This window comes from Patagioenas fasciata, chromosome 1 (genome assembly GCF_037038585.1).
Source record: "Patagioenas fasciata isolate bPatFas1 chromosome 1, bPatFas1.hap1, whole genome shotgun sequence".
NCBI lineage: Eukaryota > Metazoa > Chordata > Aves > Columbiformes > Columbidae > Patagioenas > Patagioenas fasciata.
Genome location: NC_092520.1, coordinates 51,555,348 through 51,627,436, shown reverse-complemented (window position 1 = coordinate 51,627,436; position 72,089 = coordinate 51,555,348). Strand labels below are relative to the sequence as shown.

The following is a 72,089-nucleotide window of genomic DNA, read 5'->3' as shown; positions in this document are numbered from 1 at the left end:
CATCAATAGTAGTGCAAAGAGTATAACAAGTTACATAGGGGAACATGTTTAATGCCAATGTTCTGCAATTCGATATAACAATCTATGATAAAGTAGTCATGCCATAATGAAGTTAAAATGTTACACAGTGTTCCCTTATTGCCCACAGAAGTGTCTCAAGCAAGACCGTAAATATTTTAGATCATTTTGAACGAAGAAGCTTAAATGTTTGTCAGGTGATGGCAGTGTGGCAACAGTACCTAGAAATATTGGCATAGAGAACATCAACAGAATTATAAAAAGAAAAATCAGAAGTTCATTTAGAGGTTTTCTGATCATTATGCACATTTTAAAATAGTTACCTATATTTGAGACAGCCATACATATGCCAACATTCATGAAAGATATATTTCCAATACAGTTAAAAATATTCAAATTTTTTTTTTTCTTCTAACAATTTTGGAGGTTTAGCAATCTTTCCACATGACAGTGTCAAGAGTTGCAGAAATAATAATAATTTAAAAAAACGTTTTGCATTTCCTGTTTTTTTTTTTTGTTGTTTGTTTGCTTGTTTTAATAAGAATTGTTTAATAAGGATTCACCCACCACTTTCTCTTCAGACCAGTGTGATTTCTACCCATGTATTCCCTACAGTACCAGTACTGACAACGGTCTGAGAAAGCTTAGCCCAGCACAGGTCTGATAATTTTAATAGGATCAGATTTTCTTTTCATTTTGCAATGATTGACTTGTAAAGGGACTGTAAACATGTATTAGAAGAGCTTGGAAAAAAGCGAACTGCTATATACATCTAAGAAAGTGTATCTTTGATGATACACTTCTAGAACCACTGTTTAAAATGACATTCACACTTCCATGCAATGCAGCAGGCCTGACTGTCATAGAAAAACAAAGTTCAACAAGTACATAGGATATTATGTCAATTAACTGTAAAGTACAGAGTTGAGGAGAAAATTACTTTCTTCATTAGAACTAATTAGTAGTAAAGTCTATAAATATTAGTAGTTTCATAAAAGAAATTAAATGATAACTGAAAAATTAAATATTTCCAATTTAGTGATAATTAAAAGTTTGGAAGGGCAATACAATTATAATTAATTTGTAATGTATCTACAATTCTTATTCCAGATGGAAAGCTTTATAATTATCAAAAGTGTCACAGCAAGATGTAATATGTAGTGAAGATTTGATGTTCCATCAATGTCAGAAAATATGTGGAGAATTATTTTTCAGCATACTGTTAATACTTTCTAATAATGATCATGATTTGAATATCAGATGCCCTAAACTTTTCCCGTTAGTTGGGTCAACTTTCCTACATAACCTGCCGTATGTGTAATATTAAAAGGTACAAAAATCTGGATGTCATTTTGCATGTACAACTTTAGTTTGCTGATGTAAACTTTGACATCTGCATTTATGCACAATGGATATATGCAAAATTTGCAATATAGGTTGTGCAACCAAAAATATGAGCATTATATTTTCAACATTTATTTTCCTCCAAATTATCATTCATATAGCTAATATAATTTCCTTCTATCTTCCCCCAGGCTTCAGGCTAAATTTGCTTCTGCTTGGCAAATACAAACAATGTGTGAAAGCAATAGAAGCACTGTGTAATAATGCCAAGAGAATAAAGCTACTGAAACAGATATCTAGAGCATTCTTCTAGAGAATAAAAGATCCTTAATTAGTAATCATCATGATATTGCTTTGCCAGAAATCATATATTATGTCTTTAAGTACAGGTAATCACAGAATTATTTTGACATTCAGTATTCCCATAACTCAAATTATGAAAAAAAAAAAAAGTGCTGTTCATATAAGACAGCATGGACCCTAGTATAATGAAAAACTGATTTTTATTATCATATATAGCTCTGCATCATTGAATTTGGGAAAAAACATTTGAAAAATTTGAATACAACTAGGAATACTTGTAGTCCCTCTACATGATGTCTAGATTAATGCAGATATTGCTTTCTAAAAGAATTTGCAGAAATGAAAACATTACGATGAAGAAGCATCTCTGGTGTTTAAATATTAACAACTGCTTCAACAAAGTAAATCCATGAGAAAATATTAGTCCTGATCACGGCATTATTATATGGCTGTCAGTTTGTGGTTTTTTGGGTTTTGTCATTCTCAATTATGCGTAGCTGCACTGAAAACGAGCCCATCAGAATCTGAAACCCATTGTGCTATTAATTTTTATGTGTGCTATACATTACTTCTGTGTCAGTTGCTTTTGAACCATGTTGTATGCTAAACAAGTGATCATAATCCAAATTAGATTTCCCAGATGTAGAATATCAATCTAATTTAAAGGTATTCTTCATTATTCTGAAGTGTTTCCCTCAAGAAGCAGACTAATGCAGCCTGGACACATCCTTTGCACATCCTTTCACTTAGTCTGATCTAAATCAGGAGTTACTGCCGGACCGAAATGTTAACAGAGTTCATCATTATAAGACATGGAAAAATCAAGGCAAAAAATTGTATACTAATCTTCATAGGAAATTGTTATACAAATCATTTGCAGATAATACAGCTTGGACCTTACAGATATCATTTTTTTTAGCAACAATATTTTAGGCCACTGTTTTTTTACAAACCTGTAAAAAACAGTGTGGAAATCTATACATGTATTTTTTTTATATGGACATATCTATTTAGAAATTTAAGCATATTCCCAGCAAGTCCCACATATAGTTTGATTTAAGCAAAACAAACCTACTGAAGTTAAAGAAGTTATGTGTATATAACTAAGGACTAAAATGTAGTCTAATAAGAACAGTTGATGCTACCTCAGTTTTCTTCTTTTTCATCCTCATTCCCTACTCCATCCTTGAAAATCAGAGGCCACTGTATCTAAACTTGATAATCATACAATTTACAATTGTGCCAAGTTACAAATATCACTAGTGGCACTTCTATAGACATACAATCATAAATGCATCTCCCTCCAAACAATATCCATTTTCAGCCATTTCAGTAGGTTTTCAGCTTGTTTGCTAGCTATTTCTGTTTAGTCCTGCCTACAGTGTTTTTTTTGACCAGAAGAGTTGTTCTTTGGCACTCTGAGGTCCAGTTCCAGATAATCTTTAACTGAAGGGCAAAAGAGAGGGCAGCAACAGGCAGAACCCTAATGATTCAGTCCATGCCACAATGAAAGGTATCTGACAGATCAGACATCCTTTGAGAGGGAAGAGGACAGACAGCAGAGGAAAGAAGATAGAAGGAAATGCCATCTCAGGCTTCTGAAACCTTGAAAGAAAAGAAAACCCTGCTGCTGGCTTTAATAGTTCATAACAACAGCTGTCTTCCCCTTGTGAATGTTGCCTATGAAGTAGCATTCCCTCATATGACATTTTTCAGTTCCGTCTACCTCTTGTATTGCTTCATGCCTCACTGCACCGCAGGAGGTATCGTATTGCAAAAAACTCTCCTCTTGTGAAGTGCCTGAGCACCACAAGGATAGTACTTCTTTGTCAGAAAGAAAAATCTTAATTACATATCCCAGCTTTTCCCCCTCCACTCCCCCAGAAATTTACCAATAACAATGAAACTTATCTGACACCATTTAATAAACTAACATAACAGAATTCAGTGAAACTGTCAGATAGATTATGGTGGCACTTTGCTGAGTAATTCAAGTCTAATGTGCTTTGAAATACATGAGGTTTTTATATACATATATAAGCATACACAGATATCATGTACACTTATGATGCTGTATAAAAGAAAATGAAAAGTATGCATAGTAAATGTGTCCATAGTTATGAAGTTATGTATATAATATATGATGTTTTCCAATGTTTCTAACACTTAATACTGCAAGTATAAATATTATCAATCTAAAGACAGTCTTTGGATTAGTAAGTATCTCACTGTATTTCTGAGGTATTAATATGATTTGATATTTGCGCTCTTTTCTGCTCATTGAAGGATGAAGTAGAAAGTGAAGAGGTTTTTAATTGTTATAGGAAACTGTCAGACAAAAATACATGAACCAATTTTATGAGGTCAAGAGCTCCCGTGAATACTCAGTAGACTTTTTCCAATTGATCAAACAATCAAAAATTGAAGGCTCAGTCCTGCAAATATTTAGATATATGAACAATTTTACTCCCATAGTGGCTCTTGGTTATACTATTAAATTTCTGAAAGTAAAATTACTCATATTGTGCAGAGCATGCAAGTCTAAATATCAGCAATATATTAACCATTAAAACTTATTTTTACTGTAAAACTGCACTTAAAATGCACATTATATTTGACAATAATACATTCAAAACCATTCTGTGAAACAATGTTGCTTGAATTCATGAGGTTTTTGAGTATGGCTTTTTAAAGATCTATTAAAACAAAACTTAAAGAATTATTAAATTATTAATTAAAGTATTTTGAAACTTAACAATGCATTGGTAAAATTTGTTATACTTTGTGATTATGAGATGACTGTGTAAGAAAATAAGTATTTTATACTCTTAATACTATAGTACATTAATTAAACGTAAAAGTACAAAGCAATACATTCTGTAAGATAGTTAAATGCAACAGTTTCTAGCAGTTTAGATCAACCATATTTTTACTGATAGGCTTTGTTATTTTGAGGGGCAATATTGGTGATACACATTCAAATACTGAGCAATTTTCACTTCTGAGAAAGGTTATGTAAGTTGAATGTTTGGATTTGTTTTTATTTTAGGCAAAGTCATGTTTTGTTCATCAGGAAGATTTTTATTTAACAAATTTGAAAATACATTTGAAAAAAGTACTTTCTCAGGAAAAAAGTATAGGGTTTCTTATACTGAGCATGTCCAAAAAAAAAAAAAAAAGTGTTATTTTCACCTCACTTTCTAATACAAAGTTTATGTTTCCTACAATGGTTAGGATGGATAGATATGTCAATGAAAATATGTTTAAGGGAAATTAATGAAAAGAAAAAACGTATTATAGTACCCAGTAAAGTCTTACAAAATATTTATTAGTGAAGAAATACAATACAAAGTATTTTAAAGGTTGTATCCTACAATGCTTTGCTAAACAAGATGGAAATTAGCAAAGAATGTAAAATTTGACAATCACTAATTTATTTCTACTACAAGATAGATATATGATCTTAATAATGCATTAGTTATTTAGGCCCAGATCCTCAAAGGCATAGGACTTCATTTTAAATTTTCTTGAGTAACTGTAATTTAGCCCTTTATTATATAATTTTGTATGAATTAAATAATTTGAAGTCTAAAGAAGAGACTGAAAACTTCTGTGCTAAGCAAAAGTGCACTGATTTCTTTGGGTGTTTTGCCTGTTTAAGGACTGCAAAAACAGGCTTCAGGGAAAATCTAATAGGAAACATATTAAGTGACCATGACATCACACACTAATCCTATCCTAAGGATAAAATCTAATCCTATTTTTTACTAAAGTGCTAAATTCCTCCTGTCCTGTCATCAGCACATACATAGTTACTTCTTCCTTACTTTTTTTTTGTCTGTGTAAAAGAGTTCAATATCAACATTAATGTCTTTCTGTGAAATATAATCTAGAAAATGTTTATGGCATAATAATGACTTAGTTAAAAGTATTAATAATATAATACTTTTATTGAAAACACATATGAAAGAAAATGAAAATAATTGGCTGTTTAATGGCTGTTTTCTATATCTGTCTGTAGCTTTCTGGAACAATAATTTCAAATTATTTTTACTTATGTCAAATTCCCTTTGGATAAGATGTGAGTCTTCTAGCCAGAAACGTAGGTAAGAAAACTTGGCATCTGTTCATCCTGCATAGACTTTGTATATTTCCAGGTTCTTATTGTTATAAAAGGTTGTAAAATATTGTGTTTCTAGTAGACAGAGAAATGTAAGTTCTAACTAAATTAAGCTCTAACTTAATGAATCAATTCTGAATTAAGTTCTAACAGAGTGCCATCCTCTAACACATTCAAAAACACTTGAAAGCCATGTCCATATAACAGATGCATACAATGTGCTGTGATTTCTCTGGAACACCCTTTTATGAAGTACCTTTTTAATCTTCTGTTCTGGGATAGCCAAGGGAATCCAGTTACACTGCAAATATTTTATGCAGGTACAGCATGAAAAAGAGAACAGTCTTTCAAATTGAGATTACATCCGGTTTTTGTTTGTTTGTTTGTTTTTAATAAGGTAAATATAGTATTTTAATGAACTGTACAGAGTATTCTCACCTTGGATGTGTCAAAAATGCAAAGCTGCATCTTCTGTGATTTTGCCAGATTATTTAATAAATATTTATTCAAAAAGACTAGACGGATTCGGTAAGACTAATGTTGAATTTATCTAGCCCTGTAACCTCGAACTTCTCTTGGAATATGCAGCACGTACATATTAGATAAGTTGTTCTGATGCTTAGTTACTCTTGGACCAGCTTATTTTTTAGTCACATCTTAAAGCATCTAACTAGAGTCAAACAAAACAGTCCCACAGATAAGGAACTTTTTATTGTGTCTTGAAAATTTTCCTCTTTCATTTGTTAAATTTTAATATTTTCAAAATTGTTAAATAATTTAATTATTTCATGTTTCACCAGTGTGAATGGCTGAATGAAAAAAAAAAAAAAAAATCAGGTCTTTTCATAGTATTATGAATATCTGCATCAGTTCATTAGTTCCTACTTTTTTCTTTTTTCAATACAGCATGCCACTGTTTTCATAGCTGACAAGTTTTATATGAGAGACCCTGTATTAAAAATAGACAAAAAAAGATCAGAATACATGGCGTAAGGCTTGCTTCCAACTGGCATCTCAGGTATATGAACATCAAAGCCTTTCTTTGACATACCTCAGCAATCAGCTTAGTATGTAATATGAAAGAGTGTGGAAGTATATGCCAAATACTGATAGTAATACCAAGATTTCCTCAGGTAGCAATTAAAAAATAATCAGCAAAAAGGTACAATAAATATATAACAGATTTCTTATATTTCCATGTTACATTTTTCTGAAATTATTTTATACTATTGCACATAAAATGCAAATCTGAGCTCCAAAATATGTATATGCAATATATGAACAATGAAAGTGATATTAGCCATTAGAACTACTGGAACTAATGTTCAAATCTTCAGAAAAAAATACAACAATTTTGGATGAAGTCTCAAACAGAACTCTTAACCAAAAGCTAGGATATTAACATTAATATTAGGGCCAGGTATCCCTTTAAAATTATATTTTATTTTTAAAAATTGCAATATGCATATGATAATATTCACTTCCTGTCTTAAAACACTGGGGAGTATTGCTGTGTAAGTTGAACAGTTACACATTTCAGTGGTAGAAGTGATGTCTGAATGCAGCTTTTATTAGCTTCTTAAGTGCCCAGTGCTGTTCCCATTGGCAGTGCTCCCATTGACTTCAATCAGGGCAGGAACAAGCCCTAATTTTGTAAGGCACTTTAGGATCCTTTGGGAAGAAAGGTGTTTGCTGTAGCAATTTTAATATTGCTGCTGAATGATTATTTGTCCAGAGACTGAGACATTTTGTGACACCATAATTTCCAACTTGATATGAAGAATTTTGATTCCTGTGTAATGGGAAAAAAAAAAAAAAAAAAAGAAAAAAAGTCTAAGCCAACCAGAAGGATTTTTGTAAGGCTATATAAATGAGATACATCAAACTACCTGCCTTCTCTTTGGACTGATGATGCCCTAACTATGGCTAAAATCTCCTTTATACATAAGACTCTCATATCAAGGGTTAAAAGATTTTGTATATTCGAAAAGGATGCTTACATGTTTAAGATTTTGTAATGTTCTAAGTAATCAATGCTCTATGTTCTGTACATTATTACTTTTGTATCTCTACATTTGGACGATTAAAGCAAAATCACTATTTTCACTTCTGGTAACAACAATGCTTTCAGGTTCTCTGCCCTGCAAATAACTGTTTTTTTCTCAATATTAAGAAATAGTTTTGACAACATTTGTCTTTTATATATTTAAAATGCAGAGATGAATATAAATTGACTATATTCCCAAAACATACTTTCACTAAAAAGGGCTTCTATTTCATCACTGTGGCAATTCAAGTCATTGTAATACAGAGAGGTGCAAGGCCTCTTAGCCATTGTTCACTCACCCAGTGAGTCCCAAAAATAAACATGATCTGACTTTTCAGAGTTCAATGACAACAACAAAACCAGTAATAACAGCAGTTCTTATTGAAGCCTTTGGATGGCAGCTATTTAACATCTTTATATTTAATTCAAATTCTGTACTTCCTGTTTGAATAAAAAAATAATAACTTTAGAAGACAAGACAAAATGAAGACATTCAGAACCTATAACTATTTATCTTCCATATATGTCATTACAATTAAAATCTCTGAATAAATGAAAATATTCATTAACCCTCCCAGTACCCTTCTGCCATTAGGCTTCAACATGATTTTAAGTAACTTTTTCAAACCAGTAACATTCAGTTAAAACCAAAATACAGGGAAACAAAAAGCCAGCATTGCAGAAATTAAACCAGCATTAGATTTCAAGGTCCTCAGGCCTTTGTGATGATATCAAAATGCTCTCTGATACACACACCTAATTGCACATTGTCTACATAAGTGAAAACAGAAAATTCCTTTTTTAAAGCAAGAAATTACTTTGGTAACAGTAATCAACATCCTAATATGTTCAGAAACACTCCATCAAGCAAAAGTGTTCAGAAACACTCCATCAAGCAAACCAGAACTCAAACTGAGGACTGACTTAAGCCTGTATGTGTCAGACATATATTTGTATTCCTTTTCTCCAAACATGGAAGTGTGTTATATAAGAATTCTGACTGAACTTGATTTGACTGCTCACATCAGTCAACTTATTCACATGTGGAAGTAGTCAGAGAATAAAAGTCTACCTTTGAACTTTTGTCTTCATTGCTTTGTTAATACCTTTATGTTAGGATTGTGAAGTAATATCGAGCTTCAATGATTAAATGATCATTTGTGAGGCTTTACATCAACACAGAGAGCAGGAAGTAAGGGTAACTAAGTATAGGATAAACATAAAACAGTTTTACTATGTAACTGTAAATGGAAATTACATAGTATCGATCAGGACAAAATTAGGAAATTTGATATTTCACCATAGATAATTACATCAAGCAGTAAATAATTCTCAAACATTCAAATAGCAAATGAGGTAAAATTAATACATAATTTTAACATTTTTAAGAGTTGGTCCAATTCATTTGGATAATTGATCCTAAGATAAATGCTATGAAGACAAAATTATGAGAGGATTATTTTTTCTCCATATACCTTTGATCCTAACCAAATCAAACAAAAACTTCTTAGTAATCTGAGAATTCTTAAGAAATATGTAAATACCGATAACATTCAGTATATAACATATACTGAAAATTATAGAACATATTCATTGTATAAAATTATGTATGGATAATAAATTATTAACCATTATAAATACATTCAATGATGTTTCTAAAAATTGGTGAATTTAGAATAATTATGTAAATACTTTTTATATTTATAGAAATAACTTTTCTCAAAAGAGTACCAATTTCTTGGTTTTTAGGGAAAAAAAAATGTTAGAGTTGATGTACAAGTTAGTACAATATGCATTAGTAAACTCCTACCATTTAAAACTTTTAAAGTGATATGTTGCACAATGAACCTAATAGTTTATACTGTTCAACATGATATTATGGTACTTTGCTACTTGTCGGTAGCTATTGCCTGCTGTGCTAAAATGGTTAAAAGAAACGTTTCAGACTAGATCAGAAATTGTTGATTTCATTTTACCACATAAAATATTATGCTGAAAAGCTTCATTATATAAGCATTGCTTAGTTATAAGACAGTTCCTCTTCTTGAGATGAGGTGCATTAAAAAAATCAACTACAACAAAAAAAAAGCTTCCTTCTGCACACTGGTGCCCCTGACATACATATAAATACATGTTTATGAATGTATGTATTTATGTTACAGATTTACACTAATGATACTATAGATAGATTTAAAAAAAAAAAAAAAAAAACAACCCTACCTAAACAATAATTTCTTTTGATATTGAGGATTTTACTCAAGTTCTTGTTCCACGTATCAGATATACAAAAGCACACACTTATGCTTCTTTACTGCCTCACAGTGTAAGAATGGAGAGAAAAGGAGGGAAAAAATGAGGAACATGTGATTCTTCATAGAAAACCAACAGCTATCTTAAAGAGTACAATATTTTTCTTTAACAGAAAATATACACGCCTAAGAACAATAGCTTAGGTCCCTCTGCAGACAACTGTGCTCCATACTGAAAATAAAAAAGCAAACTTCAAAACAAAGGCTAAGAGTTTGACTCAGTAATGTGTAGCAAAAAAAAAAAAAAAAAAAAAAAAAAAAGACAAGGAAACAGAACATTAAAATAGAAAATGTATAACTGTTAACTCAGTTTTAAAGAAATAGATTTTTTTTTAACATTAGTGATATAACTTAATGAACCCATCAATATACAGTATTTTTAAATCATTTCCACAACCAGTATTAATGACACTGCATGCTTTCTTCAGATGGAAATAAATTAAAAATATCCACCCTTAGAAGACCAAGCATCATTTAATCACTGAGGAGAGACAGCAACCTTTGAAATGCTCGAAGTTATAAACATAACGATATTATAACTGATTGAGATTTTTAACAATTTTGCAGCAGGTATTTTGCCTATGCAAGGTAGCTAGTGAACAGTCTCTAACAGGAAGATACAAAACCAAGACAAACTGTAAAGGCATTCCATATTTTCAAAACATGAAATCAATGGGAGAATTTTCATTCACTTTAAAAACATCAAATATGCAATATGCAGATTAGCCATTTTTCCTTTGATGTACTTTTCATCATCACTAAAGGAAGATATTTATACTTGGGAAGAAATGATTCAGCAGAATATTCTTTCTTTGACTGTATATGGTTCAATTTCTTTGATCTTAATGTAGACATCTGAAAAAATCTGAAAACAGAAAAATGTAGATATTCTTGATTTTTGACCTTCATGTGAAACACACTGTAAATTATACATTTGGGTGTGCTATAAAGTATCAGATAGAATCTAACTGAAGTACTGTATGTAACTATACATAAACTCATGTAACCATGTTATTATATCCCTTACAAATAGTTCTATGAATGACCTAAAAATTGTGAAAACTGCTTAAAATTGCATAACTAATAAATTTTAGATAAATGTAATGACATATTTGACTAAACTTAATAAAATGCCAACATGAAAATGCATCTTAAATGTTTAATATATAAATTTTAAAATAGAATTTATAATGATAAAACTATCATAGCTGAAGAGTATCAATACTGTGAACAATCCTGCTTCAATTTTAGCAGAAAGCAACTGCCATTGAGACTACCAGCTTTATTATAGTTGTGACTAATTAATTGTTCTCCTAAGTTCAGTATTTAGAAAGAGAACACATCTTTGTCATGCAATTTTTACTACATAATTAAATACAGTTATGAAATTATTATTTTAAAACTAAATTCAGATATCTAATCATGAGAAATTTTTAAGAATTGTTTCAATTCTCATAGATACATTTAGTAGGTGAAGCACGTAAGTATGTGTTTATTTATCCATTTGACTCAACAAACTAGTTGCTATTGTAATGAAGTTATAGCAAAGTTAAAGTCAGGTCACTCCTGTTGTATGATACTATTCCAAAATAAAAAGGTACGGTTTTAAGACGTAAGAATATGAATGCCCCTCGATCTCTGTTCAGCCAGTTGCAAACTGGATTTGGGCCTGAACTTTTGTTCCTAGCAATCACGAAACAACATTTATAGCACTATATTGGACAAGTTGAAGTCTTGTAGTACTGGAGTGACTTTTTGGTGACTCTGTGGATTTAGCATTTATGTGCTTCATATGCTATCGGAAGCACTTTTGCTTCATTCCAGGCCTAAAAGATTCCAAAACACACATGGAAATATTCTTATATGACAGTAGAGACAATGCTAATTTAAGAAATATAGATGAATATAAGTGTATGTATACATACAGATAGATGCATACTTGCATATGTATACATGCACTTCCATATACACACATATATATTTTTTTTTTAAATACAGATGGTAAAAAAAATACAGATGGTCAAAATAATAATCTACTTAGTAATTAAACTCTGCTTTCAGAAATTAGAAAACTGTACTAGATTGTCACCTTTCAAGTTTTATTTTGTCTCCATTCCCAAACAGGAATATAAACTTTTTGTCACAGTATCGGTACAAAATTACCAGAAGGTGTTGATAATCACAAAATCAGATATATTGTTGAAATCATGAGAAGAAAATGTTTCATTACATGAAATATTTCAGATTTTTATCTCCCCCTTTTCTACAACTATTTTTGAAAGGTCACTCACAACCATGTCATGATATACAATAGTAATTGTGTCCAAACAGAGAAAAAAAAAAATTAATTGACGTTCAACTATCTATGTTTTATAGATTCCTTTAAAATTTAAAAATACTGTAAATATTAGGCTGTAAAATTGCAGTGAAAGTGGTTGCACCTTCCATGACAAAACCACCACAAATGGAACAACTTTTATCAAGTTTTTCAATTTAACACACAAATTCAGGACCAAGCTCACAGAATTAAATAAAGATACGTTGCCAGTTCATAGGGTCCATCGTTTTCAAGCACCACATTTGTACATGTGGATGTAAACTTAACTTCCCATATAATCAGGACAACATTGTTCCAAGATAAATTTTACGGTGCTATACCACATTAACATTCAGTTAATTTGTCAGTAGATTGGATACAGATGTAATTAATTTTGGAAGTATGCAACAGAATTACAGATGTTTATCATTCCTGTATTCAGATTTTTCCCTTTACTAACCAAAAATGCCAAGACAACTGGCTTATTTCAATGACAATAAGCCAAACTCATAAGATCAAAGTAAATGTTTTGTAATTTCCTGAAGTCACTGGAATCCAGTTTTGTACTTGCAAAACTAGAAGCAAAATGTGGCCCATTAGCTGTAAGTTAAATAGTTAATTTGATAACCATTTAATTACAAACTTCATTACACTTTATTTCTTTGTATATTCAATTAAATAAATACCTCTGCTTCCTAGGACTGAAATGTGCCTCTTTTTTGTTTTGTAACTCTGTTCTGTTCAGTGTTTTAAGAACAAACAATTATTCTAAAGCATAACTGTGCTTACTTAGTATCTCTGGAGTATTATCATACAGCTAGGTACTCTGAAATGTAGCTGAACAATGAAGAGAAAAAAAGCAATATAAATTGTGAAGACTTGTCATATTTATATTAGGATAGTATTAATACATAGATAAACAAAAATGTGTAAGACAGTATTGCTGGACTGCAGGGAGATCTATGTGCTCTCATTTCATCGGAGAACATTGCAAAGCTTCTTAGAAGGGTTGAGAAATGGTGTAAATAAACCATTAGTACAGCCGCCCCTTTCAGAGTGCTGCTGTCCTGCCTACTCTTCCCACAGAAAGGCCTCACTCATCTACTCCTTCACGCACTTGTCACTCCTTAGCTTGAGGTTCTACATTTTCCAGAGTAAATGGATGCTGCAGAAGGGAGGTACAATTCTCTACAATCAAATAATCAATACAGATGTGAAGACCATTTGAAGGCTGACAGCTATGGAATTGTCTGCCATTCACTCTCTCTTCTCTCCCCATTTTTCTTGTTTAATCCCTGTAGTGCCAATAGCGTTCTCATTTCTGCATAAGACAAACAAAGATTTTGGCCTCCTTCTCTAGAGGCTGGTTTGGAGACACGGCATTTCGGTATGTCAGTCTTTAAACAAGCGAAAGGCTATTCAGGCTCCCTGGAGACACAGAGCAATATAAAGAACCTGCCCTCTAAAAATGAAGGAGCTCTTGTTTACGCTGTCCTTCAGGATGTATTGTCTTAATGGATTCGCCCCCTGAGAGGGAGCCATATGCATTAAGCAGACTCTTAAGTTTCTGTAAGAAACACACAACTCACAGGCCAGACATATTAGCTCCAGATAAATAAAAGTCTGAACAAACTATAGAACCAGGATGTCACCTTCAGATTTCACCAACAACCACAATTAGCTATTCCCACCTTTTCAGATGTATTTTCTAAATTTTTTCCATAGGTGAGAGAGTCTTATAAGATTTTACCATTGATTTTGCTATATTACTTTAAGAATTAAGTTATTATGTGATATGAGAAAAGGTACCACCACATTTAATGTTTTCGTAAGATGAATAACCCAAAGAATTTGCTATATGCTTTGTAAAAAATGAAAACATAAGAAAACATTCAGAAATTAAACACTGCAATATACATAATCAACTGAACATGTTTTTACAACCTTAAGCGACCATTAAAATAATGAGTGGTAAATCTTAAAAATAAAATAAAATGTGAGAATGTGGGCCATAGAAGCATAAAAGTGGAAGCTGCGTGTATGTCAGACTTCTAATTGATAATGAGATTGACATAACATCTGGTGTTTCAAATAGTGTGAAAGAATGTCTAGAAATTACAGGGTATATCTTCTGGGACTGATCATTTGAAATTCAGGTTGTTTTAGCAAAGACAGGAGTAAAATATGTAATATAGGATAGATGAGGAGAGGAGGAAAGAGAAAGAAGGAAGGAAAATATATTAAAAAAAACATTAAAATAAACATGAAAATGAAAAAAGGAAAAGGGAAAAGGGAATGGAAAAGGAAAAGGGAAGGAAAGGAAAGGAAAGGGAAGGAAAGGGAAGGAAAGGGAAGGAAAGGAAAGGAAAGGAAAGGAAAGGAAAGGAAAGGAAAGGAAAGGAAAGGAAAGGAAAGGAAAGGAAAGGAAAGGAAAGGAAAGGAAAGGAAAGGAAAGGAAAGGAAAGGAAAGGAAAGGAAAGGAAAGGAAAGGAAAGGAAAGGAAAGGAAAGGAAAGGAAAGGAAAGGAAAGGAAAGGGGAGAGAAAAAGGGGAGAGAAAAAGGAGAGAGAAAAAGGAGAGAGAAAAAGGTATCTCAGCCCTAAATGCATCATTAGTATTTGTGGTACATATGAAAAAAAAAATACAAATAATACTTTTTTACTTCATAAGAATAAATGTTCTATATTATCACAAGCAATGGTTTGATTCTAGTAGTTACACTGAGAAGTTAGGATTCCTCTTCCACCTTTTCTCCTGTTTTATTACAGAATTTCTTACACTTTCAAAAAAAAAAAAAAAGTGAAGCCATATGAGTGATTGAGTAAGCTCAATATCCCTTGTCAAAAGACTAAAAGAAAAAAGAGGGGGGAATCACTTTAATACCCAATCTAAACCAGTTTGATAACCAACCTAAACCAAGCTAAAATAATATTCAGAATTCTTAAAAGAGGTTTTTTCTGTTTCTTCTTCTTAACACTTTTAACCCTTGGTCAGCACTAACTCAGCAGATCATCATGCAGAGGATTTCACTGATCTTGCTGACAGAACAAAACTCATGTAAAGAAAAAAAACATTTGTATAATGATATAAGTTATCTTGTGTTTTCAAATCAGAAGCACATCATCCTTTTCAGGTCACATTCCCATCTACATGTTCTCACTATAAATTTCCACAGATAATATATCATTGTAGCCAGGGAGTGGGAAATCCTGCTTCCATTAAAGTCCTTATTTACAAACAGCCCTTTCTGGTGTGTTTCAGGATAATTATGAACTAAAGAATACTAATTTTTTTAAGGATTTATCTTCAACAACACACTTTCTGAAGGTAATTGATGCCATTTCTTTTTTTTTTTTTTTTTCCTCCAGTAATGGAATTGATAATATATTTTTTTCTAGTGAAGATGAGAAATTGAAGAGATTTAAATTAATTGTTCCAATTTTAGTATAGACAGGTAGAAAAATTCTTCATTACCAGCTACTGTGTGCAGAAAACATGGAAGCAGCACTACTACATGCTTCAGAAATGGTAGCATCAGAATGCAAGCATAAACACACTGCCGAGGCATTTCTATCAGCTATTTCTTACAAATCCAAGCAATTCCTGCTCATTTACTCATTTGTGGATGCTGCCTCTTTGTGGCAGAATGCCATGTAAAATGTACCTTTCACATGAAGGGCCTAAACCTACATTTGTATTGACACCTATTCAAACTGCTGTTTATGAGTTTAGAATCACAGAGAAAAAGAAATAAATGTACACATGAACAGACACGTACTGTTTGTAGGACCTTCTCATTCAATCTTTACTGAGTCACACTTTCGCTTAGTGAATGAGGAAGCCAGTGAGGCTGAAAATTTTCTTACTTATGCCTGTTTAACAAGTGGGCCTCTGCTGAGTTTAAATGGAAGGAGAACCAGGCCACTGGTTTCAGCAATAGTTATAAAGGAGGTAATTCAAAATTAGGGCTCCAGAACTGCACCTCAGGCAGCAATACCCACATGTCTCACTAGTGTCAGCAGGAGGTCTACAGGAGATCGAGAGCAGTGCACAGAACGGTCATGTGTTGTGTCTCTATGGACAAAAGAATACTCCTCATATCTGCATTTCAAACTGAAATAACACTCCACTGACTAAACTGTCCGAGCTAAATACAGTCACACTTTCTTTTTTTTTTTTTTTCTCAGTGTGGGTGGCATAGAGGGAAGAACACATGCCAAGAAAAAACATTTATCTTGAATTCCAAAGGACCAGTTATATAGCTTTGTCTTTGTAGAAAGTGACGGTTTGTACATGGAGAGAAAAAGCAGAAGAGAACAGAGCCCTTTAGCAATAAAAAATGTACTAGTGAGCAATTCTGCAAACAATACCAAACATGATAACCTAATGAAAAAAGACAAAACCGCATGTGAAATAACATTCCATTCCATATATTAAAGAACGCTTCAGCAAGAAAACAAAACATAAATATAAAACTATCCTATCCAGTATGCTGGTGAAACACATACCCATGTGTCACTCTCTGATCCATGTTATATATGCTGGTAATTATCATACGTTGTGTTTTGAAAATAGACAACACATTATATTTTGCCTAAAAATGTTAGATCTTTCTGATGAGCCATAATTGCTAGCAAAGAGAATCCAACACACAAACAGACAATTTTGGCAAGAAATTTTAAACTTCAGGTACTCATTACTTCATGTTCTGACATTTGAAATATTTATCAAGTGTTTATTCAGAAACTATTAAAAAATCACATGTGCTGGGATACATATGAGACATCAGTTGTCCCATTTACAGTGATGTTGTGTATATGAGTATCTTTGCCATTGCCTGTTGCCCAAAGGGGTAAAGACATTATATATAGATGTGTACAGTCCATAATTTGGTCTTTCGGGATACCAGTAAACACGTGGATCTGTACAAGTGCAATCTTACTTGACTAAACAATCAGAAAATGGCTACAACGACTGTAAAACCATTATAATTTGGTTAAATAATGAAAAAAAAAAAAAAAAGAACACTGACAAATCAAAAAAGAAATACACTTTTTTCCTGGTAAAATGAATGTCTTCTACATGTCCCTCACTAGTTTGCCCAACCAGACGCCTGAACAAGAGGTTACTAAAAGGTAATTTTAAAATAGAGGAACATTATTTTTTTCTCTTGTGGTCAAATTAGATGTCTTAGATTGTCTGTTACAATTTGGTCATAATTGGCATTATCTGTAGTGATTTAAAAGCTCCCCCTGATACTACATCAGCTTTGGAAAAAAAGCTCTCGGTGTAGTGCAACAATTTAAAGCAATTGGCAGACTTTGGACCCCATCCTGAAAAAATAAAAAACACTTAAAACATCCCAGTAGTTTTACTTGTAAGAATAGTTCTTCATCCTTTATTGTAATCTTTTGGATATTTGACTAACTTTGCTCAATGTGTGAGTCTACAAACTATGGACATTGGTAAAGTTGTTCATGTGCCTGCAGGATGAAGGCCTAATCTGGGGCTTCTTTGACAAGTAAAGACACTCAAGCAAGTAAGAATTTGCAGGATTAGGCCCTAAAATAGTGAAGGAAAGAGCAATGCTAATGTGCATATAAAAATAGGTGCTACAATAAAATATTTTTTTATATTTCATCAATAAGTTATTTTCACTAACCAGTTATGGATCATATATCTTTGCACTCTTTAATGATTTTTCCACATCTACAGTGATCCTTTTAAATATCATAATATATTTTTTAATTCAAAAGTCCAGAAAGCATACAAACACATCCTTAAAAAAAGGAAACCTTGTATTAAAGTCGGGGTGTGCTAATTTCTCCATAAAAGCCATTTAGACTCACTCATGGCTAAAAGGGGAAAATGTGCGCTGTACTCTTCAACCAGAAGGAAAACAAAATTTAAAAAGTCTGTAAAAAAAAAAAAAAAAAAAAGTGACCATTACTCTTGTATTTGTAACCTGACTATGACCTGACAAGACCACCCTTCCCCAAGCATATATGGACATATGCACAATACCAGTGTTGTGCTCAATTTACACAATAGATGGTTTCCTATTTCCAAACACAATAAAACAAAAATAAAAAATAAAATAAAATAAACAGCACACCCTTTCAAAATAATTCACCGAAGCTGAAAAATCCTGTGCCAAGGCACTTCACCCTACAATAAAATGAATTAAAAGGGGAAAAAAAGTGGGAGGGGGGGCAAGGAGGAGGTCAGCATTTACGTTTCTTTGTTTTGCGTGTGGTTGTTAAATACAAATACTCTAGAGGAGGAGCTGCTGTGGTTGGGGGAGAGGGAAACTGTTTCTCAGAACTGGCTGAATGTGGTCTGTTTTTCCAGCACTTCGAGGTAGTCCGGCTCTGCGTTTAGTTTTGCTTTTAGCTCCAGGTACTCGTTCCTGTTGGGCTCTACAAAGACAGTACCCGGGGGGCTATAGAGCACCGTCTCCCGGAGCCTGCCGTCCCCCGGCCCCGGGTGCAAGTACTGATGGGCACGCCTAAGGTCATAGTTTGGGGAGTAGGTGTAGGCGGCGGGGAGCTTGGGGTAGTCGGGGAGGGTGGAGCCGGGTGTGCCCAGCGTGGAGGAGGAGGAGTGTTTGTCGGGCTCCAAAATGCCCCTGTAAAAGCGATCGGCGTCTTGCACTGGGGAGATCAGCTCCTCCCGCGGCTCGATGGTGCTCACGCTGTACGCGGGGCTGCGCACGGGTGCATCCTCCCCGCCGGGCGGTGGGGGCGGCGGGGGCGGCGGTGCACCCCCTCCGGGTTGCAGGGGTTGGCTGCTGTAGGTGACCTTGAGCTCGTGGAGGTCTTTGTAATCCTCTCCCGCGTTGCCCTCCCGGGAGCGGTAGATGGGGTTTTTGCACATGTGGCCCAGAGGGTGCGGGATGTACTCGTAGACGTGGCCGGCGGGGGTCTTCACTTTGGGCAGCGCCGCGCTTCCCCCGCCACCTCCCCCACCGCCGCTGCCGCGGTGTGGCGGGTGCTGCTGGAGGTGGGGGTGGTGGTGCTGGTGGCCGCCGCTGTAGACGCTGTACTGCATGTTGAAGGAGCTCACGTCGGAGTTGTTGGCGCTGGCGTGGTCACCCTGACCCTTTTTGCGCCGCTTCATGACCAGGACGAAGAGCCCCGCTGCCACGAAGACCGACATGATGAAGACCAGCAGCAGGCTGAGGATCAGCACCGACAGCGGCACCGAGGAGCTGCCGCCGCCGACACCGCCCGCGGGCGCAGAGCCGCCCGCCGCCGCCGTGCCGTTGAGCCGCACGGTGGAGGAGGAAGGGGTGGTCCTGGCCGGCAGCTGGCCCGGGGACGGCGTGGGCGTGGAGACGACGATGTCCGAGTAGTCGGGGCAGAGCAGCTCCACCCGGACGGCACGCATGTCGTTCTGGGAAAACTTCTTAGGGGACTCGCAGATAACCTGGTCCACCAGGACACCGGTGTTGAGCTGCTCCAACCACAGCTTCATGCCCACCACGTCGCAGGTGCAGTCCCAGGGGTTCTCATGCAAGTCGATCTGCAGCAGGGATTTCAGTTGGTCCAGCACCCCGCTCACTGGCAGATAGGAGAAGTGGTTGCTCCGCAGGCTCAGCCTGTAGAGAGACAAACCAGAAAAAATGTTCCCTGGCAAAGATCTCAGAAGATTGTTGTTTAAAAATAAGAGCTGAAGGTTGGGGACAGGTTCAAAGGTGCCTGCCTCTATCTCCCGGATAACGTTGTACTGCAGGAAGAGGTACTGCAGGCTTTGCAGCCCATAGAACAGCTCCGAGCTCAGCCGCTCAATCCGGTTCCCATTCAGGTACAGCCTTCGCAAATTAGTTAAATCCCCAAAAGCCCGGTCCTGAATGACCGAGATCCGATTATTGCCCAGGTGCAGCAAATCCAGCCCAGTAGCATCCACAAAATCTGCCCTGCGTACCAGAGCAATGTAGTTTTCCGTAAGATACATCTTTTTAGGATTATAGGGTTTGGGCTGCAGTTCAGAAATACTCTCAATCTTCCTTTCCTGACAATTGACATTGAGGCCCAGATCAGAAATCTGCAAGTTGCAAGTGCAGGCAGTGGGGCACTCCAAAGGCACCGGGGATTTGGTCTGATAGGCAATGCTGGGGCCGTAGTTGCTGTATCCCAGATCTTTTGAGGGCAGGCGGGAGGTAGGGCGCACTCTCGTCTTGTTGGGTTGGCGGGTCCCTTTGGGGGGCTTCAAGGGGGATTTGTAAACAGCTGAAGAAGAAGTGGCCACTGAGTTGACTGAAGCTGGCGTAGTGTGAAAATACCCTGTGGTGCTTAATGGTGTCTGTGGTCTCATTTCATAATCCGAGATGAGCCTCCTGGGGCAAAGCTCCTGCTTGGAGACTTCATCCAAGTCTCGACCATGTAAGCGGAAAGGGGTCTCACAAACCACATCTCCCACCAGAGCAGAGTATGAGATACTGTCCAGCCAATCCTTTAGAGCAATCAACTCACAGGAACAATTCCAGGGGTTCTCCTCCAGCTGCAGCTCCACCACTTTATCCATGTGCTGCAAAAGGCCCACATAGGGCAACAGCTTTAGCCGGTTACCCCTCAGGTCCAGGTGAGTTAAGGGCACAAAACGGAAAAGGTTGTTGGGCAAACTGGAAAGGAGGTTATCATTGAGAATCAGCACCTGCAGCAAATGCAGTTTGCTGAAGGCATTGGGTTCAATTACGCTAATATAATTATAATCGACCTGTAGGTATTCCAAACTCTCTAGCCCAAGGAAAGTGTCATCTCGTAAAAGTTCCAGCTTGTTATTGTTCAGGTGCAGCCTCCTTAAACCTTTCAGACCATGAAAGGCCCCTGTTTCGATGTCTTGTATGTCGTTGCTACCCAGATGCAAAATCGAAGCTCCCGTGTAATTAACAAACTGGTTTGGGTAGAGCCTGTTCAAAAGGTTCCCAGACAACAAGAGGTGGTAGACAGGGAACCTTGGTGGACTGATCTCAAAAAGGCTGATGATTCCTCTGTTTTCACAGCTCACTGTTAAGATGCCATCCTTCTCCTCACAAGGACATGCATTATCACAGATTTCCCCATAATACTCGATGCTTTCTGCCCATGAAAGGACTAGAGATGTTAAAGCAAATACAATTGTCTGCAGCATCCAGATATGCATTTTTTTGTTGAGATCCTGTTCCAAAGTTACTGTAGAGCAGCAAGCGTACATTTTATTTCCTGTAAGGGTAAGGAAAAAAAAAAAAAAAAAGAAAGCAACATAATAGCATAGCCCTATAAAATTTAAAGTGGACATAAAGTTTATATATATCTTCAGTGGGGGAGAGAATGGATTGTTTATGAAACAAACAAACAAACAAAAAAACCCTCCTGTCACTTCTAATTCCCACACTTTTGAAAACTGGATGACATGCATTGATTAAAAGGTTGATAGGCAACTCCTAGAGAGTCAAATGCCTGCGGTGTTTAAAAAGGTGAGGTCACAGTAGGAATTGTTCTGGTTCTGTTCCTGTGGGGTGCATTTCAATGCTTCCTTGGATTTCTTTTTCATGACCAGCCCCATAAATATACATAAAATGGCTGTCAGTTCAGTTTCACAGTTCTAATTTAAGAGAAAAGAAGCACCATTTTACGAGGTTTCCCACCTTCCCTATTACTCAGCTCCCCCCTTCCCTTCAGAACCTCCCCAGTGAACAGTGCACCAAGGTTTTCCCCTCTTTCTACCTTGATTTTTAACCAGTGGTGGAAATGCCCTGGTAGGAATCCAAAGAAAAATGCTCAGTGCTGAAAACGGCAGCTTAATTCAACAGAGAGAATACCAACACATTCTCCACTTCAACCATTTCTTAAAACTCTATTTTTTTTTCTATCTATACATTTACAAAGCACACACCCACCCACACAGACATACACACACACACATGCACCCCCTAGATGACTTTTGTGGCAGAATTCTTCAGTAATGAAACAAGTTAATGTCCTACTTCAATGCACTTAGCAGCTCTCTTCAGTGAGAGAAATTTTGTATCTTTACACAAGTAAATCATTTTAATTGATTTCCTGATCCCCCTCCTCCTCCATGAGTTATGTACAATGTAACAGAGCTGACGATCAAGCAGATGTCTAAGTTCTCACACACACACACACACTTAAATGAAATGTTTTAACCACTCACCCAAAAATTGTGAAAAATGTAAAACATGTGGGTCATCTTCGGAGTCTCAGCCATATCTGACATAACGTTTATTCCCAACATTCTCCAAAACTAGCCTCATAGAAGTGGAGAGATTTAAATAGGTCTCATGAAAATATCTCATCGCCAACCCTCCAAGCATCAGAGTTACTGATTATAAGCAGCGATGGCTGTCAGCACTCTTCATCCTTTAGGGAAGAAGACACCCAGGCTGATTAAAAGCCAAGGGGGGTGGAAGGGAAACCCTATCATTGACCTACGTCAGTAATATAATACCCGAATTTCACCTAGCTGGGAACAGATCCCAAATCCACTCATTCTTGAAGTCTTTTTGACTCCTTATGGCTTTCTTCTACTAGTCTAAAAACAATATGAATAGGGAAAATAAATGGATTGTGTGTGTCGGTAGGGGAAGACTAATAAATCATCCAGGCGTAAACGCTGGGATCTCAGAGCAGGCTTGCATTTTCTATCGTCCACCTCAGAGCACCAATCCTCTTGCCACAACTCTGGTTTGGAGGAACGCATCCTGAAAAACGGCAAGTCTCAGTACTGCAAGACATCTCCTGTAGCATCAGATTCAAGGCTGCAAATCTCGCACTTGCAGCAAAGGCAGTCATGCAGCAAGAAATTGGAAGTCTCGGCGAATCTCTTTAATTCTGACCAGATGTCAACTGGATCGGAATTACTCAAAGCAAAAGGCTTCACTGCATAAAGGCAGCAGAAATCTTACTCAAAGGCATGTATCTCACATATTCTTTCCTAGCTTGATCAGATCCATTCATCTATTAACTGACAGTTCTTCTTTGGAGAAAAAAAAAAGAAAAAAGCTATCGAAAACCTACCCGGTCAGTGTTAAACTCCCAGGCATTTTACAACTTTAATTCAATTATGGTTAGTAAAGGAGGCAAATACAATATTCCTTCCCTCCTCCTTTCTCCCTTTCCATGAAAAAAAAAGGGGGGGTGGGGATGGGAGGTAAAGAAAATAAAGTTGTAGCTGGCTGTATGTAAGGTTGCAATCCCGCCTTGGAAACCCCTCTCTGATGACTGCGTGCTGCTGTTCGCCAGCTCCCTACAGAGGTTCATATGGGGGGGTGAGGGGGGGAGAGAGAGAAAGGGGGAGGGGAGAAGAGGAAAGGGGTTGCATCGGGATTTTTCTTGTGTATGTGGCTTTTTCCCCGAAGAGTTCAGCCCTTAGATTACCGCACTGCATATCCGGCTCGAAGCGGCTTTCAGTACCGCCGACAGCAGCAGCAAGCAAGCAGCCCCAGACGGACACTGCCACCCAACTGAGCAGCACCCAGAGTTGGGAGAAATGGCTTTCCGGGAGAGAGGACGGGGACGGGGGAGGGGTTGGGGGTGGAAAGCAACAGCAAGAAAAGACCCGGCGGTGAAGGGGCGGGTGGCGGGGGGGGGGCAGGAAGGGAGGAAGAAGAGAGAGAGAAAGGGAGCGCGAGAAAAGTCAATCGTGGTACTTACTTCGCCCGAAATCTCCGGGGCCTAAGCATGGTGGCAACCCATGAAGATGCCGACCGCTGCGCGGGCGCTTCGCGGAGCAGCCGGGGCGGCGGCGGCGGCGGCGGAGGCGAGTATCGCGGCAGCCGGGGAGGCTCGGTGCGGATCGCACACAAACACCCCCCGCACGCAGGCGGCGCCGAGACACCCGCGCTCGCACAGGGGCGCACACACACACGCACACACACACACACACACACACACACACACACTCACATGCGCGCGGGCGCGTGCCCGAGCAGCCGCGGGGGCGCGCTCCTGCACAGCGAGGGCGGGGGGCGGCCGGCGGAGGGGCGCGCTTTCGCCGCCGCCGCTGAGCGCAGCGGGAGGGGGAGCGGTGGGAGGGGAAGGCGGGGCGGTGGCGGGGAGGGGGGGCTGAGAGGGGCGGGGGGTGTCGAGGGTAGGAGAGAGGCGGAAGGGGTGACGAGGGAGGCGGGAGGGAGGGTCCGCGGGGGAGGGCCGCGGTCCAGGGCGGCGGGGCGGGTGTCCCCGGCTGACGGCGCGGCGGGCAGTCGGCCTCGCTCGGCACTAGTCATCCCGCACGCACGGTCACACACCGCACACGCGCAGGCACACACATGCCGATACGAACGCCGCGCCCCCGCCACACCCCCACCCCCACGCACCCCGGGGCTGTACTCACACTTTCCCCAGCACTGACCAACTTTCGCCGCGCTCCGCTGGCGCCCTGGACGCCGACCCCGCTCTTCCCCAAACCCTCGGGCCGTAGTCCCGGGGCCCGGCCGTCCGCGGTAGGCAGCGGAGAGGCAGCGCAGCCGCCCCCGTCCTCTCCCTGCGGCGGTCCTTGGCCATGGCTGGGCGGAGCAGCGCGGAGTGGGTGGCAGGAGCCAGTGGCCCGGCAGCCGCCGCTGCTACTTCTGACTGTGCCGGAGCCTCCGCTGCATACGCGGAGACCGTAGGGAATTGGGTGGTCGCGGTGAAAAGGAAACGGCGGGTTTTGCTACGCGCATCCTCCGAAACCGGAGACGCGGGGTGTGTGTCTGGGGCGCTGAATTTATCTTTACCCCTCTGCCCACTCCAGCCACGGAACGCGGAGGGGGTCGGAGTGGGGATGCAGCAGCAACAACTAAACCACTCTTCGGGCGCCCCCCACACCCAGGCGGTCCCCTCGGCCGCGGGGCGGTGTGATGCCTTCCACCGCCGCCAGGTGGCAGCGCAGGGCGGCGGATGGGCCGCGCCGGTTCGCACGGGGGCCGCCCCGCGGGCGCGCTGCCTCCGGCCCCGGGCAGCCCCGCAGGGCGAGCGGGCGCTGCGCAGGGGCATCCCGGGGGGCGTTGGGCTGCTGGGCGGTGTTGGTGGTTGCGACGGGGAGAAACGAAGTAGGCGACGCTGCGCCGACTGCATTGTCTTTGTTGCCGGTTCGAAGAATTGCCGTTATTTCATTTGCATACAGAACATGGAGGGATGTTTGTGTGTGCAAAGCTGGCAGTGGCAGTGGTGATGGTTTTCACTCTTAGCTTTAGGTTTTTATTTTCTACGAAATTACGTATTTGGCTGAACTTCAAAGAAAAAAAGGTAATTTAATTGCATACATGCAAAGATGTGCACATGTTCACATTTGTGTATTCTTTACTGTGATGTGCTGTATACATTTTAGTATGTAAATCAAATAGGTGTTGTGCATAAAAGAACGCATAAAGTACATCCCATGTGCACAGCAAAGAGTTTGGCATCCCTCTTTAAATCAAAAGGTAATACTAGACGTGGTTGTGTTTCACAGGTTTTCTTGTGCCAATCTAAACACTAAAGAGGGAAGAATACATATGATATGTGAATTCATCACATCTATTATATCTTCAGCAGACCTCTGTCAACTCATATCTTAAGATCCCAACATGCTAAACCCAAGGATGATTGTAGAGAAACACTTTTTTTTTTTTTTTTTTTTAATGCTGAACCTTCCCTAAAAGGTGTATTCTTCTCTTTGCAAATGTAGAAGGAGTGTGACTCAAATCCTTTTTTCCTAGGCCTGAAATAAGTAAGATCTGGTGTTCGGATGGAAGACAACTTTCTTATATAAATCAATTAATATTCTTGACCTTGTGGAAGCTTTTGGGAAGCTGCTTAATGGGACAAAGTACTTCTGTTATTAAAGAATCTCAGACATTCATGTTTTGATGCAAAACAATTTGTTTCAGTGGAAGGTTTTGTATGGCTTCAGACTGATTTTTGGGATACTACTTTCAGTCAGGAAAAGAATACCAAATTACTCAGGGCACTTCCCCCACCGCTTCCATTCTTACTGCTTTTCTAGTATTCCACATTAAATATATGATGATAGTGGAATAAAAAGAATTTACAGATTGTAATTAGGGATGTTTTAGAGGAGTTTCTTATGAGCTCACTATTTTTGAAAATAATTTTTGTTTTGAATTAATAATTCTGGTTTTGAATATATGGGATTTTATGCATCTATGCTTTCATTTTTAATGCTTATCATATTTATAGTATCTGTCTGTGTTTCTATGCTATTTTTCTCTCTGTCACACAAAATTAGACACACATAAATACTTTTTTATTCATAGGAGAGATATTTTAAGAAACCTTGGCAGCTAGGCTGAGCTTAACTCTTTCAATGAAACAATTTTGGAAAAGTTGACATTTTATAAACCTGAAATGATGTTCAAAAAAAGAATTTTGTAAAAGTCAGTAAGGTACATATGTTTCAGTTTAATTATTCTGCTCCTGTGCTAATGAGATATTGAATAATATACTGAATAGAAAATCCGATTTAATAAAATTTTACTTGCAAGTTGTTAGACTCCTAGATTATTTTGGTAGTACACACAAGGTTCATATAGTTATTGGTGTAGAACTATTATGCTGCTGTTCCATTCATTCTTATTCTGGCTGACATTATATTTTTGGTAAAACACCTAAAAGTTCTGTATAGTTTTGCAGAATATTAATTTCAAATGCATGACTAGCATGAGGGCACAGCTCTGTTTCCTTGCTGAAACCAGTAAGGAATTAGACTCCATTTGAATGGAGTCTACATAATCCGAAAGTATTCCTTACAGTGGAAAGTTGTATTTGAGTATTTGAACTAGGACTGTAATTATAAACCTGAGCACACAGACATCAAACAGTGCCGATAAATTTACGATAAATAAATATTTATTTATTACTATAGTGTGTTGCCTTTTGCTAATTTATCTTTCATCTCCTTTTCATTAAACCGGGAGATTCTAAAAACCTTTAAATGGAAAAACTCATGAGGAAAGTTGGAAGTAACTCATATAGTCATCATATGGAATACAAATACAGGAACATGAATGAGGATGGTACAACAGAAAAGACAGATAAGCAAAAGGATGTTATGAATATATGGATTATAACTGCAACAACTTGTAACTGCGCAGATCTAGACTCTTTCTATAGTACTTCAGTCGAAAAGAGTAGCAGGAACAGTTGATACAGCGTGTGGAACCAGACATTAGGGGAAAACTGGAAGGTACCAAATTTGTAAGTGAAATATGTTGGAACTGAAGGATAGATACTGTTTAGGAAAGACAAAAAAAGTGGTGAAATAATTTCATGTTAATGCATTTAAAACTGTTAAGGAGTAAAGACTGTTAAGACTGCAATAAAATTAAATTTGAGAGTGAAGATGAGAGTGTGTGTGAATGAAAACTGTTGAGTAAAAGGTAGGAAAAAAATTTCATCGGATGCAATCTATTATGAACTACTTGTACAGACTTGATTTTGACAATACCTGAAAATACAAGAAAAAAGGAACAAATCATATTGTGTGATTATGCAATTTGTGTGTTTTCTCACAGGCAAATATCAGAAAAAAACATTAAGCAATGATGCTGAGGATAACATGAATTTGAACAGAATAGAGGATAGCTTGTTCTGAGCAAGCAAGAGGAAAGGATAACTTAGACTTAATTTTAATGAATTATAGGATCTGCAGGAAAACCTCGTGGTAGATCATTATCTTAACTGGTGATTTTGAGCTTTTCCACTTCGTGTGAACTTGCAAGACAGAAAAATGTGGAAGATCTGTAACTGTAGTCCAGTGTTACAGAAAGGCAAACTGAGAAACAAAAAGTTTAGTGAGATAGTCTTGAGGACCACCAGAATTAATGTTCAGATAAGGCATGATATTACCTTGTGTTAAAAAAATGCAAGCGCTATTGAATGTTTACATTCGGGAGAGGACAAACAAAAGACCCCCCAAACAACTGGGATGAGAAAGAATTCCCAGAAGGTAGAAAGCTTAAGCAAGTTATTAAGGGTAATCACAAAACCTATAAAGAATGAAAAAGAGATATTGATCAGCAGGGAGAAATCTGTATCAAAAGTCAGAAGGTATAAAGCCGAACTGAGAATGGTCAGAAACCTCGTTAAACCAAAGCTTGCACAGAAAACTGGAACATAGTAGAAACTTCTTAAGCCATGTAAGTAAAATTAGAACTAAAGAAGTACTCTGGATGTTTAAAGATGGGGTGGACATTAAGAATAAAATAGGTCTGGACTAAATAGTTACTGGAAACATTGCCTCTTTTTCTGGTGAGAATGTATGTATAAATTTTTATATATAATGGAAGTAGGAATAGGGTGAGATAAATCACGTCATCATTGTATCAGGTACTGTGTGGCATAAGAAGTGTATGGTCCTGTATAGTGCAGAAAATTTCTATCCTAGAGTGCTGAAAAGATTAACACATAAAATACAATTCCAGAAGAAAGCAAGCCCAGAACTTCCAAGAAGCTGAGGCAGCACATAATGTTGAGAGGGGAGTTACTTAAATGGATGGAAGCCATTAGTAGAGTTTCTTGGTGATCAGCTTTGAGCCCAATGCTTTGTGATATAGTTGGTACTGATTTCAAGATATAAGGTAAGCAGGTCTGGGCAGGATTTGTAGACCATACAAAACTAAAGGTCTCTCTGAGAACCAGATAATGAGACAAGAAAACTTCTATATACATGCTATATGTAATTATACATGTATATATATATATATATACACAAATACATACATATGTATATCTCTGTGTGCCTATATTTCTGTCAAGATGCATATATATGCAAAGATATATACACTATATACATATTTACAGATTTGATGTTACTATCAATATTTTAAGATGTCAATATTTATGAATTTCATTCATGTGTATCTGTGTATTATTTTATTTTGGCCTGGGCTTATAGGAATGGTGTGAAATTGGATACTGCAATCTACAAAGTTATGAATGAAAACTTTTGCTATAAACTTGGAAGATCAAATTTTATCCAAAATTATAAAAATATTAAGGTAGTGGTCAATCAGAAAGTGACTATATTTTGCCATTATAAAAGAAGTACTGGTTTAAAGGGAAAAGAGAAATATGATTCTATGATATATTAGACAGGATTGTTCTAATAGGTGGGCAGGTGTTAATAATATTGTAACGGATGTGCTTTTTCATTAGTTCCTTTTGTATTATGCATGGTTCTAGTTATACATTCAGAGAAGATCTTAAAATGAAATTCAAAGATCAGAAATAAACTAGGGTCATTAGGACATGGAAAATGTGTCTACAGAAGAAAATTTTTTTTTTTTTTTAAAGGCATACATAGCCAAATAGTAATTGAGAGGGCATGTGATTCCTTACAAGTGCTTTTTTAGTTAAATACTAAGAGGACAGAAGTAATTTGAACTAAAGAGTGAACTTGGCATGTCATCAAACATTTATATTCACTGACTATCTGAGAAGTGAGATACTAGAAATGTCTTCCAAATAGGTAATCAGGCCAATAAACCAACATTGTTTTAAGAAAGAACTTGAAAAGCTTACAGAAAAAATTATGTCATTGAATGGGACAGTTCATGATAGGAAAGTGGTATTTGTGCCGAGTTAGGAAGGAAAGGTCTTTTTGAAAAAGATGGAATATGGTTGTTCTACATTTATGCTGTATCTGTTCTCTGCCTCAGGGGTTACTGCAGGCTCTCAAGTCAGAAAGGGTTTTTTCTCCCCTTATCGTGTAATTTAGATCCTGAGTTCTGTTCATGTCTGTCTTTCTTTTGTTCTCCTTTCTAAAGTGAGACGTATTTTAATTCTTGCAACATTCTGCAAACAATTTCCAACATATTTTCTCCTATTGCAAAGGCCTCAGTTGACCATTGGTGGTGCCCTTGTTCCCCTTCTCACCCCTTTTTTTCTTTTTTTCCCCAAGGAATATTAAAGGTCTGGCTTTTGTTCTTTACTGAGAATTAAAGGTTTTGAGTCAGTATGGGAAAGTTGGTAATACTATCTAGAGTAAAAGTTCTGTATTTTTTAAAAAAATTATTTTTTTACTACATACTTAGTATATGGTAACCCACAACTCTGAAGATGCAGATATTTAGATGATCCCTTCAAGCTCTATGTTCTTATGCTTCCTGTTACTAGTTCTTATGAAAATAATGTTCATCTCTGTTCCATTCTTCCGAAAATACTGTCTAAGCTTTCAGCATTTTCAATAGGACATGGTATGGATGAAGCGGCATAGGAAAAATCTCTCTAAAATTTCCTCAACTCTTCTGTCATTATACATCAGATCTGATGTTTCATCTCTCTTATCTCCTTGCTATTTTTAGGATTATCAAATAATTAAAATTATATTACGTGAAATACATCTAATATTAGATATCTAAATCTATCCATAATAACTAAAATAAAAGAGTCCTGGTTTCATGTGGGTCTGAACATGTCTTCTGGGGTAGCTTCTTACGTTTTCTAGTAGAAATTGTAGGATAGGGATTACACAGAGGTTTATTCATATTCTCAAACACAAGGATAATCTTAAGTTACAAATATTTTAAGTTCTTCTTATTTTCTTTTCTTTCTGCTTTAATTTTTATGCAGTAAGTAAAACAGATTTAACAGGAAAAACTCAGAGAATTATCAAGTGTTTTCTGTCTTAATGGTTAAAATGTTTAATAGAAGGACCTAGGTTAAAATTTTTACTCCAGATTAGTTACTAGAAATTTGAATATGGTCAGTATACTCTCCTTCAAACATATAGACTGTCCTAGCTTGTTCCTGTTCACTTTGGGGAAGTTAAGGATCCCATAAGAATTTCTGTTGAACTGTTCCTCACAAGCAAAAAATTGGGGAAATCAGAAATTGAAAATCAGTGATTATGTGTAATTTAGGCTTCCAAGTGACGTAGTAGTAACAGCACTAATCTGATTCCTAATATCTATGAAAAAAATGCTGTCTGGTTAAATGATATTGTCAATAAAATATACAGTAAGCAATACAGAATCTTGAGGCACATGAAGGTACCCCACAAGAACTTTGGCAGTCTCAGTGGCTTCTGAATACCGGATCTAGACACTGTAAATAATAGGTAGGAGAATATATATTATTTTTCAAACTTAGCCCTTTGTGACTGCAAGCGGATACTGATGTTTAGCTTTATGTTTTATCATTTGTATAGTTTTGTGTGAGAATCATCAATTGGTTTACTTTTCTGTTTTGAAGTGTTAGCTGAGACAACCTATCTGCACACACAGTAGTTTATATATATAAAAAAATATTCATTTTGATTTCTAAAAAACGAATCCAGTCTTATGGATTTCTGTATTGTATGTATAAACATATATTTACAAAATACAGACATGATATGTGTTAGTTTCACATATTTATATACATGCATTCACTTAATAACATAGAGTATGCCGTTTCTTAATGAGACAGTTTGGTCTTTAAGATAATATGAAGTCTTATTTACACAGTGATAATTTAAAAATCGATCTATTATTTAACCATTCTGCCTAATAGGTAGTATAACTATGTTATATTGCATGAAAAGGAATGGTTTGAGTTTTTTTGAGTGCATGGACTCACTGCAGTAAACGCACAGAAGCCTTGCAGTGAGCTGAAGTAGTATGTTTGGGGTATTATGCGTGATCTGGATTTCATACTACAGGTGACTTCTCCAGGTCTTCTGACTGGGGAGCTTTCACGGGTTGCTGCCACTAGGTGTCCCTATATGCACCTGTGTGCAGGAAAACGCTTGATGAAAACATCAGCTGAGGGAGAGGAAGAAGTGAAAATGAGCAGGAGTAGTAGAAAACTGGATAGGAAACTTCCTTTGTGATTTTTAGAATTCTGTTTGACAACAATCTTGCACATTACTGAAGAGGACATTAATAGATTCATGGTTGTGCGGTTAGATTTCAAAACAAACTTTTAAAAACATGGATATTAATGTCATCTTAGACTGGTCTTTGTGATATTATATATGTATAAATTGTGAAAAATCTTCTAAAAACATGTCAGTTGAAATTTTCTATTTCATAAATTTATTATAATTTTTAAACTATTAATACAAGTTGATATAAAAAACATTTCAGGAGTAAACTCTTTTAATTAATTATGTCTAAGAGCGATGAAGGAACATGTGTATTGTGATTAGCTTCTCTACCATCCTGATAAATGGGAAGCTTCAAGAATTAAAGGCCTTTGATGGATTGTACAGCCATCTAACCCTTACAATTGAATTTTAAATAGATTACTCATAACAGAAAATAATTTTGTTTATGCCACAATTCTTTTCATAATCAAACTTTTATTAAATGTTATGCAAGCATTCTTCTAGTAGGCTAGTTGTTTAATCAAACTCAGCAGCCATTATGACAGGAGAGCTTTAAAATTATTATTATTATTGTTGTTGTCGTTGTTAAAAGGAAAACTGCAAAGAGGTGTGAAGATATATTCTCTATAATAAACTAGATACTTCAACAGACACATCAGAGGATTAAATTGTTATTCTGTAACATCAAAAGGTAGCATGTATAACACCGAGAGCTGGATTATACTGTTATTGTCTAGAAACTGGGAGTACTTGAGCAGTGCCTTTTTCAAAATACAGACCTTTACTTAAGAAACAAACAAACAAGCAAACAAGTTTCATCCTTCTCATTACTATTCAAAACATGACTACAGAAAAGCTGCTTTTCTGAACCTGCAGTCAATAATGCTGAAACTAATTCTGAGCTTAATTGTTTTGAATTTATAGAGAACAATTATTCTTTTTTGGAGATTTCAACACTGTTTAACATTTTACTGCTGGATATTTGTACCACACATAGTGTAAGAATTTGGGATTAGGGAAAGAGGTTTATTTTAAAGGTATTTACTAACAACATAATTTTATTGGAATGTATCTACCGGTTTTAAGAGAGCTGTGGTCTTTGTTTAATAGTTGAGTCCACAGTCTTTTAACTCAAAGGTGAGAGAGTTACAAGTCCACTGCACTGAAAACTCCTGAATTGATGAATGCCTTCATAAACAGTAGCTTGTTATTATTAGTCAGCCTTGTCTACTCCATGTTACTGATTCTTCTTTGGAAATAAACTGACTGAAAAAGTGAAAACAACTTGTATCAAGACAGATACGATAATCTGGTATTTCGTCTGGGTTTTTACTTATCTATTTTAAATCAAGTTAAATTAAAATGCTACTATAAACCCCACATGGTTAATTTTCTATTTCTGTTTATGACAAAAACTGATTTAGTTTACTTGTGTGTTCCGTATCTATCTTCGTTACAAATTTTTAGCTGGAGAAATCTAGTACTATTGTGTCAAACTTTCTGACCCTTGTAGATATCACAAGTATGTAATCCCTAGTCATTCATCATATGCTGCTGCTTACAACATACTCTTTCAAATAAACAGTGTATTTTTAAATACCATATGTATTATTTATTTAGAGTAAGAAATATTAAATATTTTGGTCTTGTGAAAAAAAGTTGTATCATGGATTCATATGGCATTATCATGTAGTTGTTGAACAGTAAATTAATAATCCCTTATGTTTCTTTAGCATACACTATTATGATGTGCCTCCATCTGTTTTTTGTTTCTTTTTCTAATATCTATTAAACTGCAGTTATGATTTTAAAAATTTTATTAATAATTTCAGATTTTGAGGCATATTTCTGCAATTATTTTTTCTTTTTGTAATCAAATTAACTTTGTGTTTTATTGCAGAGTTTCCTAACTTGTGCAAATCTTTTTTCATTCTGGACCAAACTCTGATGTTATGGGTAGCATTTCACTCCACCGATTCTATTAATTCAGAAAAATGAAAGCCCCAGTAACAAAATCTGTGAGCAGTGAGACTTCACTTTTCTTTTTGGTACTTCTCCATTGAAAGTTCATATTTTTTAATCTTTCAAAGTAGTTGTGATAGGTGACATTCACCCCATTTCCCAAATCCTCTTTATGATAATATGCCCTGCATTTGTTCAGGTTAAGATTTAAACCTAAAGTACCTGTAGGTTCCTCGCTCACAAGTCTGTTCCCCTTTCAGAGTTCTACTTTGCAGAGCATGATGACAGCGGACAGTCAAACCAGTAATACAAAACTTTTAAACTGTTCCAATGTAAGTAAAATATTTTTTTCCAAATTATTCTATAATTACTTATTATATATTTTTTTTTTTCTTTTTTGCAAGTAGGAATAAAATTTGAATGCCTGAAATACAGTCATAAGAAATAGCTCTGGAGATGCCATACAGTTTTACTTCATCATTTGCACACCCGCAGAAGTAATTTATTGGCTTGAATTCTCTTTCACTACGAGCAGAATACTTTCAATAGTTTTCATGAATGAAATTGTCAATTATACTGTCCATTTACAGACTGCCAAAGCTTTAAAGAATGTTTGCTTAGGCATCTAACATGCACGTTAGATAACCTAGCACGTCACAAAATGCATCACGTGGTTTTTATTATTACCGTTGTTGTTTACTTTTTTTTTTTAAACAGAAGTCAGTAAAAGTTTGTTGATAACGACAGATTATGAAGTTAAAACATCAATGAACTAAGAAACACATTAACTTATAACTCGAGTTAAACCTGTGGATAAAATTTCAGGGACTTGCATACTAAAAGGAGGCTGAGATGGACTTCACGTGAGTTGGAATATAGTTCTACTAAGAAGAACTCTTCTGTGACACCCAACCTGAAGAGGTAAGAAATAGCTCCTGTGGGAGACAAGCTGTACTTACTGGAAAAATTTAAGCACAGCAAATTGGTACTGGAGCCTATTTAAATGGAGGCTTATATACTCTAGGCTGTCTCTGTATTTAATGATAAACAGGTGTTAAAAGCCTCCTTAAGAACTGAATCACCCTCTCAAGATAGCTATTTCTTTCAGTTGACTATGTCTCTTCATCCCTCAGGGAAAGTAGGGATCTAAGATAATTTAAAGGCTCATTTAAGTGCTGAGAGCTAGATGGGAGAAAGTCAAGTTCAAGAACCCATTTTTGGCTATGCCAGAACTCACTAAAAATGGCTAAGCATCCATGCTGCTAACCTCGGTTTTGGAAATTAAGAGAAGCAGCTGATATGAAAGATCTACACTATTATGTTATATTCTTTAAAGGTTAGTAATGAGAAATCTGAGTTTGAGGTTGTGTCTATGGGAAGCCTTTAATCATAAAACAGATGAATTAACAAATCTGAGGGACAAAAGATTCTGCGGCAGTCAAAAATTATGTTTGACTGAGTCAGACTGCTAGCAGAAGTTTTATTAACCTGTATCAAAATGTTCCATGATGTGTTATAGTTCAGCACAATCCTGTTCAACAGTTAATTAGCCTTACATTCCATCTTCACATCTCCCAAAAGAAAAACAGTGCACATGGCGAGTTCACAGTTGTTTGCTGAGAAGTTGTAGGTCTTAAAACCAACTCATGACTTCAGATCTTTTCATTGCTCTGCTGAGCTTTTTTTCCAGTGCTGTTTGCTAGATCCTCCACACGCTGACAGCACTGTTTTAAAAAGTTATAGTTTCCTTTGGTGACATTTGCACCAAAGATGTGAAGTGACTCAATAACTGAAGGTCAATGCTTGCAGTTATATTTTCAAGTGTAAAAAAAAATATTTGTAAACAGCTCAGAGTTTACACAGATCTGGAGAGATAACTTTATGATCAAGGGAAAAATCCTCTAAAGTTCCATTAGAATAAAATGTGCAGATATTAATATTTTCTTCCCTTCCACCCCACATGCCTATCTTACCTATTCAGTGGAGACTAAATGATCATAATTACCAGACTCTTGAATATTCTCATGTAAATAGAAACCAATTCCAGAGACTCTAAAGATTAATGTGAGATGAACTTTGAGATCCGGATGAAGTCTAGTGTATGGCATTATATGTTTCCAGCTGATCACTTGTTTTGCAAGATGCTCTCCATTAAAATGTGCCAGGATACATAAATGTGCCAAACTATAATTTCCAGAACTTCTAAGTGAATAAGACTTCAGAATTCAGTTTCACAGCATGGAATTTGCTACTCCTCTGTGAATTAACTTTGTGATGGGAAAATTTATTTATTTTAAATCAGCTAGATGATACATACTGAAAAATTCTGAATACATTCTGGAATACCTACTACATGCTGAAAAATACTGAAAAATAGTATTTTCTTGATGAAATGTACTAAAGCAGGATGATTTCAATTCTTCAATTCTTTTTTTTTTTTCCGGGGTATACCCTCTTGTTCTCTTCCAATATTTTCTATATTGCAGATATGATAAAGTAACAATACAAGAGCAAAGACTTACACTTGCCTATGCTTCACATAGCCTATGGTCACGATATAGTTCAAAGGCAGTATTGAATCTGCTTCTCCCAAAGACTTTCAAACTCAGTCTGACCCCTGAATAAGGTTCTTCTCCACTGAAAACTGTCACAGCAGCATGATAAGGGGGGGTAAAACACTCGCACAATCAGCTCAAGCGAAACATGAAGGAAAGTGGCTCTGCAGATGGCAGGCTGCATATAAAGGTCCTAGAGGTGTAACTCTCTTACATGCATACATGTGTATATATGCGTGTGTATGTCTGCGTGTATGTATATGAGAGCATATAAATATATATCTTCTAAATATAACTCTTCTATTTTATATGTACAGGTATAACTCTGCCTTTTTTGGGGAGTGTGCTTTGCTACCCAGTAGTAATGCGTCATTCCTCGCTCTTTTGCCTTCTTCAAGGTACCACACAAATACACAAGATAAGTGAACAAAAAGTGCCCCAAGACACAGTGACTGCATTTTTCCTTGCCTGCATGCAGGGCGTGTGAATATAGGCATAATTTTTCTACATTTTCCACTACTAATTTGACTCCATAACAGTAAAGCAGGATCTGTCCTTTTAGGTGAGATTTTCACACAGGCACAGGTGTGCATGCTTGGTGAGTTTGGGTACTGTGATGATTCTGTAAGTTGCATATAATAAGGGATTGAATATATCTGTAGCAACTGCAAGTGGAATATCACATGCCATTTTGTGACAATGAATCTAGATAAAGTGGAGGCATTTGAAAAGGAGCTAAGGACCACTGAGGACCACAGTTATGCATCTAACAGCTTTTTGAAAACATGTTTGAAATCAGTGAAAGTTCAGTGTCTAAATACCTTGGAGAATCTGGGTGTGCAGATTGCCTAAATAATGTCTGAGATGGCAGCATCATAGTAATTACTAAGAAGGCTGTGTGTCATTCCCAAGACAGGGAAGAATAAATCAGAGCATATGATCAATAGGCTTTCTAAGCTGAAAGGTTGTGGGGTTAAAAAAGGAAAACTCAGGATAAAGAACAGTGTCTTAAATGCATTCCTAACCAAGAAAACAGTTTAAATCTCACCAGTTTTAATTGAGATTGAATAAATAATGATTTTAAAAGATATTGTTGAAACAAATTCTATTTCAGCTGAGTTGATCATGCTGTTCAAAAAGTAGTTTTTGTTTCTAACATCTTTAAACATTTTGAGGTTATTTGTCTGATAGGGTGCTTGAGTACTTCAAGTGTAAGTTCCTTCTTACATGGTCTCTATAGCACTCTGTTGCAATGTGGTTTTGACCCTGTGTTTTGATGGTACTCCTTTTACCTACTGATGCTCCTCAGTTTCAAGTATACAGGAAGTGCAAAAAAGACAACTCGCAATCCCTATATGGAGAAAGAAAGATCAGCAGATTTTACACACATTTAGATATGCCTACTCTGTCATGCATACATTTAGAGTATTTTGCAGCCACACTAGAGTGGCTGTTTTGGAGCTTTTCCAGAAGCTCAGCTTTGAGTCAAAGAGAGAAGTCTACAATTACAAAGAACCATTCACAGCTGTCAGAAGTTAGCTGTCTGTGGGACTCGAAGTACAGCTGCAGTTTTTCCAGAATACTGACAACTTCTGTGGCAACCAGAGCCTGTTCGCTAGCACTGGTATTTCTCGTGCTTTATCAGAAAAAAAATCTCAGTGCCCTATGCCTGTAATTTCCATTGTCTGATTTTATTGCTCTTTTATTGTTTTGTATTCCAATGACATACTGCAGTTTTCTTCTGAAGTTAGGAAATTATAAGATATCAAGTTTTGAAATAAAATGCTTATTATCTTCAGGGTTTTTTCTTAAGCTTCCTGAATGAACAGAAAGCAGTTAGCTCTGGTTTTTAGTTTCTGTAAGTCATAAAATTGGGTTTGTTGCATTTATTAAGAAAAAACAGAAGTAATATTTAAACTAAATAGGACTGATGGGATTGTATTCTCCCAGTTTGCCACAGTAAGTATAGTCATATTCTTCTTTTCTTTTTACTTCAGTAAGGATGCTGTCTACAGCTCCATTTTTCCTGCAGACACTCAAAATGTTCCTCATTTTTTGCTCATATTGAATATACAGAGAAACAAATATATTGTGATGTAATGAAGTATAAAAGTTTCATTTGTGGAATTCCTCTGGAACTGCATTTCTCAGAAATACAGCAATAACCTAAGCTAAAATGTTGGTGTTATGCCACATTTTCTGAATTATTTTTTTCTGATCTCCTTCTCTCATTGTCTACTTGAAAAGTTTGCATAATTATAGCACAGAGATAAAAAACAACTGGGAATGGAAACCATACTTTCTTATTTCTTCTGGGAAGTGCACGGTACACATTAGAATAGTATAAAACTGTAAACAGTGCCATTTTTTGAACTATACTCCAGAATGTCATCTTAAAGAATATGTCAAAAACAAAAGGAGAGGAGAGGGAAAAAAAAAAAAAACACCTACGATGAAGCCAGAGAGACTCAATTATGGATTTGACACCAGTTAAGAATTACAGTCAGGATAGTTTTTATGACCTATTTTTATGTGTAAAGCAATTTCAAAATTTTATTATAACTAAGTTGGGTTTGTTTGTTTGTTTGTTTGTTTTGTTTTTGTTGTTGTTGTTGTTGTTTTTTCCCTTCCCCTTCCCCCTTATGACTAAATCTGGTAATTTTCAGGCTACCATTTTATGTATGAAAATTTTAAGTGTTAATGCAGTGGGAACTTACAGGCTTAGCCAAGAAACCTTGACCCAAATTTCTTTTATTTGTTTTTCTTCGTGTTACTTGGAAATAGCCAAAAGTGTTTGCCAGTTCATACAAGGAATCACTGTTAAGAAGAAGGAGGGGAGGAAAGAGGGGGATGACATTTTAAGAATCATGACTTCTTTTTGGTTTTTATTCCCGACATTGATCCACCTTACTTGTATGTACCTTACCACTTCTAACTTTATTACCTGCTTGAGGCTGACTATGTAGCATAGAAATGTGAAAGGTTGCTGAGGAATTACAGCAAAAATCCCTCTGCAACCACGTCTGGGTGTATCAGGCTGTCAAGCTGCTCTCCTATGTGTAGCATAGTAACTGACTGCTGCTCAGTGGGAGCCTTTCTAGGTATTCAGTTTCTCTGAGCACACTGATTTTATCTTTAAATTTCTGTACAAATTTCCAGGAAAAAAAAAAAAAAAAAAAAGTAGTGTATTAATGTAAAAGACCTGTAAATGCAAGTTTCTCAAAACTTTTGTTGTTCTTAAAAAAAAGAACTTTTTTTTCCTTTCAAGTTCCTTATTCTTCTGCAGTAATAAGTGGATGCCACAGGCCAGTGATTTTGGATGTATCTGTGATATCAATATCACAGGTACCAAAGTATTTGTACAAATGGCTCTGTGCCTTATCATGTACCAGATCAGATTTCCTCAGGAAGACAATCTCTTGGATTTGAATATGTTGCCAAATTGTGAGTAATGCTGCCTTGCTATATTAAACTGTGCATCAGGATGCCACTCAGTGAAAATTACTTGTCCTCTGAGTTGCCATTACTTGTTAGTTTAACATAGTAAAGTTTTTTTTGTTTGGTTGGTTGGTTTTATGTTTTTACTGAGGCTTTTTCTCTCCCTTCTTTTGAAAGCCAGATCCAAATCACAGTATTTTAGTCATTCACCATTATCAAATCACCCTAAGCATTGCAACATATATATAAATGGGTGAGATGACCTCCATGATGTTTAAAAAATATTCAAAAAACACTGTTGAAAAAGTCTGTGAAAATCAGTAGCCAAAGAGAGACTCAAGAAAGAAATTTGATAGTTTATTTCAAAACATATGTTATTAAGTATATTTTCTTCCCATTCCTGAAAGCAGGGGAGAAAAGCTATGTCAACAGATGTGTTTGTTACTCTATCTTGTGGAGTTCAAGAAAATATTTATATCAAATAGCACATTATTATTGCATTGCCATCATGTTGCCACAGGTTTCTAAGCAGCCTTGAGGCACTCACTTTCTAAACCATTGGGAGCTCTCTATCTCATGAAATTTGACGTACCCTTTTTGGCTAGAAAAATACTCAAATGAAGTCACCTTTCATCATCTCAGGACTTGCAAGTTGTCAAAAGACTAGACTTCCATGAGGGATAAGAAAGAGTAGATATTTGTCATTGTTTGAATTCTGTATTCCACTTTGGTCACTGTTTATGGAAGAAAAAGTTAAATGCTTAGCAAAAAAAAAAAACATGATATAACTTGAAATGCTATTGCTCTTTCTTTGTGAAACCTTCCTTGTACCATGTTTTCTAGCACAATAATAAACTGTCACTCAGTTACTCTGAAAAGCAGAAGAGGTGACGATGGAAACACTTTTTTTAATAATGTCTGATTAGTACAGGGAACCTGTAATAACTTGGTAGCCCTTGAGCGATATGTTTATCCAGACTCAAGAGGTAAATGTTATATGGATAATGCAGAAGTTCAGAGTTTAACTGTTGAAATAGACAAGATTTTTGGAATGGAGATGATCAGTGGGAGTGGGTAGAGAATTGAAAGGACAAAATCAAGAAAATCTCATGGATCAAAATAAAGTTTGCTAAGTGAAGAGGAACAAAGCAAAGCAAAACAAGTGACGCAGAGGAAATTACTCACCACTTCTCACTAGCAGACCAATGCCCAACCAGTCGCAAACCAATGCCTTCCTTAAAAAAAACTACCTCCTCTCCAGACCTTCCCTCCATTTTATTGCTAAGCATGGTTTTAGATGGTATTGAATACTCCTTTAGTCTCAGCTGTGTCCCATATCAGCATCTTGCCCACCCCCAGCCATCTCCCTGTGGGGGCAGGGCAAGTGAGAAACAGAAAAGTCCTTGATGCTGTGCAGGAACTGTTCAAAAATAGCCAAAACATAGGTGTGTTATCCTTACTGGTTTGATCACTAACCTAAAATGGCAGCATGTGGGCTGCTCTGAAGAAAATTAACTCCATCCCAGCCAGACCCAGTATGATATATTGATTTTTTTAACAACAAAGTTTACTATTTCTTGCACTATTTTTGTAAGATTACTGATCATAGTTACTGTCAAGGACATGAGGCTAAACTAGGTGGACTCTCCTGTGTTCATACTGTATGACGACTGTTAGCTTCTTAATCCACGGTTCCATGGAACAAATTGTGGGGAAGCAAACTGCATGCTCATGTCAACCTCTCTTAAGAACATTAGATGTTGGGGAAAGAGGGTACACCATTCAAAAGTAGTTGTAAAACAGAGTTTTAGAATCATCCTCTTCTGAGAGCAGGGAGTCATAAAGAGTTGTCGGCATACAGTTTAACAAGTGCAGGTGTAATTAATATGTTCAGAAAAACATAATCAGTAAGGATTGAAATTAGAAAATATACATCAAAACGTACACTCAGAAAGTTTTATCTTTATTGCAATATATTCCTTTGGAAACTGGAAGATGTTGTCTTGGTGACTTACAGTAACCGATACAGTATATTTTAGCAAGTATTTCCTAAACAGATTAATAAGTATGTATGGACATATTAATGTCTATAAACACCCACACATGTATGACCACAAATACATCACAGAATCACAGCATGGCTGAGGTTGGAAGGAACCTCTGGAGGTCATCTTGTTCAATTCGCCTCTGCTCAAGCAGGGCCACCTAGACCACGCAGCTCAGGACTGTGTCCAGATGGCTTTTGAATATCGCCAAGGATGGAGATTCCACAACCTCTCTGGGCAACATACGTGTGTCTATAGTATGTGTCTATAATTTTTTTGCAGAGTTGAATCAAGTAAAAAGTGAGAATTCTGGCAAAGAGCCTAACAAAAGAACATAATTTGCTTCTAAGGGTATAACGCTTGATCATCTCCACTGGATATGGTTAAAATACACTGTCGCAGTTGAGACGGACAAACGACAGAGACCGAGTTCTTCCAGGATGGAAGTAGTAAATGCCATTTATTGCCACAAGTGCATTTTTATACAGTTCTACTAATTCATGTGTCTCTCACTATTGGTTACAAGTTACAGCGGTAACATCTTATTGGCTGATTTTGCTATCATCAGTGTTACTCTTTTATTCCCTTCTCTCTCACGGTTACACCTTAATATCTCTGGATAATCCTTTACTCCCATCTTTCTCATGGGTAGGCCTTAACATCTTCAAGGCTAATTTCTGCTCCCACACCCTCTGTCAGGGAATCCACGGACCCACTGTAGTTTCCCACAATACACATATTTTGTCTTACTTCTTCTTCTTTATTTTTTTTTTCCTATCAGTAATAGGATATTCCATCAATGCTATTTAAATAATTTTGTGAGAGAAAAAATAATATATAATTGAGACCATTTATATTCACCTAGTGTTTCAGTGTCTTTATGTATTGACAAAGTCTTGTATTTTCAGGGATACATGAAATATTGTGTATTATTTGATTAATCTTTTCTTAACCAGTTACAAGAACACTTTTGTACCCCTTTCTCTTTTTGAAGAGAAATATTTAGACTGATTTACATCTCTTCCTTGAACAAATACAAGGACTACAATTTACTGTTTAATTTAATATGCTGTTTATAAATTTCTATAAGCTTATTTGTTATCGTGCTATGTAATAATGTTACGTTCTTGAAAAACATGTGGGAGGACATTTACTTATCCACCTATTCATCTAATTTTCAGGTCATCTGTTCTGATCTGACTAAAATGAATAAGCAGGATTTTTCCATTTTGAAATATATGCTGATTTAAGAGGTTACTTTTGTTTTTATTCAAGTTCTTTTCTCTTAATAAATATTTTATTAGGCGTTATTTCTCTGGTTCCAATTCTAGTTTTCATCTGGCATATGGAAAGACTGGATTGAGTTACTGATGTTCTTCAAATCATAGAATCATAAGCTTATAAATTAGGTTAAGTCAGAAGGGACCCGTGGAGGTTACTTATTCCGACTCCCCACTCAAAACTGGGCCAGCTTCTAAGTATCAGGTCTTATCAACCTTTTTTTTAAATGCTGTTCTTGACACAATCATCAAGGGAGTAACTGAAAGTGTATTTGTATTTGTAAAGGAATTTTTGTTAATTTAATGTGACTTTCAATTAGTCTGGAGTCATTGATAAGAAATGGGTTTTGAGTTCCTTTGAAAATCGACTTGTATTAGTTTTGAGTACTGTGTATATGTGTGGTGGGTTGACCTTGGCTGGATGCCAGGTGCCTAGCGAGCCACTCTACTACTCCTCATCCTCAACTGGACAGGGCAGACAAAATGTAACATAAAGGCTCCTAGGTCGAGGTAAGGACAGGAAGATCATTCAGCAATTACCATCATGGCCAAAACAGAAATTAATTTATTACTGATCAAATCAGAGTAGAGTAATGAGAAAGAAACCCTAATCTTAAAACACCTTCCCCCCACTCCATCTCAGGCTTAACTTCAGTTCTGAATTCTCTACCTTTTCCCTGCAGCAACACAAGGGCATGGGGAATGGGGGTTGCAGTCTATCACACATTGTCTCTGCCACTCCTTCCTCCTCACTGTTCCCCTGCTCAAGCATGGGGTCCTACCCACCGGAGACAGTCCTCCATGAACTTCTCCAACATGGGTCCTTCCCACTGGCTGCAGTTTTTCATTAACTGTTCCAGCATGGGGCTCTTCCACAGGGTGCAGTCCTTCAGGAGCAGACTGCTCCAGTGTGGGTCCCTCACAGGGTCACAGATCCTGTGAGGAGCCTGCTCCAGCATGGGCTCCCCATGAGGTCACAGCCTCCTTTGGGTGCATCTGCCTGCTCTGATGTGTGATATAATCTTGCTCCATATTCTCTGGTTTTCAGTGATTTCCCAAAAAGGGCAAAAAGTTTGCATGCGCTATTACTTCTTGTTCTATGTAATATTTACAGTGAAGTTCAAGGTGATGTCATTTGTTTTTAAATGTAAAATCTTTTCTCTGTCGTAACAGTATAAATAAATATTCTTCTTTGTTTGTGAACATAAAAACCTTAAGGAAATTTCTTATACTTATGGTTCTAATTTTTGTTTAACTATTTATTTGTTCTTTTGTAAAGAATATTTATGTGTTATGATGATGTCTTTTTATTTTGAGACAGAAATTATGTCTTTACAAGAAGAAAAAGAGCAAGGAAAAAAAAAAAAAAACAACAAACAAACTTGAAGCTTTTATGTCCATAGTTTTCCACAAGTCTATCTGTCTGAGCGTCTATTATTTGAAAAAGAACAACTTTCAATATAATAAAAGACCCTTCTAAAATAGCTTCTTAAGATTAAGTCTTTTGGCCTACAGACTTGTAAAATTAGTATGATTTGTGAGAGAACAACTCTCATCTCAGCCTTAATTAATGGAATCCCATTCTTTCAGGGATTACAGTTTGTAAAACAAACCAGTGTCTTGAATAACATATTCAGACTAACCATACTATCAGTATGGTTAACAACTTGTGTAAATTAACATAATAGAAATTAATATAAACTATTTTTAAAATAATTACATAACAAAAGTCAAACACAGAACATTTTTTATTCCATTCTTCAGATTTAGTAGTACTTGTTTCTATTGCTTTGAATGTGTTTTGCATACAAAGTAAAATACCTACTTTATTTATCAACATTTGGACCTATTTAAAGTATGTCCTAAGATTTATTTTAACATATATATAGAGAGAGAATGTTTTGTGTACGATTTGCCAATATTATTTGCATTGGTGCATCTGGGCTGTGCTTTCGTTGAATTCTGAAATCCTGTATAACATCATTCTGATCTACTTTCCCAAACATTTAGCATAGAGGTAGTGGTTTTATTTTTCTTAATCTGTTTTACAAAGCAACCTTCTATAACAAATATATCCCTTTTAACATCTACTGAATAGAACTCATGCTAGTGCCAATGCCAAAGCTTTTTCACCTTTGAAGGACTGTTTAAATTAAAATGAAACAAACCCCTGACACTCTTAAAAGTCATATATGTGTGGAAAGCATTGTAGGAATGTGTATTCTCATTTGTATTCATACATGATTTCAATCCGAGGATTGAAATAAGTGAAGTACTTTGAACAGAAATTGTTATGTCCATTATCAAATAGCTCATCCAAACAAATTAGCTCAACCATACAGGTATTATACTAAAAGTATGTGAATTACCTGAGGCCAAATCTTTCCAGACAGGAGAAAACCCCTAGAAACAGTTGCCAAAAATCTAAAGCACTGGAAGGATGTTGTGGGTTAACCCCAAGAGACAGCTGGGGCTACTCGCCCACTGCCCCACAGTGGGATGGCGAGAGAACTGGAAGTGCAGAAGTGATAGTCCAGTGATATCCATTCTTTCTTTAGACATCATGAGGTGAAAGATTCTGAGACACTGATTTTCAGCTGCATTAATAACATAACGTGGACTATTCTCTTTTGGTATTTAGCAGGAGGGACAGAGCCTGAAGTGTGAGCAAAACTTTCACCATTAGGTGTCTTTGCATGCAGAATAAAGTAGTTGAAGATGTAATGTGCTTTAAATAAGAATAATAACAATGACTACGGATGGGAAAAATATATCATGTAGCATAAAAGCCAGCTGTTTTTTGCAACAAACAAACAAACAAACCCCAACAAAGTTGATAGAGCAATTGTGGTCCAAAACTTAGCATCTCCATAAAGAAAAAAAAATTGTGATAGTGTTTTGTAATTAAAAAGTATACATCAACAAATTTTTGTAGTGCCAAAGAGAATATGTTTTCATTTAACCTTAATTTGAATAATTACTATGAACAATTAAGGACAGTGCACATGAGAAAACTATTAGAAGATTGCTGTTGTACAAAGAGATAATTCCTGAGAATAAGGAAAATCAAATCCCTGAGACAGAAATTGAGATCTTTTAGAATTCTAATTAATCTGTGTAGATCAGTAGGGTCAAGATTCTTCATTAATGGTAGACTCAATAAATTTTAGGATCAAGAAAAACAATAATCTTTGTTAAGTAGGATAACGACCTCTCATTGTTGCCATGGCAGACAGTGGCGGTCGTCATTCTATCCTTTTGAATTATCACCAGCTAGCCAGAGTACTCATTCAGGACCTGCATCTGAGGCTTTTATTTTCCTGAGACTGCTGCTTGGTACATGGAGGTAGTGCCTTTGCAAGAGATACAGCTGATAAAGGCTAAAACCAGACAAGAATGATTTCCTATCCCGAACCATCAAGCTGAACAACTGTTCAGCTACGAAGTGATTTAACTGAGAAAGAGCAAGTCAGATTTGTCTGTAGTAACTGCTATACTGGGACAATAGAGTATCAGACTTTGTTGCTGCACACATTGTGTCTTTTTTTTAAGTCACAGGAAAGCTACATAAAGAACATTATATGCAGTAAACAGAACTCTGTGCTGTGCCTTTTACAGGACTAAGGCAAACTAGTTGGATTTTCACCTAAATGTTCAAAGAATGTTTTTTATCCTACTATGAAAACCAATTGAAATAAACATGTATACTCATGTAAAAAATAAATCAATCCAGACTGGATGAAATTCTGCTAATGTTGTTCAGTTTGTGTATAAAGCACTCTAGTGGAAATATATATATATACTTTTTTTTTTTTTTTTCCCTGATTCTACAGTGTGAATAGTAGTGCTTAGTAAACAGAAGTTTTGATTATGAATTAAATATGAGTCAGAAAAAAAAACTATAATTGAAAAAGGATTATATCCTTTCTAGATTAGTTTAAGAATACTTGGGAGATTTATTTGTGGTTCTATACCTTACATAATTATTTATAACAGGGAAACTGAGAACTAAGCGCTTCAGCAAATATGCTTGATGTTATTTGAAAACCATGCATCCTGCTTTCGTAGTGATAGAGTTCTGAAACTTTGATCCAGCATCACCACTGCTTCTTAATTTTATAAATATTATTAGTAGTAATAACATACTAGTATTATTTTGTTATTTTATTTAACTCTTTTAATCTCAGTCCAGAAGTTTCTCCCCTCCCTTTTGATTCTCTCCCCTATTAGAGGGTGTGTGTATGTGGGCAGGGATGAGAGAGTGGCTATCATAGTTCTGATTGCTAGCTGGGGTTAAACCTCAACAGTCTGTGTTTTCTAAAGAAATTGAATTTTCCTTGAATTAAGCTCAGAGACTTTGCAGTAAAGTCTAATTTCTCTGCATTTCTTGTTTTCTGAAGAGTAAGACTAAAATGATGCACACAGTACATTAAAATAATTTATCTTTAATTTCAACAATTGAAGTGTAAAGTACGTAAGATCACGGATATACATGACTGTATCCTTTTTCTTCTTGATTATCTACTTTAGAAATAATATTTGAAAAATAAGTCAATATGGCAATTATACCATTAATTTATTGATCTTGACTAAGCTCCAAATTGGAAAAAGTAATTAATACAACATAGGCAGGTTTTTCTTAATATGGACATTCATTTTCTATGCTGTAATTCACTCAGCAGAAGTTTTAAATTATACATTTCATACCTCAAAGCTATTGAAATGCATAAAATACTTATGCGTTTAGGGGTTTGCATGATCCACATTAATTTTATTGGCAGGTGGGACTGTTCAATGTGAAGATGTGAGCTGTGTTGTTCTATAAATTTGCAGAATCAGTTACATTTTACTACTGTACAATATAGCAGTCTAAAATAAGCTAAAATATTTAATTCTTTCTTTGTGTAGAGATACTGAGGGTTATGTGAATTCAATGACACCATCCCAAAGAAAGTAGCAAAATGAGTTTTTTTCTGAGAAAAACTCCAGTGCACAATTTTACTTAGGCAAACTTACCCTTCTGCAGTGAGAAGCCTTGTAAAATCCTTGAGATAAAAAATATGTAAAGACTTTGGCTTTCCATTGAAGGGTCCTGGGGAAAGAGGCTGCTGCTACCTTCTCCATTTGTCTTCTTGGAAAGTTCATCCGGTAGTGAAATTGTCAAGATGTAGGATAAAATAAATTATTATTTATGACAAGAACTTTTGATTTCCCCCCCCCCTTTTTTTTTTTTTCTTCCCACTTTATGAAAGTAACCCACAGGATTTATGGGTCCTCTTGAAATAAAACAATGAAATGATGCAGTAAAAGACACCTTCTCTGTGTAGCACTCCTTGACCACCCATATCTCCCCTTAATTTCCAATGAACTTTATAGTATGCAAAGAATTCAAGTCAGAGTTAACATGCACTTGATCAATACCGTCAACAGTTAGATAACCTAGAAAAGTTACAGCAAAGGACATGGAAAACTGAACTGGGAAAATAATTCCTAAGTCTTTGTTAATCAAGTCTTTCATGAAAGTTAAATAACTTAACATGTAGACATTTAATCTGAGGGAACAAATAAAATTCACAGAATAGCCTGAAATTACTCCTGAACAATTCATTAAGGATAATTAATAAACAGAGAAGTACAACCTATGTTCATTGATTTCCTAACTCAGCTAAGCAATTGGCAACAGCTAAATTGTGGTCTAAAAATACTGTTTACTGGGTTTGTATGCAGTTCTACAAACTCTTCCAACCAGTCTTCATTCACCCAAAATCAACACTTACAGTCAATTTTTGTGGGCTATATTGCTAGTGAAGTTCCTTTGCTGGAATATTCAAAACAAGTGAGAGAAAAATGTTGCAAACATGTTTAGAATTAATTGATTTATTTTGTAAATGTACAATTTTACCAATTTTGATTGTAGTTCTTGCTGGAGGTATTTTATTTTATATGGTCACATATAATAAATATAAAACCATTCAGCTGTCATTAGGCAACGTAACAGGCCTCCTCTGAAATAAAATAAAATCTTAGTGTAATTATAAATAAGTATTCTCACAAATCCTTTTGTGTTAATTGAGCCTATCAGACATTTTCACATGCCAAATAGGATGCCAGCTGATTTCTCTATTTTTTAATTACATCCTACATTTTGGCCTAGTGCCTAATCTGAGCCTTTTATACTCTCTTTTCAAAATTACCACATGCCAAACACTGATTGCTTCATCGTCACCTGTGTCTACCTTTTACTTCCTCTCAGAGTTTAGAAAAGAGTCCATATTTCAATGCCATCTGTGAAACCAATACATATCCACATCTTTAAGCTTACAGTTTTTGTAGTATTTTGACATGTTTAGCATTGAAATTAAATATGTCTGTTATTAATATTGACTATATTTAGAAATTCTAGAACGAAGAACTATGTGTGGGATTGATGGGGGAGAAAGAGAGAAGGAAGAAGAGAAATTTTAGCCTTCACATTAGCCCTCACACACAGTGTTCCTGCTGCAGCACTGATGGTGTTATTGCTCTCAGAGCAGCAGCTCAGCTGCTGACTCATGCCTTGATTTTATGAGTGCAGTTCCATTAAATATTTGAAAGGCTCTAGGGTATCTGAGACAACTATATGGAATCTGCACATAGTAGACCTGTTTTGTAGGAGACCCTTGCCTTTGTGGCCAGGAAGGGCTGTATCTCAAGTGCAGATGTCTGTTTTAAGGCAAATGAAACATAGTTCATGTAAGAGATGCTTAATGTGTCTGAAAGTCAGGGTCAAGTAAGAAATGGAGGGGAAATCCCTTTCCCTAGTTTAAAAAAAAAAAAAAAAAAAAAATCCTGGATTGTTTCCCCACTGATATTTCCAAGTTTTCACAGAAAGGAAGAGATAGCCTGACAGGTAAAGTGATACGAAGTAAGAGAGTCTCAGCTGTCTTCCCACTCCCTGTTCACATCAGAGATGCCTTTTCCTTGACTTGAAGTATAAACAACCTTGTTTTAATAATGAAAGAGAGAATGAAATATATGTCTCCAAACAAATTGCTGTTTTGTTGTACCAGTGCATGAACATGGTTTTGTCGCCATGAAACTATTTTGCGGTTTTGGTGGAATTAGTCATGTAAAAGCAGGTTTGCAGCATTGAGTAGTGAGAGTATCTACCGGAATGGCAAGACATTGCTCATTGATCTGTACCCTATATCTCTCCTTCCCACTGAAGAATGCTTGAATAGTGGTTTGAGGAAAGACAATTTCCACATAAGATGCCTTTACAAATCCCTCATTAGCCAGGCTATCAGACTACCCTCATGGAAGAGCTCAGAGGTCCTCTTCTTCCATAATGCAAATCTCAGAGGATTTTTACTGAAATTAGTCTGCATGGAGGCTTAGTTTTCAAGTTACTTTGAACAGTTTTTTCTCAGTCTTTGGGTGATGTTGCAGCTGTGCTATTAGGAGCTGCGCAACCAGACCTTACCAGATAATTTTATATTATATTTTCTGTAGGATTCCAATGGGACCGTTCTATAAAATAGCTGAAATAAATGTTATATCACCATAATGCCTATAGACAAGAACTAGCACAAAGACTGGAGCTCAAGTAAGAGCAAACCAGATTGTAGCATAAGGAACAAATCAGTAGATACGGAACTTATATTGGTAAATATTGTAACTTGTTATACAATCTAAAATCAACAACATAAAGCTTCTGCCTCAAGCAATTACTAGAAGAAAAGATTAAAGAAAGAGAATAAGAGAATATTAGTGCAAATCCTGGAATAATACTATTATGAATCAGGCTGTGTATATTCATTTTGGTACACACTAGAATTATAATGTAGTGACTTAGTGAGTTTGTAAACATAATGTCATGATTGTAAATAAAATTTTGTAATATTATTTAGTTTATTGTAAATATAAATTGGTAATTTAGATATATTTAGTAATTTATCTTGCATAAAATATGCAATGATACTGGATTATAATATTGGGAATTAAAAAAAACAGGGAAAGATAACCTGCTGTTGATTAATGAATCCAAAATATTCATTTGAGAAAAAGTGGAGACTGGAAAAACAGCAAGTCTGTTGGAACTCTTTGATCTTCAGAAGTAGCCCCCCCAAAAAAACCCACAAACAAACCAAAGAAACAAGCCAAGCATTTTAACCCAGCTATGTATGAATTTACAGTTGTGTTTAAAGTGCTTCTCTCATGGTGTTTTTGCCTATTTGCTATGGTATAATCCAGAGCCACAAAATACCCAGATGTGAAAATTTGGCAAAGTTGTAAGAAAAAATGGATTTTAAATGGATCGATGTTCTGAGCAATGTGAACAAGCAAACACACAGGGAAAGAGAATAATTATAAGAAAGAGCAAAGATCTAAAGTTTGGAAGGTATTAATGTTTCCTAAACATGGTATAATCTATCATCAGACTTCCTTTAAGAAAGATTAATTCAGTGGCATTATTCAGTGCAAGGAATAGGGTAGGTAAAATCAAATAAAAATATTATTGTTGTCCTTCCCTTCACCTACTGAACTTAAAGGCAATTCTGTTCTACGATTCTAATAACATTTAATTTACAAAGTTCAGTCAAACTCACATTTGCTATTGGATGGTATTTATAGTCTCTCTCCATGACTCCTGTGCCTGTTCAAATGTCAACAATTCCTCAGGGTTGTGGAGTGGTTAAGACCATGTGCTACATTTTATTGAAATCCATGCTGGGTAGGAAACAACAGCTTGAGTAGCCACAATTTACAATTTCACTTTTATAACAGCTGAGCCTTCAGTAATGTCAGTTTAAGGTGCTGCTGTGTCTTGAAAGAGAAATCACTCAAAATTGTTCAACACAGAGCAAGGGCCTATCATACTTTTTTCAAACACGAGACCCACAGAAGTACAGATGGCATCATGAGCCAACGTCTTAACAGGCCTAAGCTGGTATAGTTCCGCTTTATACCTGCACTACTCACTGTAAATACTGTCTATATGCTGATAATTTTCAACAGAGATTTATTAATCTCTTAATAGTAAGTTAGCTGGTTTGCCAGCTATACTTTTTCCAACCTAAAGTCATCTGAAGTTGAAATTCGTGATGTCAATTAGTTTAAAAAATCATAGACACATACCTTTTAAAAAAGGCTAATTTTTATAAAAAGGCAACCTGAATGTAAAGAAATATGAAACAAATTTTTAGAGGTAACTGTCTAACCTACTCTCTGTCAATGGAACTGAGAGATTTGCATCTGCTTATTTTTTAAATACCTCCTCTCTTCTGTGCAGGTATCTATAATAAAGAGTGCATAAAATACAATTATGTGGGAATGTTGCCTCTGAAAATGAGGGTAAGTTTGAACTCCCACAAGGTGTTTAATTGTGAGAAATACTGCCTTATCAAATTTATTTTCCCTTTTATTTATACATACTAACACTAAAAAAAAATGATATGAAAAGTCCCAGATGTTCTAATAAATATTTGCAAAGGTTAAAGAACTCTATTTTGTAGTAATTTGATAACAGAATTGTCAGATTTTTTATTATTTATTTTCAAAATATAACATTTAAAAATATCATATTCAGACTTTTAATTGTTAAAGCTATGCAAGGTATGGCAATGATGTTTCAAGTACACTAGACAGCAGTATAAACAATTGTTGTGGTATATTGCAGTTTTGAAATCAAAGTCTACACATGTACTGAGAGTTTAGTTAAGGTTTACAATCAATATTTGTTTTTGGTTAAACTTTTAATATTAATTGAATAGCATTACATTTTGGAAATAATACGCATAATTTTATTTGAATTTAATAATTTTCTTTATTAGGGAAACATTAGCCACAAGTGCACTGGCAGCCAGAAACTTCTGTCCTGTGGTATTTGAAATTCTGGAATTCATTTATTAATATATGCCATGTTAGTAACAGCTTTAAATAAAGGATGTAGCTGTTGTGGCTGACACCTACCTACGTGGACCACCTAATGGGAGGTCAGGTATGCATGCCTTTATTACTGCAAAGGCACTATGCTATTCTACACTCTTGGTCAGCCATACTACCCTGTAAGAATGGGATTGTTTACAATGTACTTGGGGTTTTGAAGGAATCCAGAAGTCCATGCTTCATTTTTACTCAGTAGAAAAAGATATATTTATCCACTTAGAGGTTTCTAAGATTACTCAGGAAGTTAAGTGACAGGAATTTTCCTTTTCACTGATTATAAAGGAAACACTTAGGAGTTGCTGCTGTGTTTTCAGATAGTAGAAGAAGTAAAGTAAAAATAAATTAATCCACCATCTGTGGTTATTTGTGTTTGACATAACATTTCAGTTTCAAAGGAAGAAAAAAGTCTTACTAACCTTTTCTTCATCTGAACCTTAAAAAAACATTCTAAACATTTGTGGCATATTTACGATGCTTTTAGACAGTCAGAGAAAGCTTAAATGCTAGACCCTGTAATGTTTCTTTTCTCACTCTTTGCCGCTGTTTGAGATTTTTCCAAGCATCTCTGAAAGTCCAAGTTTGTTTTAATATGGTTACAGAATAGTTTTGTTCAAGGGCTGCACCAAAAGAGTAGTTATTTATATGATTACATCAACTTTAGTTTACCTTCCGCAGTTCTCTCTACTCTTCTGGCAAGCTTTGCACCCTCAAACATTCCTACATGCTCTTATGCTACGTCTCAGGCATGCAATGTAGATGTTCATTCTACCGAGCTGTTACACTACTTCATGCTATTCCAAGCACTTTGAACTACATAAAAAGAGGGAGAAAAATAATTATACTTGAGGTTTGAGGGTCACCAGAAGGGGCCCAGAGGAGATCAAGAACCAATAAATTTGTTTGGCTGTGATTCAAAAGGAAATTAAAATAATTGTTTTGAAATTTTTACTCTATTGAGTGATATAACTTGTAAACAGCTTCCTGTTTTCTTTGGTGTTTCAAAAAACTTTAGTTACTCTTTTGATAACAAAACAGAAAGGGGACATAGAATACGTCATTTTTTTAAACTTTTCAAGCAGTTAATGAAGTAATGAAGGTAAGACTAGAGTAGTACTCTCTGGATTACAAAATGGTAGAGATACAGGGACCTTCCCCTTTTAACCATTTTAAACTTATTTTAATCTTACACAAAGCCTACAAGCCTTAGCTTGTAGGTTTTATCTCCTGTGTATGTAATAGGTGAAAATATGTAGTATATTTACATAGTATAGTTTGTGTGTGTGAACACTGTTTATGTAGAGTCTTTCTAGATAGATAGATAACTGGCAATACTGAGGTAGAAACCTTAACAAATTTGACAGCAGTTTCCTCCTACATCCTCACATTCACACTTAGAGCTGTAAATAGTTCTGACAGTATATTATACCAAAACCTCATTTAAATTATTCTCCTTGGTCAGCCTTCCTATGTGAAGTTTTGTGATCCAGCTGTCACACAAAAATACCTCGCTAGACCATTATTCCAAGTACAGTTCATCCTATACAATTGTTTCTGTGTGCTAACTGGCACTTACCTGTTCCGCAGGTGTTCATGAAGTCTGCATAAGGATGCTGCCTAAAGAAAACTTTCCTTTAGAAGAATACAAGAACCAGTTCAGATGTGATATAATACTGCCAATTTTCATTGTTAAAAAAGGGAAAGGAAGACATGCAGAAGCAAGAATACCCTCAAAACAGATTGGAATAGAACTGGGCATCACCTAAAGGCAAAAATTGTGCTCTGAAGATATGAGAACACCCATGATTGTGACAGAGAATAATTTTGTTGGAAGAGTGATTTTCTGCTAGGTCTGAATATGAACTGAAGAGTTTTGAGAAAGGATCAGAGGCTAGTAGGAATGTATACATGAAAAAATAATCCCTGTTCTCTCCCGCATCCCACCAGGAACACTGAGTGAGCAGCTGTGTGGTGCTTAGTTGCTGGCAAGGGTTAAACCACAACACAGCATTTGAAAGGGAAGAATGGGCAGCCATGAATCACGGAATCACACAATCACAGAACAGCTGAGGTTGGAAGGAACTTCTGGAGATCATCTGGTCCAATTTCCCCAGCCAGGTCCACCTACAGCCAATTACCCAGGACCATGTCCATACAGCTTTTAGATATTTCCAAGGAGGGAGACTCCACAAAATGTTTGAGCATCCTGTATCAGTGGTCAGCCACCCTCACAGCGAAGAAGTATTTCTTGATGTTCATAGGGAACTTCCTGTATTTTAGTTGTTTCCCGTTGCCACTGGGCATCACTGAAAAGAAACTGGCTCCATTTTTGGGATCAGTACTCTTTAATATTTTCATCAATTACATAGCCAGTGGGATTGAGTGTACCTTCAGCAAATTTGGAGATGACACCAAGCTGAATGATCCAGTTCACATGCCTGAAGGATGGGATGTCATTCAGAGGGCTAAGCTATGATCTTCTTTGCACCCTCACTTCAGGTATTTATATATATTGATGAGAACCCCTTGAGCCTTCTCTTCTCTAGGCTGAACAATCTCAGCTCCCTCAGACTTTCTTCACAGGAGAGATACTCCTTTACCTTAATAATTTTCATGGTCCTTCACTGGACTCCAGTACACACATTTCTCTTTCGTACTGAGGACCCCACTACTGGACACACTACTCCAGGTGTAGCCTCACCAATAGGCAGTTGCTTAATAGACTCAAGGTACTTTCATTCAGGAAACAGTTTCATGTTTATAGCAGAGTTTTAGAGGCTGGATAATCATCAAGAAGGAAAAAAAAAAAAAAAGAAAAATGAAATGAAGACTTGGATTGATACAGCTCTGCTAGTAGCATATAATGTCTCTGGAAAAATGCCTTGCAGTATGTACGGTGTCTCTTGTGTTAAACATGTGAAGGAGTGGTATTTGTGGAGAAAAATGTTATGAATGAATAGGTGGAGAGGAGACAAAAGCACAAAGGAGTAGACTGGGTATGAGAACTTGAAAGTGTGAAAGAATTCACAGTGAAGCCTGCCTAAGTAGCCCCATGCTCCTCAGCTGTTAAAGGTTGAGTGCCACTTCCCTAAATGAAACTCAAGAATTATGTCCTTTGAATGGCCTCACTTATCAGCAGTTTCAGTAGTACATAAAGTCTGTAACCTCATCAAAATGTGATACTGTTATTAATGGACAAACACTGTTGTACGGATGATTAATTTTTCAAATAACCTCTATTCTTCACAAAGGCAAACCAGTAATACGACATTCACAGATGCAGACCAGCTGATTAGTTTATTGGCCTCTTAGTTAGAAGAGAGATTAAATTATTATTTTCAAAATATTGCACTTGCTACTAAGCTGTGGGTCTAGTAAAATACCTTGACTTCTTGAATACTGCACTGATTTGTGGATTCTGAGAGTCCAAGAGAAAATAGAGAAAAATACAAAAATTATGTATTCTCTTGTAGTACATTTAAAAACATTAACTCATCACACATACATAAATATTAATAAAAAAATTAATTTTGCATATCACTATTTCTGTTTTCAGTGTCTGTGAGTACTGCTAAAGATATTTTGACAAGTGGCAGATATTAATTTCTAATATATATTTTTATGTGTTATGCTCAATATTTGAGCAATTTTGCAAAGAACCGTAATGGAGAAACAAGTAAATTATTAAAGCTATATTCAAAAGTCCTCACTTAGGCAGACTGTCATTACAGTCAGCAGGAGTTTTGCCTAACCGCCCATCCCCAATTGTTACTTTTCTTTCCAAACAGTACTTCTGCAACAAATATTCCCATTAAATTCAGAAAACATCTTATTTCTATTAAAAAAAAAAATCTGAATGACAAATCAGACAGGATGTGCTCAAAAGTCTGGAGCAGCTGAGCAACATGATGCAAAGCTGTCATTTCCTACACTTCTACCATTCACATTTCAAGTGATCTGTGAAGTATTGCCAGTGTGCTGAGGCAACTGTTCTAAGCAAATGGCATTGATTCAGCTTCAAGGATGACATGAAAACATCCAGATGGCATGCATGCTTTTCATTATAAACATCAGAAAAATTATAACTTAAAAAATCAGAAAGGTGGTCACAGTAACTATTATATCAGTAAACAGGAAAAAATAGATTGGTAATGAGTTTTCAAAACAGCAGTATACGTATGCCTTGTTTGTCCGAGAGACAGTGATGTGCACCATAGGCTATAATTAAGATTTGAAATCTAATCAGAGTTAACTGAAACAATTATTGCCCCTTTCTGAATCTAATGTTATAGAAATGAAATAAGAAGTATTTGGGAGATTTCGGGGATCAGCTGTCATACACATCTCCGGAAGAAAGAACCTGTGCAATGAATGAACTGAAAGTAATTTTGAAAGAAATTCTCTGAGGAGGAATTTTCTTATCATCTACAATTCATGTTAGTAAAAGGGAAGTATTATCTTATGCTATTAGCCCATCCAGTAATTACATTCAAAGGACACTGAAGATTTGTCATTCCATGCAAAAGTCAAAACTCAGAAGTTCATTCACTTGCAAAACCTGACATGTTGGGGAATGTGAGCAATAAACTAAAAAAACTGTGCTCATAAAGAAACTTATGCTTAAGAATAATCTAGGGTAGGAAAAAAACCCTTGGTGGTAACAACTAAGGAAATATTAATCATAAACCACAAGTCTTGAGGTGTGAGAACTGCAAATATGTAAAAAAGGTAATTATGGTATGTTTCAGTGTATATTAAATATGAATATACCACTGGAAGATGGTAATATAAAGCTAACTTTTGTTTATTGCATACTGCAGCCAATGACAGTATAATCTATGCAGTTTTGAGTCAAACAGCTTCTTAAAGCAAGACTAGTCAGACTTACGTGGAGTATTAAAAATATTTTTCTGCAAATTTATTTTTATGTAATTGTCATGGAAAACAAAGAGTTCTTAATCATTTTAAAGACTACTCAGTAATTAAAGATTAGTTTAAATGCAGGAATAATGATTTATTACAGTAGTCAGACAGAAGAGCTTTCAGAGTTAAACTTTCCATTGGTCTTGTAAAATGGAAGAATTAGCTACCTTAGACAAAGATTACTGGAACTACTTTTAAATACATAGATGATGTTCAAATAAATGATTTATTTCCTCAAATGTTCAACACATGTTGTAGTAACATTTATTATGCATAGCACTAGGAAGAGACTTCAAGAAATTTTACTCTTTTGGATAAACAGATTAATAGTCGAAAACTGGATGAGATCTTTTGTGTCTATATAATGGGTAATCTGAAAGGATGCTCTGTCATAAGAATTCTTACCCTTCCTGCTTCAATACACAAAAAATACTATGAAGACAAACTCTGCAGAGCAGAAATATTCAAATATCCCTTGTGGCAACAAAATTAGAAAGTGTAGTAGTACTCAAAACTTGAACAAATTCCCCTACAAAATATACATTTAAGTTACAATTGGATAGCAAGCTTTGGAGCTGCTCAGCTGTTAATCACCAAGAGTGATCAGTCACTTAATGATAAGTTCAAAGAACACACAGGAACATGTTGAAGTGATGACCTCGTTTCCTTCTACAACACAGGGAGTGAATTCATCATTAACAGAGTATGGACAGCAGTACAAATCTACAATTTATGTTCCTTGGCAACAACCTGACTTTAGTCAACTAGAACAGTTGCTGAATAACTATTCTTTGCATATAATTCTCTTCTTCCTCATTTCCATCAAAATATTTTGTGAAAACTTGCCAAAGAACAGATATTATAGAACTCTTTGTAGCATCAAGGGAGAATATGGCATTCTTTGGCTTGTCTTCTCCTTGGAGTAATATTAGCTGATTCAAGTGAGTTGTTTAAAGAAATCAATAAATTTTACTTTTTCTTAGTAGCACCACCAGATTTTTTTTCTGCTCCAGGGATGCAAAACTCCATTATATTAAGTGGCCAGATCAAGATGATTTGTGAGGAGAAAAAGATTTTCTTGTCTCTGGCTACAATCTGTGGATTTACCTATTGTAACACTGTAATTAAGGATTATAAAGGCATCAGCATTCTTCAGATGAAGAATGAAGGAATCTCGTGGGTGGAAGAAAGCCTACATTTTTTTTTCTCAGCGAAAGTAAATCATGGTAGTATTCCATTTTCACTGTAGTAGGAAAAAGCTATATCATAGTAACAAATAAAAAATAAAATAAATTGAAATTTCATAAAGTGTATTAAATACCTGGAAATATTGAGCAGTAATAATTTATTCACTGTAAAGATAACATTCATGGATTTTACTGGCTATTTGTGTATACTGATTTTGCAATGGTACCCTGTAAGCTCTGTAGCAGAATTATAATACAATACCTGTGATTACCATTTGAGATAAATCATGCTAAGCTGACAGTAAGAAGAAACATAGCCATGTTCTGTATTTCATTTGTAAATTATTATGTAGTAACTATACTCAGTAGCACTGCTGGAGTTCCACATCTTTCAGTGTTTCAATTTTATGCCCATTTTCAGTATTTAACACCTCAACCATCATACAGAGCTGAAATATGACATAAATAAGATATATATATATATATATAAAACTATGTCTTAAATTGCTATTCAAATCTATTTAATTGTGTTTCATTTAGTGAAAAGGATAATGATTAAAATTACATTTAACTCTTAAAAAAAGTTCTAGACCAATGCGACAAAATACATACTAAACCAGTGTTTTTCATTATTACAATGATGTCTATAACTCCTTCCTGCCCTTCACTCTCTAGACTGAGTTTTGATGAAAATCTTGCCATTGCCCCAGTATTTGCATTTTCCACCCAGCACCCTCATTTCCTTACTCTCACAATCAGTAAGGATTTCTTGTTAGATTAACCAGTTTCTCAACTTAGTTGTAAAACAGTTCAGCTGAACTTTCTGAATACGTTAAATTCTGCTTTTTATTATATTTTAAAATTGTATTTTCAGAGCTCTTTTTGAAAGAAATAAAGTGAAATTACCTCAACAGCTTATTCTATGATAAGCAAATAAGCCATATATTTAAAATTCAGAATTAGAGTACAGAGCATAGGCAGTAGCTCTAATTATATTGTATACATTAACATTTTCTAATTAAATTACCAGATTTAAATTCATAATTGACCTTCCTAAGAAAGAATATTGAAAAAATATATATTCGTACTAAAATGAATCTCGACATGACAGTCTCTATTGGAGGAAAGAGACGTGGGTAAATGGAAGAAAATTAGTTCTGAAAAAAAATAGGGTGAGAATTCTGGGGTTTTTACTTTGTCCTTTCCTTATTTCTGGGAACAGGCCTAAGTCTTTCATTCAGCTGCAAAAAAATAATCTTCCCCACGTTCCTTCCTATTGGTGGTAATGATCTGGAATTTATTTAGACCCATTTTAACTTGCAGATCTCAGAATTAAGGTAGGATTCAATATTTGTGAAGTCTGAACATCATTTGTCTATGACAATAGTCATAGCTTTGAATAGTCATGTTTTCTTTATTTCCTTCAGAATCACAAAAGGAGAGTGATGGTAACTTCCCTGGCTATAATGCAGAAGCTTTGATCAGTGTTTAGCAAGTGCATTTTACAGTATCTTTAAAAATAGTGGTTTTATACAAGGAGAAGAGATTCTGTGCAATTCGCTTTCATTCTGTGAAACATACAACATTTAATACAAAGAATTCAAGCCTACTTATTAAATAAAACACAGTGCAAAATCTTTCCAGGACCTTTTTTTTGAGAGTAGAAATTTCATAAATGTTCTTACTGTCTGTACCTCAAAAATCTAGCTTGTGAAGACAGTGAACAAAACAGTGATTTTGATGATAAATTTCAAATTATAATGCTTTCAGATCATATTTACTTTGAGCTCTGTAGTTTTCATCAACACAAAGCCTACAGTGAAATAAATATATACCAAAATAATAACATTGCATTTCACTTCAGTCAGCAGTCCAAACAGCAGGATTTGCACTCTTATGTCAGCAGTGGACACCTTTGAGTTTCATTAACTTCCTGTGAGCTTCTGTGTAGAAGGATTAAGGATTCACCTTCAAAAGCCTAAACTATTCTGGTTCAACTGTTTCTTTTCTTCTACTATGTTGCCTGAGCTATGACAACCAGAAATTCCTGACCTAGAACTTCTTCCATGTAATCAGCTGTCAGGCTGTTTGATTTAGGACTACTTGATTCAGAATTCATTTTTTTGTTTGTTTTGTTTTCCTCCTTGGTCTGCTACAGCTCATATCTTTTAATCTCATGGTGTCATTATAAAACCCATCTCTTCCCCTGCGCAGCTTTAGAGAGGCTGGATGAAATACATTAACATGATTGCAGTTTTCTGGTGAGCATACATTTAGAGAAACAGGTTAATACACTATGTGGCAGATGACTATGGGTAATTTCATTTATGCCAGAGGTATAAGGGATTAGAATCCTTTGGATTATATTATTTTAATTAAAAAAGTCATACATCATATTAGATGAAGTCTAACAGATCTGTGAAGAAGTGCCAAACCAGGTAATATATTGTTATGGAAAGGATAAAATGAAATGTAGTCACTTCAATATTGTATTCTACATGCATAATCAGATGATCTAAATATTGGTGAATTTGTTTATGCATATTTATTTCTCAAATAATAATAATAAAAAATAATAATTTAAAACCCATACTTGAAGAGCAATATGTAATGAAGAATCAACCATATACCTTTTTATTACTTAAATACTGAAAGGCAAATAACAAGCTTAATTAAAATTACAGTTTCCTAACTCAGCTATAATGGATTGCTAGCAGTTTTCATTGCATTTATAATTTATTTGGATTAAAATAATTATTAAATATAGTATCGTTTCTGGTGAATCTAATCTGTTATCAAGAATATGGACTGGGTGACTGTAAACTTACCTGAAAAAAAAAGTTAAAGTAGAACAGAACAGAATAGAATATGACTATTTCAGTTAAAAGAGACCTACAATGACCATCTAGTCCAATGGCCTGAACACTTCACAGTTGAACAAAAGTTAAAGTGTATAATTAAGGGCATTGTACTCTCAAAAATTGACAGTCTTGGGGCATCGATCACTACTCTAGGAAGCCTGTTCCATTGTTTGGCCACCCTCTCGGTAAAGAAATGCTTCCTAATGTCCAGTCTGAACCTTCCCTGACTTAGCTTTGAACCATTCCCATGGGTCCTATCACTGGGTACCAGGGAGAAGAGATCAGCACCGCCCTCCCCACTTCCCCTCCCCAGGAAGCTGTAGGGAGCAATGAGCTGGCCACTCAGCTTCTTTGTCTCCAAACTATACAAGCCCAAGATCCTCAGCTGCTCCTCATAGGACATTCCTTCCAGTCCTTTCAACAGCTTTGTTGCCTTCCTTTGGATGCATTCAAGTAACTTAAATAATACTCCTCTGGATTCATTTAAGTGGTTTGATGGATATTTTTTAAATCATCACTTAAAAACTTCTTTCTTGCCACTAGCATCTAAGCCCATTTAGCAGGTCAGATAAAATGAGAAAAATGCTTGTGGCATCCTGCGTCATTTTAGGACAGAAACTTTGTTCTGGACTACATCCTTGTTGGATCTTTTTTGTCCTTAGCTAGACAAGTTCAATCAGAACAAGGAATTATGTTCAGCTAAAACAAGTGTTATTGCAGTAATTACCTCTCGATCCAATTAAGAATTTAATGTTTGGTTTTTTTTTTCCCTAAATTCAATTCCAATGCAAAGTAGCTTCTAAGTTCTGAAACTCATGCTCATTGCTTTCCGTGGAGCTTGCTTTCTTCTCTGTAGATGATATAATTATAAGCAATTTCAAAAACTGAGATGAGAAAACTATTAATTTCTTTAGGTCCTTTTCCTATTTGAATTTGCTATTATACGTTAGCTTTTTCAAAAATGAACAAGATCAAGACATTGACTCTCTTCCTTTTGAAAAGAAGGCAATTCATTTATATACTTAGATAAGAACAAAAACTTATTGTTCTTCCTTTACACTCGGCTATCAAGATAAGAATTGATACAGCTATGGAACTTGTAAGAGATGCAGAGATCTGTCAGTCCCTTTATCTGTTCTTGTGAAATTTTATATTAAAAAACCCAACATTTATTTGGGACCCTTTATTTATAGCCCAATAGGAACAGCGTTATATACTCCCTCAGCTAGCTATAATGCTGCAAGTAGCAATGCAAACGGTTTCCTAACTTCTGTTGATATCACCAGTGTGTTTGTCCTCATTTCTACTTGGTTTTAAGGTTCAGACAGGCAATACTTTTCTTTGATGTTTTCACAAGTGGGAAAATATTAAATGCATTTTTGTGCATATCTCAATAGAAGGTAAACAATTTTAGTAGCCTGTGGGATTGCTAATTAGAGCTAATTGTGGCTTGATTGACCTATGTTGACGGTATCTCACAAAACTTGCTCTCTTCACAAAGTGAGGATTTGTTTTCATGAATAACTTGTATGCAATGAACCTGAGAGGCAGAGGGTTATCTGACTGTGATCCTCTGAATTTGTTAATTTATATTTCATAACTTCTTATCCACTTATAAAACAACCGCAAGAACTCAGGCTCATCACTTGTGTATTGAAAAATGTACTTTCTTATTCTCTTGCTGTCTACAAAATCAGAAACTAGCACAGACTAAGTCTCCAGTGAATCAATATCTGAATATCATGGATAATTTCTTCTCTGTATAAACACAGAAAAAAGTCTAAAGGGAATTATGAAATTCCAAAATCTTAAGGGTAATATGGATGTTCAGTGCAAATGACTATGATGAAATTATGGACTTTTCTAGATCAATAGAAAAACTCTCTCTTATTTTACCAGACACAGGATTTTTGTCGTGTTCATATAGGAAAACCTGTCAAGTGCTGAATGACTTCCATAAGACATGCATATTGTCATATAGCATTCTAAAATTTCTGAACATTTATTGGAACTTTTGTATAATTAATATAGTTAATTATAATTAATGATAATTTATCAACTGTTATACTGGGATGTAGCCTACCCAGCAGTCCTACCCAGATAATGGAAACCTGACTACATCTGCCCAGCTTGAAATGACTAGGCTAACTCAGTATAATCTGGATAAGTAATATAAGATTTTTTTTTTTTTTTCACAACACACTCGAGTGGCAACCTAGAGAGTGACAGAAACTGGACTTGTAGCCACTATTTGGCCTCTGGGATAGAGAAAGTCAAAGAGATTGACCAAGGCTCATGAGAATAGCAAAGCCATTAGTGGTTCATACTGATAGGAAGCACTAAATAATCAAAAGAATAGTCCCCGTGGATAAGACAGTGATACAATATACAGTATTCAGTACAGAAGTCTTGCAGAAGCTGAAACCCAAGGAGAAGGATGTCTAGCCTATGGGGATTGAGCTTTGACCATGGATCAGTTGCAGTGAATGTCTTGTTCTACTGGATCATTTGCTTTTAACTGGTTTCAGCTGAACACATGGGACTGGAGATGCAATTTGTAGGATGGGTATGACAGGTGGATAGCAATCACTGTCTTGCAAAAACAACAGTGATTGCTATATGACTGCTATACGCATCCTACCAAACAAATAAGCTATATTGTATGTCTCTAAATGGTGTGGTCTAGCATCTCTAGTGTGTGGTGTGGTGGGTCTACCCACTGTATGCTAATATCATACAAAGAAATTATGTACTTATAAAGTCTTTAACTCCTTTTGGTAAATATAAAGCTTTCAGAATTTAGAAAATTACGTTCCTCCTACAGGCAAGAAATCATAAATTTGACTTCATTTCTGTGTGATGTCAGTTGTATCCTGAGCCTCCCAGAAAATGCTTACAAGTCTACATAACTTCCTATGACATAATTCCCCATCACTGCCCTGTCCCAGTGTTTGGGTCTGTTTTAGGAATGCTTAATAGCTCAGAGCTCAAAGCTCAAAGTTTGCATCTAGGAATGAGTAAGTCTGTATATCTGTATATCTGTTTCTCTATAGCTTAAGTCAAGAAAGATGTAGCTGACATATTCATGTTTGGTGTGATTTCAGGCAAGGACCTAGAAAATATATCCATAAAAAGCGCCCCCCCGTCTCCCCCCCAAGATACCATAGACCAAACTCAACTTAAAATGAAACATCTAGAAAGAAAAACAAAACAATCCAAAAACAACAAAACCACAACAAACCCAAACAAACAAAAAACAAAAACCAACCAACTAAAACCAACGCCAAGACACACCACACAAATCAAACAAACAGAAAACAAGCTTCAAGAGTTGCACAGTTATAGCTATATTACACTTGAAAATATGTGTCTTCATAATTTTTATAGCTCATGCAGAGGGATTAATAATCAAAACCATTTTCAATTGATAATAAAGATGATTACTATGTACTATTTACAGGCTTTAAGAACAATAGAGTGAACATATTATATATAACTTATTAAAATAATACATATTTAATCTGATTGTTTGTTTGTTTGTTTGTTTGTTTTTGTATTGTCATGTACATAGTACCTGAATGTCATTTCCTGTGTAATTCAGAAAGAAATCTGAGTCTGTAGGCTCTGAAAAGTTAACTCTTACAGGTTAGCAGGAACCAGCTGGGTCAAGATCCCTGAAGAGTGTGTAAAACTGTGAACTGGACAAACTATTTGCAACAATGTACTTCCTTCCATGCTGTTAGCATCAATGGTATCACAATAGTACTGTATTCTATTTACTCTTATTGATTTCAACAACTTCTCTGTCCTTGTGTGAGTATCTTTAAAATCAGTGAGACAGATGATGAATATGAGCCTTTAAATGAAGATGGAATGTAATAAAGAAGGGAATATAAACTACTGGATTAATTAATTGACTTCAGAATGCAGAAATAAATGTAATTATCTATTTGTAAAGAAAACTCATGATCAAAAATGAATAATGAACCATTTTTTCATGTCATCATTGGGTAGTTAAGTTGTCTCTGTGTATTATTTCAACAAAAGCAATACATGAATCTTCTTGGACTTCATTGCTGTGGAAGATTAATGCAAACAGGAGACTACCCAAAAAGCTTAAACAATAGGAGCACTGGAAACACAAGTAGAGATTGCAGATGGCCAAAAGATGGATCAGCGTTTTTTCAAGCTACCGACATTAAAACCAAGAAAAAGAAGTATTCCAGTTCTGTACACAGTGAAATACTGAAATCCAAATACCTTTCCTGTGTGGACTTGCTGCAAGAATACAAGAAGTAGTAATAGAAAAGCTCTATCTGTCAGGAAAAAACCAGACATAAAAAAATATCCCCAGACAACCGATTATTTTTTTTTTGACTGAACTTCTTCATCCCTTGTGCATATTATGTGTGAGTTTTAAGTCTTAGCCATGTTTAATGGACTAATTTAATTCCATCTTTACTTCACCCACCTTGATTATCTCCACTCATTTTTGGTCCCTTCAAACTTCTTAATTAATTTCATCTCATCTTAAATAACCTCTCTGTTAAAACTCTGTGCAGTAATAATTTTTCTGCTCATTTTTCCAGAGGCTACTGGAACATACACTTGTGGTCACCATGGGATTGGGGCTTTACATCTGGGCTTTTCCAGGAAGTGTGCATCTTTATATAAACTAACGTAGAGGCTAAATTGCAGAAAGAAGACCTTTGAAGTAGTTTTGATATAAATTATAAAAATATTACATTGTCTCAATATGGGCTCATATCTCCAAAACTGAAACAGCATGAATTTAGTACGACTTGTAGAAATAAACGCACTGTGAGCTGTGGTATTCTTGTACATTAGGTACAATTTTATGACAATTCACTCTTACATGATCAGTGAGTCAAATGTAGAACACGTTTCCAGATTTTAGGTTTGAAAAGCAGCCAAAAAAGAGCTTATTCACACTCTTTGATATCTGATGGTGGTGCACAGTTCTTTTATTTTGCCTGATTGAAAAAAACTAACTTGTATATGTCATTATTAGTAAATTATAAAAATATGCTATCCCTTTTGAAATGTCACATATAAGAAATATTCTTTTCCTGTTCTAGAAGGAGATACTATCTGTGGAAATTTTTGCCATTTTCCTTCTGTTATAGTATTTTCACTGGAAAACATAGCTAAAAGATGCTATGAACTAGTATCAGTTCTAGCAAATGACTACTGTGTAGCAGAGAAACTACAAACTATGTTGTTTTGGTGCCTTGAAAAGAGAGCAAAAACAAAACTAAAGAACACAGCTGGACAAGCCTGAAGCCTTAGAAAATTTTAAGGGTTGCTACACAACTCTAGTAGTCTTAGAGGCATTGCTAACTATACTATAGCCCCACGGCAAAATTAGAAAGCTGGGCTCGTATTTGCGAATTCTTTAAGAGTGAACAAAATGATGATGGTAAGCTGAAAAAAATATTGTTGCTGCATGTACTTGAAATGAGTGACTAATTAACAAGGCCAAATAATGCAGATGTTTTAAGAAAGGCCACTTATGGGCTGCTATGTATGCAGTAACACACCTTAAATCATAAAACAATGTAGGTTGGAAGTCATCCTTGGGGATCATCTGGTCTAAACTCCCAGTCAAAACAGAGTCAGTTTAGAGCAGGTTACTCTGGGCTATGTCCAACTGAATTTTGAGCAGGTAAGCACTGAGATTCCATAAATGCTCTGGACAATTCACTGAAGTGTTTGACCCCGCTTACAGTGAAATAACATCTCCCCATATCTAATGAAAACTTACAGTGTTCCAATTGCTCTCTCATCTATCACTGTGCACCCATGAGAAAAGCAGTAGTACAATTTACATGATAGACTTATTTCAAGACTCCAGACTTTATAGTTTCAACACAGGCAACCAAAATTTTTTTGTTTTTTCTGTTCTGATGCTCAAATAATATGCAATACAATGCTTTATCTGTAGACCAGCTGTGCATTTTCAGAAGTTTAAATTCTTCTGTATATTCACACACACAAAACATAATCTGAACTTCACCATTAAGCTTGGCAGGCACAGAGCTTTAAAAACAGAAGTGTTCTAAGTATGAAAGTTTTCAGGGTTGAATATTCAAGAAGACTTGGTTAAGTAGCCCTTGTAAAAGCAAGATTAGTAACAGATATGTGCAGTAAATAGCTGTAAAATGTATTAAATGGTTTTGCGATCTGTAATACTTCATATAAATACATCATATTTTTTTATAGTGGTTCTCTGACCACATTAATAAGTTCTTTATTTTCTCACCTATCTTGCATATATTTCTCTCTAGATAGACAGATATATTGAGGTACTATATGCATTTCAAAACATTCTAAAATTGTATTTAGAAAGGAACATTATGACAATAATGCATGGAAGGAGAGTTGAAGCAGTAAGTTGCCACTTTTGAATTTTTTACAGAGGACAGTATACAAAACAGTCACAGTGGGGGCATTTACATGTTCCCTGTTTATTTTTTATATGTATGTATCTGGAAAAAACATACATATATTTGAATTTGTATAGTGAAAGTATGTATAGTGTAGGTAATATAATACAATACCTATTTTACTGCTGTAGAAGGAATAGCATTAAAACTTTTACGGGAAGAGTTGTTAAGGCTTTTTAAGTAAAACTGAAAGCCAATTTCACGAAGGCATTTGTGGAAAGAATGTTCCACCCCATGGGTTGTGTCAAGAAGTAGAAATAATCTCAGTTAAATTTTCTATTGCTTTTATTCCTGTTGCCTTGACATCCTGTATTAGGTATTTGTGGTATTATACATGCCCCTATGATAGATGAAGGGGATTTCTGGCATGATTATTTTCTTTAACTAACAGAAAAAAAAAAAAAAAAAAAAAAAAAAAGAGCCCATTTTCTTTTATTTCCAATAAAAAGCAATCCCAGTAAAGGAGCCACAGCTCTGTTTTTACTTTGTATCTCTAGAACCCTTAAGGACAGCTCTTAAGGAAGGGAGGGGAGAAAGGAAGAAAGAAAGAACGGAAAGGGGAAAGGGGAAGAAGAGAGGGAGGGAGGGAACAAAGAAGAGGAGAGTGAGAAATATAAGTAATCACAACAGAATCTTGCATTACTAATTCATAAATGGGATTAAATCAAATTCAAATTAAAGTATTTTTTGTTTTATGAAAAGAAGCGAAAAGGTAATTACCAAGACTACTAATCAGCTTTTTGTACGTAAATCCTTCCTCACTATGTAAACAAAAATGACTTTCTGTTTAAGGGACAATAAATATTCCAAAGCATTATAAAAATATGAGAAACTGAAGGTTCAAAGATTAACATATAGCCTCTAAGAATACCAATGATAATAACCAGTTAAATGTTAACAGAATTTATTTTGTGTGTGTGTTCACTGGCCGGAACTAAAACTTGTTAAAAGAGATCAGGACTATACAGCTATATGTACACCACATGTACACCAGTTTCATGAGGACTAGCTATTTGCTACTGAATGCAAAAGTGGAAAAATCTGGTCCACAAGTACCAGAGAATCTCAGAAGAGTTTTTTTTTTTAAATATTTCTGTCTCCCCTGGAAATATGAATGCCACTTCCACAACTTAGTCATCATATTCCTACGTAAAACCCTTTCTTGTGATTTTATTAAGTAAACCTCAGTGAACTTAGCTGAAAGATGAGCAGCATAGTTATGCAACTTCTTTTCTTTCTCTGGTCCTGAACTTTTATTAAAAAAAAAATTTAAGATCTGTGTGACTTACCTATAGTACCCTATGTCAGTCCAAATATTCAGCATCTTGTTGTGTCTAAAAAAGTAATAGCAATTTTAGTGATTCCCTAATGATGAATCTTCTGAAATCTTTCTTGCAACTCACACTACAGCAATTAGTACTCATGTGAATAAAATATTAGACTATTAAGTGAGAGAGAACCCCGAATGACTATAAAAAAAAAGAGTACCCAAATACTGTCATGACTTTAAAAAATAATCTTCTGTGGTGTTCTGATGGACAGTAGCATCCCTAGAACTCTCAAGATTAGAGGATAAATATGTTTTTTGTACCTTTATAAGGTGTTTTTACTTTGAAAGACTGACAGCAATGCAACTTGGGGTAAGTATTAAGTACCACATCACGTATTTTTTTTTATGCTATGAAGATTTGCTTATTCCCTACGTTGGTAGTTCCTAACTATCATTATTTGTGCTCAAGGAGATAAAATCATTAGAATAGACACTAGACTCTAGTCATAAAAATTAATGAGTGTCAGCTCTAAAAAGAACCTTGAGTATTTAAACAAATTTAAATGAACTGTAGGGAATCAATTCAGTTGCCTAAATATTGGCATCTAATACAATTTAGGATAACCTAGGATATCTTGATTACCACCTGCCAGTTCAGAAATGCTCAAATCTCCTGCAGATCTTGTATGACATCTGTAATATAACCTAGGGTATGGCAAACTAGATTTTGAAAAGTCCACACTTCCTTAGGCACTTGGAATGGCATTTAATCTCTCAGTGTATGTTAGCTCACTACTCTAAGCCAGATTTCTTCCATATTCTATTCAGTAGACAAAAGCATTTCTAGACAGCCACTGAAAGAGGTGCACCATTAAGAGAGGTGCAATGAATTGCTCTCTAGAGATGTCAGAATCTCTCTAGTGATTGTACAGGTAACCTAAACAGCTGGCTTAGGATATATATATGATTCAACTCACTCCTTATTTTACCTGTCTGCATATGCATTCAGCATCTTGGTACCCATTTAGTCACTGGATTTCCAGTGATCAAGGCTTCATTCTGTTGTGGAACTTTACATACTTATTGTGTAAAGAGCTCTCTTGGCTGTGTTGTGGTATTTATGTCAGTCCTTTGCAAAAACTTTGATTAGTCATGACATTTCATATGGCACAAGGTTCCTACCTGTGGACAACGAATTGAGTCTGTGGAGTACAGAAAGCTATTCAGTGTAAATCTATATTTTATTTACCTAAATCTACTCCCATCTTAGAAGTTTTACATACGACACACAGGACAAATAGGAGACATATATCCTCCTTCTGAAGTGGCAGCGGGAGGCCACACAGGGTGTGGTAGGGCATCTCAAATTGTACTAGACACTCACCTTTAGGCACATTAATCCCATTCCATACAATTGACTTTGGTTGGCTAAAGTTAGCTGAGAAGATTTTCAATATTACGGTAATGCATTCAGTGTAGAGATAGAATTTTCTTGGCCAGAATGACTGTTGCACACAAACTATGTAAGTGGAAGGCTGAGTCTCTGATAATAAATTAAATTTGTTCAGGACAGATCAGCACACAAACTACAAAACTGTCTCCAGAACAAGGTGTGTGTATGAAGACTGTCCATTTAGAATGGTCCTTAGGTTACGATAAGTTTCATGAAATCATAGAAGTTCTCAAGTTCAAGGGACCCATAAGGATCATCTAATTCAACCTCCTGCTCTTTGCAGAATTAGCTAACACTCTTAGTCAAATGGTCTAATTTTATCCAGATCCTCCTTGAATTCTGACAGATTTGGTGTTGTGATTGCTTTCCTTGAGAGCCCATTTTAGTGATTGACCACCCTCTCAGTGATGAACCTTTTCCTAATGTGCAATCTGAACTTCCTCTGGTGCAGCTTCATTCCATTATCCTCATGTCCT

At 35.8% G+C, this 72,089-nt stretch overlaps 2 protein-coding genes across 11 annotated transcripts; one reads left to right on the top strand and one right to left on the bottom strand.

The window, feature by feature from the left end:
- Positions 1–16,871: 16,871 nt before the first annotated feature.
- Positions 16,872–25,167, bottom strand: SLITRK5 (SLIT and NTRK like family member 5). Of its 5 annotated transcripts, none has more exons than XM_071806611.1 (3): positions 24,794–25,167; positions 22,616–22,821; positions 16,872–21,660 (listed from the first exon to the last, which is right to left on the bottom strand). In XM_071806611.1, the coding sequence occupies exon 3, from the start codon at positions 21,650–21,652 to the stop codon at positions 18,776–18,778; it is 2,877 nt and encodes a 958-aa protein (XP_071662712.1). In that variant the 5' UTR covers positions 21,653–21,660; positions 22,616–22,821; positions 24,794–25,167; the 3' UTR covers positions 16,872–18,775. The 5 variants fall into 5 exon arrangements, with proteins under 5 accessions (XP_071662712.1, XP_065700233.1, XP_071662706.1 ...); XM_065844161.2 differs by having other exon boundaries at positions 24,812–25,167; XM_071806605.1 differs by lacking the exon at positions 24,794–25,167 and adding an exon at positions 24,115–24,760.
- LOC139827597 (uncharacterized) lies at positions 24,060–56,989 on the top strand. 6 transcript variants are annotated; one of them, XM_071806629.1, is made up of 6 exons: positions 24,943–25,686; positions 34,471–34,542; positions 35,036–35,131; positions 43,430–43,501; positions 52,800–52,861; positions 55,040–56,989. In XM_071806629.1, the coding sequence occupies exon 1, from the start codon at positions 24,962–24,964 to the stop codon at positions 25,610–25,612; it is 651 nt and encodes a 216-aa protein (XP_071662730.1). In that variant the 5' UTR covers positions 24,943–24,961; the 3' UTR covers positions 25,613–25,686; positions 34,471–34,542; positions 35,036–35,131; positions 43,430–43,501; positions 52,800–52,861; positions 55,040–56,989. The 6 variants fall into 6 exon arrangements, 5 of the variants coding, with proteins under 5 accessions (XP_071662730.1, XP_071662724.1, XP_071662723.1 ...); XM_071806623.1 differs by lacking the exon at positions 55,040–56,989 and adding an exon at positions 53,341–55,009; XR_011738420.1 differs by lacking the exons at positions 24,943–25,686; positions 52,800–52,861 and adding an exon at positions 24,060–24,220.
- The last annotated feature ends 15,100 nt before the right edge of the window (positions 56,990–72,089 follow it).

Coding starts and splice junctions, on each gene's coding strand:
- LOC139827597 (XM_071806637.1), top strand. CDS start 24,962: ATGGCTGGGCGGAGCAGCGCGGAGTGGGTGGCAGGAGCCAGTGGCCCG.
- SLITRK5 (XM_071806611.1), bottom strand. CDS start 21,652: ATGTACGCTTGCTGCTCTACAGTAACTTTGGAACAGGATCTCAACAAA.